We start from the raw sequence: 72089 nt of genomic DNA, 5'->3' as shown, positions 1-72089 counted from the left end.
TTAAAAATTAATACAGTTGCTGACCTTTTTTTTTTAAATCTTCAACATGCTAAAAATAATAACTCATCCCTATTCTCTCATCCTTACAGTATATACTTCCTTATCTGTTAAAAATCTAGCATGGAGAATATAATTATTAAAATAAATTAAAATAAATATAATTAATATAATTGGTGAAAATATTCCAATTAATGAATTATTTAAATCTTTTAGAATAACTTTAGCAATTAATACAGAATTTAAAACACTATCTGATGCAAACAAGCGAAGATGCTATAGAAAACCATTTATATGTAAAAACACAATAATTTGTTGTTGTTCTGGTATCAACACACACACACACACACACACACACACACACACACACATATATATATATATATATACAGAGGTGACTTGACATTTTAATTTGTGGCTATTAAACCTGTAATAATATGCAATGACAGATATGTGTAAGTTAGTGTTGAGCCTGTCAGTCTTATTATTAGTAATAGAAAATGTGCTGACAGAATGGTCTCTGCAGTAAGCAGTGCCTTTACAGGTGCTTTAATAAAGGCCTGCAGGGAAGTGGGTCCGTGTACGTTTTGATAGTTTGTTTTCCAATTTGAAATTACGTTTTGATCTTTAAGCAAATTGGAAATGTATAAAATACTCAGCATTTATTAATTTTCGTATCTGTGTGCATTAAGCTCACAATGGCGTGTGAAGAAGGGAAAAAATATCATTGATTGTAGACATGATTTTTGTTTAGGCGTACATAAAGAATGTTCAGTGTTGAGAGGAATAAGGTTTCTTTATTTTTCTAGAAGGGGAAATAGGCTTTACTTATCAGATTTGTCCCTCACTGATCTCATCAGATGGTGTTTATTACAGGAAGAGTAATCTTTGCTTCCGTGTGACCTTTCACTGGAGTTTGTAAAGCACTGCAGAGGTACAAGCTTTGCTCTGTTCTTCATTTTTAAGCTGATACCTCTGCATAAGGATGAGCATAATTGGGATGAGCTACACACACACACACACACACACACACAGAGAACCCATACACATACATGTATGATGACAGAAATCATATAAGCAAAAGTAAAGTGTTAATCCCTTTAACAGAATGGCAAGATCTTAAAATAGGACAAGACAAAACGTGGTGATGAGGTTCACACTAAGACACACACACACATATGTCTCTGCTAAAAGTCGAGGCTTGACTAAGGCCAGAGAGACAGAAAGCTGATTTTATACTCTTGTCTTTTGATACAGTTCTTCTGAAATGTTTATAAATGCAAGCGAGTGGAGAGGTGCGATAAAGTGTAAATGAAAAGTAGAAACAGACCTGGCAAATAAAAACAGATTTATCTTGAAATCAGAGACTCATATGTCCCAGATGACTCATCCTCTGAAAATGTCTCTCTGTCTCAGTTCACTCATGTTCTCTCTCTCTCTCTCTCACACACACACACACACACACAACTCACCCTCATACACTCAAAAACAATACTAAATGCTTTCCAATGCTAATATGTGAACCTAATTATACTCTGCAAAAAGGACAACTGAGTTTCATATACCTAGCATGTAGACAACAAGACAGTGATATATTTTATTTAGGTGTGAGATGGAGAGCAGCTGTGGCAATTTGATCTCATAAAGAGTGAATTTATGATTTTATCTCTCAGACCAGACAGGGCTAAAGCCTCTTGGTTAGATTGACTTGATATATATTGGAGTTCAAAATCGAATTTAAAAAATAAATAAAAACTTCTAAAAAAAATTGTTTTACAAAAACAAACCATGTTGATGTAAAATGAAGAAAGATTTTATATTTTAAAAAATATAATACTGAGTATTAAACTTTACCATCACAGGAATGAATCACAATTTAAAATAAATTGTAATTTTCATAATATTACTGTATTCTTACTGCCTTGGTGAGCATAAGAGACTTCTTTCAACATGTTACATACCACAAACTTTTGAATTGTAGTGTGCATTATATATATTTAATGATGTAAAAAGTAACCATTGCTGTTGTTATAGACCAAATAATATTTATTATTACACATGCCTGAAGTCACGCAGTTTATTCCCAGTAAAAATAATTTTACTTATAGATCAAATTATAGATCAAAAACAAACAGACAACAACAACATTTTAAATGAGTATCAAATATAAAAACGTTCTGTTTATCTTATAAAACATTGAGATATTAACGGCAGGCTCTTCATAATAATACTTTAATGAAGGTTGATACTTTATGAGCAAGATTTGCTGCCCAGTTAATACAAACATAAAGACAGTTCCACTGCTTTCTGTATTCTTCCCACATTTGACTGCAGCGAAACTTCCATCGAGAATCACCAAACAAAAAACAAAAATATGCAGCTTTGTGTAATGCAGATGAGAATGCTGTTTGAAATAAGCTCAAACACAAAAGAGAAGGTAAGGAAACGTCAGAGGAAGAGAAAGAGACAACACCCTCCCTGACTAATGGAAGAGTCACTGGAGCATGAAGGTAAAGGCAGAGCACATATTGTATAAGACTGATAGAATTATCCTTACACAACAAAACACAATGCGAGACTGAACTCATGAATTGGAGATGGCCAAAATAAATTACTGGGGAGGAAACGGACAGATGTTAAAAATAAGAAAAGGTCAGGTTTTTCCCTCAGCTAGAACGAGAATAAAAGTGAAGCAGAGACATCTCGTGTGTGTTTCACAGGGTCATGAACCGGTATTTCTGGTGAGATATAATGTAGTAGACATCTTTTTCTTTGGCATGTGAAACAATTATAATCAAGTGGTCAAGGTTTATGACTGCAAAAAGAATATTTATCGCTGTCCAAAATTAGCTGTGTATTTTTTTGCTAGCAACATAAAGTAGGCCTAAATCACCAATATTTCATTCTACTGCAAAAAACATGAAATATTTTTATATCTTTCCCATCGCAGTTTGTTATAGTTGCTATGAAGAGTTTCAAAATATAACTTTAATCTGGAAATAAACACATTTTACAGTTTCTGATGTAAAATGAAAAATAAATATTGGTAACCCTTTAGTTTAGGTACCAATTACCATGCATATTACTAGCATGTTGGCTGTTTATTAGCACTTATAAAGGACATTCTAATGGCTTATTCTGCATGACCATATCTTAGATCCTTTAAATTTTTAATTATAAATGGGAATGGCTAATGTTACAAAAGATTTCTTGTCTAAATGAATGCTTACAATGCATCATGTATCATGGTTTTGTTGCCATCATGCAGTCAGGATGTCATTTCTAGGCATTAGTCAAGTCTTTTACAGCCTGTGTTCAAAAGTCAAGCAAAGATGAATCCGGAATTTCTAGCAGTTTCTGAGCCAGCACGACACTTTTTTTTATGAACTTTTTTGAGCTATAAAAATTGCAGCCCTCTGAAATTGAAAACTTGATTTTAATTGCTGCCTTAAATTTTCGAGTAAAATCAAAGTTACATCCTGCAGTGAAAGTTCATTGCTGTTTTATGACCACTTTGAATTGAATTACTGATTAATAAAATCAAGCTGAAACTGAAAACTCCTGACGAGTTAAATAGCCTCAGACACTTGCAGAGCCTGTATTGAATAGGATGAGAGCTAAAAGTCATTATTATCTATTTTTTAAAATATATTTATTTAAATTCTATATATTGAAAGTTCAAAGTGCAGCTGTTTTTTTCCCCTTAAATTTTGCGAAGATGTCAACAATGTGTTTGTGTGTTTATGTGTCTGTGTTTATCATATAATTATCTTCTCGCCACAAGACCATCAGTTACTGTCAATTGTCAGCACTAATGCAGTATGATGCTATCAGCTGTTGTTCTTGCTGTTGAAATAAGCCACAGCATGTAGAGCTGCCAAACACACAGGGCAGACGTTGCGTTCTAATCTCAGGTGTACTTTACCGATGTAATCGACACACCATCCATTACCAGTCACAGCTAGTGTGTCCGCTTACATCCAACCTTCAGAGTCCTCGCTTTGTGCTGGGACTCCTAATTGTCCCCATCTCGTTTGTGTGTGTATGTCTGTGTGATTGACAGTCCTCTGACTAAACGGCCCTGTGCCACCCTGTGCTCCCCGCGGGCTGCGATTCGCTCATTAAGCGCGTGTGTGTGACAGGCTGGCGGTGATCTACTGTTCTGGGCTGCCTGGCCCATGGCGTCTGGAGATTTATAGAGTCATAAAAGGACCCTCAGCTCCCCCCCCGCTACCTGAGGAGAGAAATGGAGGAGACAGAAAGAGAAATGAGGGATGTCAATGACAAGAAGTTCTAGAAAAGAAGTTAGGGAGACCTTAAAAAGGAACAAGTCAGTGCTCAAATGTATAGTTTATTTTCAAGTGCAAATGACACATCAAGCTGACAGAGTACTGAACTCAAAACGCCCTCAGAAAACAACACACAAGTGCTTCATCATTAGCACTGTTGTGTGTGTGTGTGTGTGTGCAGTGGTGGAGGTGACCGTCAGGCCGCCACAGGCCCATCTAATTGCACATGACACTTTCTCCTTCTCTCGTCTTTTCTTCATGATAGTGAAGGTCCAACTATACAGGTGTGATGCTGCATGCAGTGATTGATGGACAAAGGAACATTTTTATAGCAAGAGAGGAGGAAAGGTGATCAGGCACACAAACCTGTCATGCTCTTTTCACCCATGAGCCATAATGATGAAACAAAGGAAGCACAACAGACAGAGAGCATTCATTTTCTACACTGGGTTTCGGCTGTCAACACTTTTGTCAACACACAAATTGTTTGCATGCCCATGGAATTATACCATTGATGGTTGTCGGGTCACTGAAATATAAGAGAGTCTACAATAAAGAAAGGGAAAAACTAAATTATTGAATACATGTGAGTGTACCAAATTATTATTATTACTGAACTAATCATTCATAACAATCACGTTTTTGAAGAGTCACATTACATGATGTTGATTCTGCAAACAAATGTTTTTCTAAAGTTAGTAATTTAGCCTAAAATTAATAATGAAGGATTATGGCAAACCGTTTTCGATGCTCTGGTTTCCCCCACAATCCAAAAATATGCAGTACATGTAAATTGGATAAAGTAAATTGCATGTAGTAGGTGAGTGTATGGATGAGTAAGTGTGTTTCAGCACTGGGGTTGCATGAATTAGCTGGGTTGTGACAGGAATGTTGCCAAATCAGTAGTGCAGATAACTCTGCTGTGGCGACCCCTGATAAAGGGAATAAGCCGAAAGAGTGTGATAGAGAGAGAGATGGTACATTTATATTTATGCAGATGCTTTTACCCAAAGCAAATTACAAAAGAGGAACAGAGCGATTCATCAAAGAGCCAACGATATTTGTTGAACAAAATGCCATGTTTATTAGACTTTTTTCTTCAGCTGCCTGTTGAAAGATGCTCAGGTGGAGTTGGCAGCTCATTCCACCAGAGAGGAACAGAGAGGGTAAAGGTTTTGGAGTGACTTTTGCCTCGTTGTGAAGGAACAACAGCGTGTCATTTATTCCATGGCCTGAGCTGGTGGGATGGATTGTAAACTTCTAGGAGTGAATTGGGGTAGGGAGGTGCCCCCTCAGTGGCAGTCCTGAAACCAGCATCAAAACCTCAAATTTGATTCTAACCACAACTGGGAGCCAGTGTAGTGAGATCAGAAGGGGTGTGACACAGGTTCTCTTTGGCTGACTGAAGAGCAGACAGACTGCCGCATTCTGGATAATCTGAAGAGGCTTAGTGGAGCTGGTTTCAGTAGAGCATTGCAATTGTCCAATCTTTAAATTACACATTGCATGGTTGCAGTTTTGCCGACCTGAGTTGGAGTCCTGACTTTTGTTGTCCATTACAGTTCTGTCCATCTTTCCTTCAACTTAATTTCCTGTCAGGGACAGATGCATCATCCCTTTTATTTTTTATTGTATTGTACCCATCAAGTCCCTCAAATACTAATATGCATCAGAAAATCCAACATGTTAAACACAATCAAAGCCAAAAACACAATCAAAGCAGCATTTCTCATTAGCATTTGATTTGAATCACAAACAGATTCTGAATAAACACATCAATTGAAACCCCTGAGCTAAATGTGACGCATTGACTTAACATGATGTAAAATCAACAGCATTCATTGTCAGCATTTCCTACTAGAATTTGAATGATCAGGAACACCAGATGTGTTGCCAAACGATTTGGCACCATGCTGGTGGAAAACTCCCTAGTAGCCAATTGTGTATAGCAAACCCTCAAGAACAAGGATAAAAAAAGTCGTTACATAGCAGATAAAAGTGTTTAGAGTGAGTATTTTTCAAAGTTTCCATTTTAAAGTGTTTTTGTTTCACAAGCAATGACTCATGCAATAAAAAAAATGTTATTGAGCCTCCAACACCTCTGAGCTCTTTCCACAGTAAAACACACGCACACATACATGACAGATGGCAGGCACTTGACAAAGACTTCTGTTTTGTGGCCACTTGCTTTAATTAATACTTGCACTAGACTCTGAGCATTGGCATTGAGGTTCAGAATTTGACGCTCAGCATCGCTGGTTCAGACTAGATGAGCAACAAGAAGAGCAGGAATAAAAAAAGATAAATGCACCAGACAAGTGTAAACAAAGAGTTGTGTTATTATATCAATTTCATTTCATTTTAGTCCTCCCTCATTTTGTACTTTAAACCGCTGATACTGTATTTCCTTATTAAAAAATGGCCCTCAGCAGATTTGCAGGCATGTATTCACTGACATGACACAGCTGCTGACATGGACTATGTGAGAAGTCCTGTCCTGTGCTCCCTAGAGTATACCATCAAAGTCTACAAATATATTTCCAATAAAAAAATATATATATATATCTGTGAAAGGTATGACTGCATTGCACGAGAAGCCAATACAATTTTGGCTTGGTTGAGACTGAGTTAAGCCCTAAACAAACTGCACAATTTTCATCTAACCAATTAAAATGCAACATGAATTCAATGCGACATAGTGCTAAAACATAAAACTCTTATACTCTTATACCTTCCAGTTTCACTGCTTCCACTTTTTTTCAGCACAAATAAAAAATACAACTGCTAAAGTGTGATTTATCATGCTCTTTTTGTTTAGCACTAGTGCATTATTCCTCTATGGTAACGTGCGTTGTATGGTGCGTACGATAAGTATCGTATCGTGCGTACGATGCGATGACATCGTACAAGTCATCGCAGTCTACACACGTCGTAGCCAAGTTTATTAGATCCATGTTGCACAGTGTGATCTTATAGGATTGCTAAAATTGTGCAGTATGTTTTGAACTTTAGATGAGATTGTTTCTTCATTGGAAAACAGAACTAGAGAAATTTAGCATTAAATCATTTGCTCCTATATTACTATCCCATGAATAACAAGTGCTGTGATGCTACGTGACTTCAAACTTTCAGGTCTTTGTTTATTTAAAGTTTGCAACACTAACATTGACCAGACACTGTGTGTGAATCATTGTGACTTTCAGATTTCAGATGTTTTACATGAATGCATGAAGTTGCGATAGTTGTGCTGTTTATGTAACTTTAAATTAAACACACTTTAAGCATGGTGACATTAAAGTATGATATTTATATATTCAAGGACAGAGCTTCATTTAAAGCTTACACTGCTAATGTTGACCAGATGCTGTATTTGGATCACTGTGTTTATTTTCAGTTGATGCTGCACCAGTTCCGTCTATCATTCCTCCAGCGTTGTACGTTCTGTTTGTGATCACTCTGTGTGACTCCTCAGGGATGTATAAGAAGTAATTCACTTATCTCAGCAGTTTACCCAAATGTACAACTTCAGAATGCTAGCGGGGAAGCCCGAGGCTACACTTCTTAGAACTTTCTTTCTCTGTATTGCATTAAAACATTACAGGAAAAAGTATGGCAAGAACTACACATAAAATGTAAAGCACTCGCTGTCTTTCATGTTATAGATAGATAGCTAGATAGCTAGATAGCTAGCTAGCTAGCTAGCTAGATAGATAGATAGATAGATAGATAGATAGATAGATAGATAGATAGATAGATAGATAGATAGTGTTGTTGCCAGTTATGAACAAAAAGAGTCAACTTCTGTTTGAGTTATGATTTAGAAGTACTGCATTCTCCTTCTGCAAATGAAGGTAAATCCATTGCAGTTTGAACTATGTTACTGGGCCTTGGGTTTATGTAAAAGAAATCAATGAAATTACTATTCTGCAACTCTCGCTTGCACTCCTCATCTACCTATGTGTGTGGGAGAAAAAGACAGAAGAGAAAAAGACTGACTTCAGTAGCTATTGCTGAACTGGCTGGTGCCTTGGCAATACAAATGTACCATCTTTTTCCATGCCAATAACTCATACTGAACGTGAAAATAAGAGAAAGAGAAATGGATGTATTATAACATATTGATTTGCATAGCTGATTAATGGTACCTCATGGGTTGTTCATTAGTCATGGCTTGATGTGAATTAACGTGAATTATGTTACATGCCCATCATGCATTGATTTGGTATTAATCTAATAGCTTTAGAATGCAGATCATGCAATACAAACTGTGAGTGCATATGTGTGCACATATATAGTAAGTGCTCATTAGTCATTTTACAATTTACATTTATGTGAAGACTGTTACCGCTTGCAAAAACATTCTGGTAGACATTTTAGCATGCAAATTGTTTTGTATGCATGTCATCTTAGGTCACAGTGCTCAGTGTCTTACAAGCAGACTTAATTTACCACTTTCCATTAAGAAGGCTGTGCTCAGCATTGATCTTGAAACAAGTCTGCATATCTGATCATGCTGAGTTAGTTATCTAAAGTACTCCAAACCACCTTGTAGTGGTTTGTCCTGGACGGTACCAGCCTTGACCAACAGTGAGCTTAAATGTAGAGCACTGGAATAGTGTTCGAGCTGGCACGTGAAAGACCAGAACTTGTCCAATTTTAACAGATTCTGTTACGCCCTCATAACCGCCAAAGGAGGAACAAAGGGTCTGTATTTGTTGTTGCTCATATTTTGCAGTGAAGGCCCTATTCACAAAATGTTTGGCAGATTTTAGGTTCAGAATTGTTTTATAAAATGTTACTATAATAAATGTAATTGTAAGATGAATCTCTTTTAATGATTTAATCAGCCAGTACTAGTTTATAAAATGTATATAAATGTCAAATGTCACTGTCAGCAACAATTACCATGTTATCATTATGCATTCTCATCATCCAGAGGATTTATTAATAACCAGCTGCAGTTCCTGGATTACACATGGCTGTGATGTGGTGTGTGGGTTAGCTAGGGAGCTGTAATGTTATATTACAGCTGCAATCTTTGTGGATCGCTGAGTTCATGAGAGATATTAAGCATTTGCTTGGAGGTCACACACAGCGGGGTGTTAATGACTGATACTTAGTTTAAAAGCTGCTAGTCCTTCTGATTCATGACAATAATGACAGATTTTGTGTATCCACAAAGACACTTTCTAAAGTGATGAGTTGGTTTAGCTAAATTATATGTAATCACACAATCTGCATGGTTTTGCCCTTTCTTTTGTTGATTGTTATTGCTTTTAATTCTTGACACTTATAGCAAAAGGTTTTCTACACAATGAGAAGTTTGTATGTGCTTTTTGTTCATGTTATGCAGCTGTGGTCATCATATGATGAGTTATGAGGAGTTAATGGTTCAAGAATCAAAACGAGACACTTTTATGCAACAGAAATATTAATTGAGTGTCCACTTGTATGTTAATGCTTAATTATTTTTAGGGATCACATACAGCTACACATTCGTTACAATGCCCACAATCTTATCCAATCATAATACAATAAATAAAATTAGCATTATACATATAAGTAGCACGGGTATATTTGTAGCAATAGCCAACAATGCATTGTCTGGATCAAAATTGTCGATTTTTCTTTTATGCCAAAAAACACTAGTATATTAAGTAAACATCATGCTCCATGAAGATATTTTGTACATTTCCTACCATAAATATATAAAAACATAATTTTTGATCAGTAATAAGAACTTCATTTAGACAACTTTAAAGGCGATATTCTTAGTATTTTGATTTGATAGTGTAATATTTGTGTATAGTGTCCTTGTGCAAGTTTTCACTATAGGGGAAAATAAAAATAAAACATACACCATTCATCATTTTTGAAAAAGTCTCTAAAGCTCTCCAAAGCTGCAGTGATTTAATCAAAAATACACGAATGGTAGTATATATTTGTGAAGATGAAAACTAAATCTTGTTGGATGTTTACAGGGTACTCCTACTCTAATTGTGTCTGTCTGTCTGCGATAGTAGTACACGCCAAAAAGCATGCTAGAGAGATTCAGGCATACTTGGGAATATAAAACGTTTCATTGTATTGTTCTTCTTCTTCAGAAATGTCTCTGACTGAGCCAAAAGAAAACTAGTGCATACACTGCAGAGCAAGGACACGGTGGTAAAGTATGAAATGTGGCATCATTACTACTTTGGATGTATGGGGATATCTTTATGAGGACACAGGGCAGAGAGGGGCACTGGTCCTAATGAAGACAGATGGAGGTGTATACTTTCTAATAAGCTGGGATGGCTTCTGATGACAGGCCAATAAGGACAGCTATTACTGTAGATGCTGCCCTTGTGACTGCCTGAATGAAATAAGAACCTTTCATTATAAGACAAAGCACAAGTCACATGCACATTCTTATGAGACACTTTTTCACAATAGGCATGATATAGGATGCGTGTCAACACGCAGAGACACACAGTGGGGTAATTTAAGGGAACAAAGCCACCTCCAGAAGCTCACTGCTGAGAGAGCAGGTGGTCGACTGGGATAGTAATAACTGTAGTCAGCTGAACTGCAGAAAGAGCCTTCGTTTTCTATCATGCAGACTTCATAATACTGCCCTGCTGCTCCATGCACATGCACACACTAGCTGTATTGAGCCATTGAAAAAACGGCATTAGTAACACACACAAAGTGACAGGTGTGCGTGTGTTTGTTATTGTCCACAGTAGTGACATGTTGAAAGGTTGAATATGCCTGAGTGTATTCACCCACAAGGCCAAACGATATCAGACAAATACAGACAAATAAAGCATCTATATAGCTATCTATTTTTCACTATGGGCCTTGTGGTGTGGTGGAAATGACAAAGCCATATTTATTTAGAAGTTTACCAGAATCATTTTACACATTAAATATGAAAATCGAAAATGGTTATGTATTTTTATTCTTAGTTTTGATTATCAGATTTTAAATGTGATAATTTATTTTACTGATGTATTTCCACATTATACAATTGAATGTACAGAAAAATCTATAGAGAACTGTTAAAAGGTAAAGCAGGAAGGTATAGAGAAGTGTTTCCATTACAGTTTTAATATGACCATTATATAACAAACAATTCTGTTTGTACAGTATGTAGCATTCAAAAGTTTGGGATTAGTAAGAAATTAATACTTTTATTGAGCAAATATAATGATAATTGAAAAGAAAAATTCTTGAGCACCAAATTAGAATATTAGAATGATTTCTGAAGGATCATGTGACTCTGAAGACTGGAGTAATGATGCTGAGAATTCAACTTTGCCATCACAAGAATAAACTGCATTTTAATATATATCCAAATGTTTATTTTAAATCATAATATTTCACAATATTACTGTTTTTACTGTATTGTATAAGAGACTTTTAAAAACATTTTTAAAAAATCTACAAACCCCAGACTTTTGAACTTTTGAACACCTTGATTATGTTTTTAAATTATATTTATTGTTTCTGTACCTGTTTTCCATTTGTGTGGTAAATGTTCTGTTGATCTATTAAACTGGCAAAGAGACTGTAATTCAGAGACACTTCAAAGTGCTGTACACACCCTGCAACATTTAAAAGTTTTTATCTGACAGGTACACAGCCTCTTTCCTTTCTTTCTCTCTCTCTCTCTCTCTCTCTCTAATCGCTTTCTGACATCCTCTGGTATTTCTTTGACTGACATCCTCTCAAAATGATATTAATACATGGAATGTTTTTGAAGAAAAGTGCATGCACTTCAGTTTGTGTGTGTGTGTATTTGTGCTGACAGCTCTAGAATTGAGGCTTCGCTTTGACTGAAGGCTGTGTGTATTTGTGGACTGTCACTCTTACAGTTTTGACGGATACAGGCCTTCAAATTGATACAGTGAATAAGTGTCTTGTTGACTCAGAGGCTTTAGGGATTGGAGGATTTAACGCAAGCGACACTCGTATGAGATATCTACTTAAGTGTGCCGTACTTCAGATGAAGATCTGCGTGTGTGCATAAGTGCTCCGCTGACCCGTGGTAAAACCCACTCCCTAAGCATCTTTCACAGCGGAACTTTATTACTGTACAAAACACCGCTCACACGCCACTAAAAAGATATAATGATGCGTTTTGACACTAACAGCAGAAGTATAGACTTTTCATGGTTCATGTGAGATAAAAGACTTCAAAATGTTGCTCACATGCCACACGCAGACTAAAGTGACCGGCCTTCAGTCAACCCTGTATCCTCTAATTACCAGAGCTCATGAGGCGATAACATATGTGCTTGTGTGTGTGTGTTCGTGATGGCTTAAAGAAGAACAAATTGGGAAGTGCTTGTCTTATTCTGTCAGGTGATGAAAGACAGCTTTGGCGTTCCCTGAGGAAGAGCGAATTGAGAAACAGAGGGATTAGTTAGAAACGAAAGAGTGCGAGAGCACTAAACACTTGATTGTGTGTGATGGCTATGGGCCTCTGCTTGGCATCAAAGCTCAGTTATGTGCCTGTGTAATTACTGTGCGTTTAGTAAACCGGGATGCGGCTTTCCTTTGTAGCTGAAGGGAGCGGTGTGTGCAGATGTGTGTCAGTGTGTGATTCACTGTTGCCCACGCAGGTTACAAAATGTTACATGACAAAAATGTATACATATCTATTTCTCCGACCCTTTCTGAACCCACCCCAAATATCTGAGAAAACACACCAGAAATGGACACCCACAAAGTATAAATCATTTTTTTCTCTCAATTGAGAAATGATTTCAATATCACACAAGCAATAATTTTTGATTATCCATCGGTCACAGCCATATTGGTATTGCTATTCTATAAAAGCAATATAACACCTGCAGTCGTGATGGCTGCACAATTGCAAGTGTGATATTGCTTTTATACAATAACTATTTTTGACACATTTTTATTGCCAGTAAGCCAGGCATGTTTTCAAGCCAGAAACAAAACAAAAAATAATCATATTTTGCACAATAAACCCAAATAACAACATCAGAATTTAAAATGATGAAGAATATTCAGTTCTGTCAGTTATTTATTGATGGTCACAGCTAAAAAAATGTTGCTACATAAAGCAAGCCATGAATGTTGAGTTTTTACTGGACATTTGCTTATGAATTGCTTTCCCCACACTGATCTCTATAAACACAGTGCTCAAGCACAAGTCACCACATACAATGTGGAAAAACATTCAAAGAAATGTTTACAAAGAAAAACAAATCAGCACAAAAAATGAGTGCAGTAAAATGTGGGGGTGACTGATTTTCTTCATTTTCTTTTTTTAAATACGATAATTAACTTAAAATGAACTAGTAGCCATTTTGGATGTTGATTACTTTTGGGTCCCCTTGTGTCTGAAGATTAACACACACGTCAAAGTAAAATGTAGAATATGCACAGGAAAGGGGTTTCTTCTTTAAAAGTGCTATAGGTGGGATACTAGTTAATGGCTGTTATTTATTTGCTGGGATGACAGGTTTACAGTGGAACTCCTCCTGATGTCATTACGGTGCCATGGGGAGCTGTTTTGTACTGTTGGTTGCGGTCCCCAGCCACAGATGCATTACTCAGCAGTGGTATATATTGACTTTGTTAGTCGCTAATTGTGTGCAAATAACTTTTAGAGGTCCCTAAATAACAGGGGAAAGGATTAAGAGAAATGGAGGTTTTGCTGAATGTAACACATCAGAGATTTTACCAAAATAATAATGTATACAGTGGTATTTGCAGTGAGGCTTTTCCCGTTTTCTACAGACAATATATATTTGCTAGTTTTTTCTTACAAGCAGCATGCTTTTCTTGTACTGATAACTTTCTTACAGACTACCGAAAGACTGTTCTATGTGGATGATTAATCAATTAGTTCTAAAGTTTTGAATTGGCAATTTGATCATATTATTCAAACTACTCAATGCCTTTTTACAATAATGGAAAGAAAATATCTAAATAATTTTTGAATCTGCAATTACAGTCTAATATATTCGGTCTAAGAACACTATTCTGAAAATCAGACTTTAGGACCTGTTCTTTACTACATTTGTATGACATAAGCTATAGATAAAGAACTGAAAATATCTAGTTAAAACTGTTGTCTAGCAGCTATGTACACAAATATTAGATAACAATGCTAATAAAATGGATTGAAAATAGTTTAAAACAAGAAAAACACAAAAACTGCTGTATGAACGTTTACTACATATACACCTTATACACCTGACTACATACAACAATTATACAAAACATGCTCTATTTACATAAAATGATTTCTTACAAATTTTAACAATAAATAAAGTTTATGCATAATCAAAACACAAAGAATAGCAAGTGTTCTTATGCGCAGTGAAATGTGTTTTTCATTAGAACGAATAGCAATTAAAAAAGCAAACACACACTGAATTCTTGTCACTTTAACTCAAGTACAAACAATATTCACACCTAGTGCTGGTCAGCAGTCAACAATTATGTCTTGAATTTTAATTGGGACTTTTTTTGTTTGTGACTGAAATAACAGAAAGCCTGAATTTACGCTAATTTATATAACCGACAATATGCAAAATGCACGAATAAAGCCTATAGGCCGATACAGCAACATTACGACCTAAAAGAATCAAGAAATATATTTGAATGCCAGTTTGTAATCCCAACGCTGATGAGACTAGTTTTAGATATATAGGCAATGGTTCTTGAGCACCAATGCTTCTGAACAGTTTCAGAAAAGTAAAGCATGACACATATTACACATTCTCCTCCATATGGACATGTCAACCGGTTTCCAAATGTGAGAGATTGAATCTGAAAGGTGGCAATGTGATTCCTTATCCTAACATGCACACATAATCCTGACTCATGTAGTAGTTGGTGAATGCTTTTATAAACCAAGTCATCGTTCATCTCCTGAAAGAAAGGGTCAGTATTTTTGTGTCCTGATGTAAACTGACATGGACAGTTGGAGAAAAATACATTGTGTGGCAATGTGATTCGGGGACTTTTGTGTGTGTGCTTTAACGTGTGCTGAAACTGCCTAACCTGATTCTGTCACTGAAGGCTCCAGGCTATAAAGCAAAATACAGCCACTCAGACAAGCCCCATCTCACACACGGACCAAAGAAAGTGCTACGAAGTCTGGAGAATGTCACAGAAGGCTGAAAGTTTGCTAAGATTAAAGGAAGAATCAAAAAACACAACAGAAGGAGTGGGATCAGATCCTGGTCCAAATCTCAAACTGCAAATCCAAAGATTGTTTGTTCATTTCAAAGATACACAATATTCTCCTCTCCATCAGTATCTCTGTTTTCTGTCTCCATGGTAACAAAGGGCTGGTTTACGAGCGGGACGTCGGCTTGGTGAAGCCCCGCCCCTGTTACACCAGCTGACCAAGAGTCTTGGACATGGCCGAGCTGACCCACATCTGTGAAGACAAGATCGGATGTTACTATTCATCATTGTCATCAACAGTCACCAGAGTTACATGATCCATCATTTTCCTTCTTCAGTGAAACAAAAGGAGATCTGAAGCAGAACGCTTTGCATACAACTGTGGATTTTGGATGGTGGATGATATTTTATGATTTAAAGCTCCACAAAAAAAGCACCATAAAAGTCTCACACAAGTGGCTTTGTGTGCTATATTCCAAGTCCTAGCTATTTGAGATTTAAAATACCTACTAATAATCCTGCTAATGTATGTGTGAGGAATAGTCAACATTTTGAGACCATCTATGTTCATTGTATGAAGAGCAGAAACTCCTTTTGTGTTTGACCAAAGAAAGTAATATGGCTATTTCGTTCATTTTCATGTTACCAAATTATGGGGGCCCAGTTATGCACAACACAATGAAGTTAGCACAACATAATAGAAACAAGCCGCAACACAACGAAATAAGCACAACATAATAGAAACAAGCCGCAACACAACGAAATAAGCACAACATAATAGAAACAAGCCGCAACACAACGAAATAAGCACAACATAATAGAAACAAGCCGCAACACAACGAAATTAGTACAACATAATAGAAACAATCCACAAAATTAGTTCTATGCGTTGTGTTGTGGCAATTTCTTTGTATTGTGTTGACTTTGTTGTGTTGTGCACTAGTGGGCCACTGTACTACATATATGTAAAAGAGTAAGAAAAAACATCTAGGCCTAATCCACACAAGGGGTTCAGCTCAAGCGCTATCACATGTCATTAACATTCACGTGATGTTGTGAAAGAAACTTATGGATCCCTCTCATTTAATTACCCATCTCTCAACAGGGTCTATGACCCACCTCCATTCTGAATGTTTGTGTATGTGAGGTAATGTTGTTAGCTGAGCACTGGGTGAACAGTGAAGGTCAAACATTAACTACTGTGAGGCCATGGTCTTCACCTCTGAATAAATAGTGAAACAAAGCAGAGTTATATGCTTGTTGATTTAACCAGCACTTCAATCAAGGCTTTTATAGGACAGGCAACATTCATATTTATTTACTTAAAAAAAAAAAAACAGGTAAGGTAGACTGTAAGGAGATCTTTCAGTTTGCTGAGTGAATCATGAGCATTGTGGAAACACAAATATATTTAATTATGGCCTTCACCTGTTTCACTTCTACTGAAACTCTCCTTTGTTCAGCTATAGGTTTAAGCATGTGCATTTGTCTTCAGCATAATCTTTTTTGGCCATAGAGGTTTAGGATTTAATTAAATTAAGGTGTCATGTCAATAACAGGGTCATCTGTTTCAGAACTTTAGCTCACTCTTTCTTGATCGCCCCATCAAAACCCCCAGATGAAGTGATCCAGTACAACCAAGGATTTTATTATTGTTTTTGAAAAAAGTCTCTTATGCTCACCAGGGCTGCATTTATTTGGTCAAAAATATTAAAAAATAAAATAAAATAAAAAAACATTGTTAAAATGTGAAATAACTTGTATTCAAAGCTGAATTTTCAGCAGCCACTGGTTCAGTCTTCAGTGTCACATCATCATTCAGAAATGTGCTTCTCAAGAAAGGTTTATTATTATTATCAATGTTGATAAAGGTTGAGCTGCTTAATACGTTTATGAAACTGAAACATTTTCTTCTCTCTGCGGAGTTAAAAAGTTTAAAAGAACAACAACATTTATTTGACATATATTTTTTGTAACATTATTAATGTCTCTGCTGTCACTTTTGATCAAGTATGAAGTTTAAATAATAAATAAATGCATTCAGTTCAGAAACATAACTTCTAGCACATGCTAACTAAGCCATGCCATGCCATTAAGTGCAGTGTTATAGAGTTTTCCTGTAAAAAGCAGGGAATTCTAGATAAACAAATGTAGTAAATGTGCATTTAAGTTAAATAAGACCCTATAAATGATAAGATTAGCTATGAAGTGGGACACTAATCTAGCTAAACATGCACCCTTGCATGCTCTGTCAATAATGAAAGAGGGTTAATGAGGTGGTCAATACACACACAGTTTACAACCTTTAAAGCAAGTAAATAATACTGTAAATAAGATGTTATCTACTGTAATATTCATCTGCAAAAACTTGAATTTCAATTGCGTGATAAACAAGTTCCCATAGAAGGTACAGAGATTAAATGTAGTGTGTTTGTGTGTGAGAGAGAGACAATTCATAATGTTAAACAGACATCTCAGACAGCTCGTGTGTGAAAAACAGATGAATACGTTTCTGTTCCTCTCCCCTCCTCGCCCTTGTAAGATGACAGGTCACTCTGTAATGAGTTTGGTAAAGATTTTTTAGATCAATGTTCCAATCAGTCTCCCGTAGCTGGAGGCCCTTGATTCACACAGCACAGTCAATAGAAAGAATGCGTAATTGATCGCAGAGACAGATGTATATCTGTGTGTGTTTGTACCTGTGTGTGATAGAGTGAAGATGAATCTTTGTTATTAAACGCAGATTAACAACACAAAGAGAGAAAAATCAACCTCAACTGTTGCAATGCAAGTCTTAGCAACGATTCACAAGTTGATGTGATGAAATCAAATCTCTTTTGCTTCTATGGCATAGTTAAGGGCCAAACAAGTCCAGCCTGACTTTCTGCCATGTTGCTAATTATAGGCAGCTATATAATGGTAAAAATATGCCAATCATTAGAGATTCTGAAATACCTTTTATATTGAGGTATATATCTGTGAAAGAAAACTGTAGCACACATTACAAAGTGTACTGCAGATGGACGCTTGTACTTATGACATAGTTGTTTACAGTTGCCAATTAATGTCACAACAGGTATTTTAACCAGCTCATCCAATCATTTGTAATTCATTTCTTTTTTGAGTCTCGTTTTTAACTCAAATGTTACGTAACGTGTAGCTACTTCCCCTTTGGTTTGAGACTTGTATTATGAAAATATTATTTAAAAATCTAGGTAACACATTACTTAAAGCCTTTATATGTAAAACTAAAATAGTTTTAATGCCTTGTAATGCACTTTAACATGCATTGTACAATCTCATGACAAATTGATACCACAGTTAATTCATTATAATACTTATCAATTCATTGTGCATATGCATTTCAAATTTGGTTATCATTTCCTACAAGATATAATGTAATTAAAACTTTATTATTATAATTATAATGCATTATGCTTAATAAACTTTTATAATGTGTTACTAATAGGCTTTAGTAAAGTGTTACCAAAATATATTATGGTTTACACAAAATATTAAAGAGCACAAATGTTTAAACGTTGTTATTATTAATTAATGTTTCTTGAGCAAATCAGCATATATTAATGATTTCTGAAGGAACATATGACACTGAAGACTGGAGTAATAGCTGCTGAAAATTCAGCTTTGCCATCACAGGGATAAATTGCATTTTAAAACATTAATACAGAAAACAGTCATCTTAAATGGGTTATAATATTTCACAATATTCTGACCTCTTACTTTTGATCAAATAAATGCATATCATTTTTATTTTAGCGGGTGGGGAATGTGCACCAAAAATGAAGAGAAAAAAACAAACAGTTCAATTCACACTGCAACATAAGACTCCTCATTCTGCCCAGTTACTAGTGATTGCAGTAAAAACATTACCATTGTTTGGGATCTCTGTTGGACTTCTCCGAGGGGTCAAGTACACTGTTCCTCCAGTCCAGCTCTCGTGCCCTGCAGGAGCATCGGATACTCCTGCAGAGCTCTGTCTGTGGTTGGATCGTGCCAGGAGTGAATTGAGACTGTTCTGAGCGCTGGGAGAATCCGAGTATCCTGAGTGCAGGTGGACAGTCTGATGATGACGGTGTGGATGATGTTGAAGATGGATGTGCCTGTTGTTCATGGAGGGAGACATAAATGCTGCCTCATTCACAAAAATAGATCCGCGCTCATCCGGTCCACTTAGGTTATGGTGACCCGTGTCCTGAAAGACAGACATGTGCATCCCTCACATATTACTATAATATATAATACAACTCATCTATAATCAATGCAATTATGACATACTCAAGCACCTCATTTAAATTATATAATGCCCAGAAGTACGACTTCTAGCAAAGGTGTGTTCAGCAGTTTCAGATTATGTGTTATGACACACAACTTTTCCACACCTTTAAAACCATGATACAGAACATATAGAAGTAGTAAACTTACATAATCGGTTTAATTCTAAAAATTTGTTTGGAACTAATAAGAAATAATTACAAAGAAAATAAATATGGTTTAAAATTTTGGGGAACAAATAGCAAAATTTGATGCATCTAAAATGTAATTATAATTTTTGCTGTATGCTGAATTAAGTTTTAATTTCCAGCTTACCTCTATTAGCACAAACTGAATTATTTTTAATTACCTCGACCTGACATCACCTGGTCATTCAAAAGACTTTCCTTTTTTTCCCCATAGCTTTATTTAGACTTTAGAAAACTGAGACATCATATCCACCTCTTCACCCATTTTCCTGAGACTTCCTCATTTATTCAGTTGGTTGGTTACATATGTGAATTAAAGCCTAGACTGAATCACTGACCCAAGCTCAAAATCACTGTTCTGTGCTAATCAGCCCCTACAAACAATACCATATATAAAACTTGGGCCTGAGGCGGTTCATGTGTGTGGGAGCATCTTAAAGGCAGACACAGAAATATATTCCCCAAAAGGTCAATGCTTAGATGTTGGATACACACTCACAAGCTATTTAAAGTTGTGGTATCACAAATGCCATTCTGACGGGGAATCCATGCAATAGCAATAGCAATAGCAATAACAATAAGAGGCTTTGGAAAAGATTTCACCTCTCAGATTGTTGCTGTGTTTATAAAATATCTAAATGGAGAATGTTGCTACAACCAGACTCCAAACAGCACTGTAAATTAAAGCATCCTGATACAAATGGTTTTTCACATACAACATTGGTAAGACAACATTGCTATTGGATTTCAAAAGACATCTCCATTTGAATGTATTTTTATTGTGATACTCCCCAATATAGTTGTATAGTTACTCCCCAATGCTGTGTTTTATATCTAGTGAAGACACTCCAGAACAGTTAGCCTTCAGATGGACGCTATTGACCTACACCTCACCCTTGCACTCATCCTCTTTTTGCTCATTCTAATCAAACTTCACACACACAAAAAAAATGAAATATCACTTCCCTGACCTGCAGAATGAAGCACACTGAGTTGTTTTTAATTATCTTGACTTGGTAGGGGCTTTTCAATTACCATTAATCATTAGCTTGTTTATTAGCACACAGACAAGAGGCTAAAACTAAGACTGCCTCACATGGCCTTAGACTGATGAGCCATGAATTGCTCTCATTATCCCAGGTAATGAATCAGAGGCTTAGCTGTGTGTGAAAAACAGACACTTGACCGCAACTGAATCCTCCCTGTGTACAAGAGTTTGAAGGAAAGAAATGTTATTTTCCTGATTTGACTCGGCTAGAAAAAAACAACAGCATTGGCTTTGGACCTTAGAAATTCCATTGTGTTTGGGTTTTCTGGCGTAGACTTATTTATTTGTCAAGGCAGGTTTGTAAGGAATGGTCACTAAATTTAATCCAATAATCCAAAACACTGTTCACCCCAAAGACAAAAAGAAAGAAAGAGAGAAACATGCACACTTAGAAACAATAAGAGAAACCTGAAGAGACAGGTTTTTTTTTTTTTTTTTTTGTAAGAAATAATTTATTAATTCAGCAAAGATGTATTAAACTGATCAAACATGAAGGTCAAAAAAAAGTATAATGTTACAAAATATTTCAATGTCAGAATGCTTTCTACTCAAAGAATCCTAAAACATATACATATTAAGGTTTTCACAAAAATATCAAGCAGCACAACAGAATATTGGAATGATTTCTGAAAGGCCATGAGACACTAAAAGACACAAAAAAATCAGCTCTGTCATAATAAGAATACATTAATAAATTAGAAGAAATTTTAATTTTAATAATATTTAATGTTACTTTTTTTACTGTATTTTTTTATTAAATAAATGTAGCCTATAACATTCAAACTTAATTTTGAATTTTAGCATATATAATACTTTAATTTAGAAGAGAGACAAAAGAGTGAGAAAGACATAAATAGAGACAAGAATGCAAAACAGTTGAAATATGTAAGGAACAGAAAGAAAAAGAAGAACAAAATGAGACAGAAGGGGATTACAAGACAGAAAAAAAGCAAATGGGATCAAGAATAACAGAAAATATATATATTCTCCTGCCTTGAATTCATAACTGACAGTTTGGTTCCATCTTCAAAGCCAGATGAGAGGGGATTTGGGAGAGCTTTCCTCAGACACTACTACCTGGGTGTTTTGGCAAAAGAGTAAAGGAGGGATGAGGAAAGAGCAGAGGAGCAAAGAAATATTTCAGTTTAGAAGACAGCTGCGTCTCCAGACTCTCACTGTGCACAAAGGCTTTTATGACATATCCACAGCTCACAGCTAAAGCTTTTAGGAATATTTCAAACATACACAAACAGCTATGAAGAACATGCATACACGCGCGTATGAATAAACAGGAAGAAACTACAAAGTCCCAAGAGCAAGACAAAAGCACCCTTAGTGCCACTAGTGGCAGTCAACCTCAGGAGGGAAGACAGCCTTAGATTCCACACATATTACTCTAAATAGACTAATGAAACGACTTTAATCAACCTCTCACTAATGTATATGACTTAAATGCATAAATATGTATTTTTAAATGGTAAAAGTCTAAGCAAGTTCAAATCATTGTACAAGAACATAGAAGGCTGACAGCCAAAAGTCTTCTCTGATGTATAAACTGACCAATCCAAAAATAAATATGCAAAATGAAAAAATGTGGCAGAAAAGGGAAAAGGAGAATTAAAAAGGAGGACTGTCTCCTTACAGATAAATGAGCAATCTTAACTACCGTAATCAATTCATTAGAGGATGTTTGTAAAAACCATAGACTGCACATGATTTGATCCATTCAAGTGGCTGGCTGGTTTTTAAAACAGTATCACAATAAATGAATTTTTCTTTCAGTTTTAGTTCAAGTAAACAAAATACTACTATTCAGCCAGGAAATAAAAAAAATATTTTCAAAATCATATTCTTGTCCCACCCTGATTTATTACTGCCTACAAAACATTTGTCATTCCACCTTGCATTTCCACAGGTAAACACAAGTAAACCTCAAACCATCAGCTACATTTGCTCATAAGAGAAGTGCCAAAGCACAACGGATGTAAAGAAAGTAACATGATTTTATGATTATTAAGATACCTGTCATCTATGTATTAAGCAGTTATCAACAAAAAAGAAACCTACAACGATCTTTCATTGTTACGATGCAAGATGAGCAGGTGTGAGCAATGATAAAGTCAGTATGAAACGGAAATTGAAAAAACATAAATTCTTCCCTACTGCAAGGTAGGCTTCTCGAACAAAGAAAAAAAATGTAGGGCGGGATTTGATTTTGTCTATAATTAATTGACTGGATTGTTCTTGCTTGCTAATCTACTTAAAGGTGCAGTAGTTGATTGTCTTCATAGACATTTTTTGTTATGCTGGTTGAAAGTCTCTTGTCCCGAGGGTTTTGATTGACTTTCCTACCTTCCTGTCAACATATGTATTTGCATACCTCTGCATCCCCGTTGGCACCGACAGGATACGTCATCAGCGCATTCACGTACATCAACAACCTGATCTTCTTTCCTGGTATTGTAGAACTTTTACAAAGTGTACTTTAATGTTTTCTCATCAATGAATGACACATGATGTATTGCAATGATGTTATATCTGGTCGTCTGGTCTGTGTGCGTATATGCATTCAGGGGCGTGGCATTGGACAACGATTTGCAGGAAGGATGCGACGTACACTTTCAGTGCTATCAGGCTAAAGTTAGCATTTCCCAATATGTCCTACTGCACCTTTAAACTTGACGTCACACACTGATGTTTCCAGATTAAAACACTCTTATGTGATCCCAAAAATGAACAAAAAACAGTAGCAACATACATTTATGGTGTGTATCATGATCCTAACCTTTATCCTACAGAGCTAAATCTCATTTGACCAGGTGTCAGACAATATAAAATGGTAGCTTAAAGGAAAACGCCACTGCTTTTCCATATTTCACTATTTTCTTCCCTCAACTTAGATGAGTTGATATGTAGCTCTACCGTCTCAGTGCCTGCACTTAATCGCTGTAGCGCACGGCACCACTTTGTTAGCATTTAGCTTAGCACCATTCATTCCTTAAGATCCAAACAGGGATGAATTTAGAAGCCACCAAACACTTCCATGTTTTCCCTATTTAAAGACGGTTACATGAGTATTTACATGAGTAAGTATGGTGACACAAAATAAAATCACCATGTAACTGTCTTTAAATAGGGAAAACATGCAAGTGCTTGGTGGCTTCTAAAGTGGTGGCTTCTACTTCATCCCTGTTAATGAATGGTGGCTTTAATTTCCACATCACATAGACCACCACTGAATCCCACACATTCCCATCCACTCACTAATCATCACCTGTGTCTGGAGTCCATCCAATGGTATGACCATAGCTGGCAGGTTCTGCTGGTAGCCCTGCTTCAAACTCTCCAGCAGCCTCCGCTGAGCATCCAGCTTCTCCTTCTCCTTTTCCACAGTCCTCTGGCCTTCTCGAAGTCTCTCCAGGCTTTGCTGGTACTCCTGCAGCTGCTCTTCGAGCTCCTGTCGCTCGCTCTGCAGCCTCCCCTCCTCTAGGTGGCACACCAGCTCCCTCTGCTCCAGTGATGCCTCCAGCTCAGACTGTTGAAGCTGGCGCACCTGGCACTCCCGTTCCCACTGCTGCCTCTCTCGTACCAGTGTGCCCCGTAGACGGGCCACATCCGCCAGCTCCTCTCGCCGACGCTCCGCCTCCCGCTGGCGCTCCTGCTCCTGCAGGGTCTGGTTGCTGCGAGTGATAGGCAGTGGGCGGGAGTGTGGGTGAGGGGAGGGGCTTGATAACAGGAGGAGGAGGAGCTTCTGGACTTCATAGCAACTGTCTTGGATGGTGACTGCTGCCTATTTACAAAAAGAAAGGGTGTTTAAAGAATTAGTTCCCTTACAGAAAAAATTACCATGTCTTCAAACATGTTCATGTTTTTATTTATTTATTTTCTTAACTTTTAAATGGTAGAGCACAGTATATAAACTATGTAGGGGTGTAAATATAAACGTATTTGTACTGAACCGTTGCTGTACGAGACTTTCGGTCCGGTATGCATTACAAACCGAATGATTAGTTGGACTAATCATATTACATTTGGAAAATAAAAAAGCTTAAAGTGCATGAAAAATAATGTTCTCAGTACCATTGCTTTCAATGAGCACATGATTCGCAAACTACAGCTCTTGGCTGGATAAAAGAAGCCAGTGTCACACTAGTAGCATAAACCGTGTATGTGTGCTCTGGGTGCACTGATCACTATAACATATTTCTGCTTTAATACAGTTCACGTGTTTTGGAGAACTTTCTGAGGATCAGTGGTGTGTTTATGTACATGTGCATCAGATGCTCCAAACAGTGTTCTGATAGAGGAACTATTCACTGATGGAATCGAGGCGCCTTCAGATCGCTGAGTTCAGAATGGTTTCATTCTTCATTTGTATTTTGGTGTGTTTAGTGATTCTGAATGGACCCGTACAGTAGTTTATATGGTTGAGCACCACTGCTTTAGGTAAATGCAGGCACAGTTCTACGGGGGTACTAAGAATTGAATATTTTTTTTATTATTTTGTTTTTTAAATAAAAAATTAAATGAATGCAATATAAAAATACATCCCAACAAGCTATTTTCACTTGGTAGATTTCAGTGCGTTTCTCATTTGAAAAGTAGATCATCACACAAAAAAAAGTGTGGGCATCCCTGGTTTAAAACATAAATATTTCCAACATTGTGATGAAAGCAATGAACTATTATGTAAAAATAGCCTCTTAGACTCAGTTTGGCTCAACTACACTCAGGTTCAGATTCATTCTCAGAGAAAGCTGACTGTGAAAACTGTATTCATATTATATATAAAACTAAGAAAATATGTCACTTATGTTCAAATTAATGCATCTTTTATAAAAGCCTGAAGTGAGTCATGTCTTGTGTTTATGTGTCCTGACGTAAGGCCTGTCCACTATAATTATTCGTTCAGTTGGTATGTGGTTGTGTGACATGAGCTCACCTGTAGACTGTATAGCAGCTGAGTCAAGCTCTGCACACTCTGACTCACCTACATTAGGACAACAAACAAACTATGAGCAACAAAGTAAAGACCTTTAAATCAAAACTAGGAGTCTACTCCAACAAATGTCTCTTCATCCTGGAAAGAGAACAGAATAGCTGTGTGTATAGCAATATGTTCTGTTCTATTGCAAAACAAACAACAGATATTTCATTTACATTTTTTGTCAGACATCTGCTTCCTGGAGCAAATTTGACAAAACTGCAAACACCATGTGTACTTCAGCAGGTTCCTAGGGATGAATAAAAAATTTCAGCATCTGTTGACTCAAACACCATTTGGTTCATTACAAAGTCAACAGGCAGCACAGGAAACAGAGGGCGGTGACCTGGGTTAAAGAAAACTTCCTTCCAGCCAAGTAGGTTTATAAATGAGCAAGGCAAAGTGTTCACTCAAGGATGCTTGAGTAATGTGGGGGGACAAATTAAGACTCCAGTATTGATAACTTCCCACAAGGTGAGAAGATGAGAAAAAATGCCTGTTAATGGCTGTTATACCCCTACAGTCACCGTATCTGGAGTTGCATAGTTTCCTGTGTTATTAAACTTTGTGTTGGATTGAATATTTGTTTTATATAAGAGAGAACTAATAATATTACGGCACTTTAGTGCAGTCTTGACGTTCAAGTGAATTCAACACAAAACAAGTCTGCCCTCTTAAGGCAAGATTTATGTCTTATCTATATGGACATTAAGTTTACAGCACCACCTAGTGGACACACAACTATGTCTGTTACTGCTCATGTAGAACAGGATAAATTTAGCTAAAATCTGTTACTACACAGAATGCAAATATAACTTAATATTAGTGATAATCTAAATCTTAAAAACCCCAAATAAACGTTGAAAAGAAATAACATTTATTTAACATTTAACAAGAATCCTTTGTTTGGGAGCAATAAAATGTAAATACCTTTTAAATATTTATAATCTCATGACCTTGCGCTCACGTCAGCAGCACAAAAAACCTTATCAGCATGACATACTGTGCAGTGCACTGCAAGACGGCATCGACAGCAGAAAAGAGATCCAAGAAAAACGAAAGCCTAATTCTTCGCTTTTATATTTAATGAAACGGGACCCTTGAGGCAGTGAAATGGACTCCTCTTATTTTAAGCTCATTAATACTTAGTAACATAAAGAATGAGATGTGATAGTGGAAGAAGAATGTGAATTATTCATGCTGGGCGACTGTACCTCCCATGCTGAACACAGCCTTTTTGGTAAGGCTGCAATTTAAATCATTTATAATGGAAAATATTAAATATTTCCTACCCATATTAGTATATTTCTATTAGTAACCATGTTCTGACATAATACTACCACAATTCATCTTCTAGTAGCAATCCTGTGTGCAAATAATTGATGTTTAAGTGCTGTTTACCTTTAGGTGTATATTGTAGTCAGCATCCGAGCTGTGATTAAAGGCCTGTGTTTCTAAGCCTTCCTCTCCTCTCCCCTCTTCCTCATTCCTCTGGACGGGGTCCATCAGTGGACTCTGGTTCTCAGGGGACAGAGGGGAGGAAGGAGAGCAAGGCTCGAGTTGGGTCTGCTCTTCTGGACAAGACGGGACAGCGGCAGCAGAAGCACAGTGAGAAGAGAGGGCTGCTTTCAGGTTCTCCGCTAATGAGGAGATAGAGACAGCAGGATTACAATGCATCCATTTATGTGTATTGCGGTACAAAAAAACGGAAACTGGTTGCATTGTTAAAACGTACTGTAAAAGGTGCCTCCTGAAGCATGTTGGGTCTATAAATATGTGAGTGTGAATATATCCATATGCATGCCAAAAGTCAAAATGTTTAAAAGTCCCTTATGCTCACCAAGGCTGCATTTATTTGATCAAAAATACAGTAAAAACTAATAGTGAAGTATTACTACAATTTAAAGTAAATGTTTTCTGGTTTAATATATTTTAAATGTAATTAAGCCTGTGATGGCAATATTGAATTTTTAGCACTTGTTACCCAAGTTTTCAGTGTCCATGGTCCTGAAGAAATTATTCCAATATGCTAATTTGGTGGGTAATAAACTTTTATTATTATACAACACAACAACTATTATTATCAGTGGACTCTCACCCTCTTTAAGAGCGGCACTGAGCAGTACTCCGGCCTGAGGGATGTCTTCAGTGCTGGGCCGTACCAGCAGTCTGGGCTCTGGTCCTGTCTCACGTCGTCCTGCCATGACTGACAGCTCAGTGTAGATGTGTAGCTTCTCCTCCAGATTGGCACAGATGAGGTTATCGTGGCCACACAAAGACTCTGTGAAAGGGGGAGGATGGTTGCCATGTTCAAAAAAATATATATATATTCTTTAGCTGACACAAATCATTTAAGAAAATACAACATTCACTGACCACTATTCGACTGTGTATTCTAATGAAGTAATAAAAGCAACATACAAATCTTGTGTATTTCATTGAATTATTAGATATTTTAACAGTAATTGACAATACAGCCAGTGTAAGTCATGCTATAAGAGCTCTTCAAATATACTTCAGTAACGGCTAAGAAATGTATGCATTCTTGAGGTGTCATTAGCCACTCGCTATATCAATGTCATTTTCTTACATATCCACAGTAATGGCCTGCACCGCAGATGAAAGATGAATGGGGGTGCAAATGGATAGCTATTTATAGATATTATAAATTTCAGCTATTATAAACTGTAATCCATCGGTTCAGCCTATCTGGTAGGTTGTACCTTGTATCCTGTGGATCTTTTGGACCTTTGCTTCTGTGACTCTCCTTTCCTCTTCTGACTCACTTGTAGTTTCATCCTCCTCTTCAGGGCAACTTGGCAAATAAAAAAAAATGTAACTTAAAATTCGTACAATCACCCACACACACTAATTTGCTTCCCGCTCAGCTGCCCTTATAGATAAGAATCAAGAATGACATGCTCCGTTCCTTCTCTACACACCTTTCCACAGCCTCCCTGATGAGTCTCATCCAAGCATTGCGTTCATCTTTAGAAGCAGCGTGTACTTCATACATCTCAGGCCCAGCTGAAGACGCACTGATCAGAAACATGCCTCTCTCCTCATTGGCCACCTCACGCACGATCAGCTTCTGGAGAGAGATCACTGGAGGCTTCTGGTCCTGGGAAAGTAAGAGAATAACTATTTGAACAAAAACAAACTATCATTCACCCAACACTTACTAAAAAAAAATTTAAATGTAGGCTATTCCTAGCACACGAATGATTACACATTTTCTCAAAAGTCTGGTGTCATTAAGTTAAGTTATGCCTTTCAAATCTTTTGAATCCTGAAAAAAAAAGTTTTTTTGCAGCACAAATGGTTTCAGCATTGAGAATACTAAGAAATGGTTCTTGAGTAAATTAGGATATTAGAAGGTTTTCTGAAGGATCATGTGTCACTTAAGGCTGCAACGGCTGCTGAAAATTCATACATTACAATAGAGCACCATTATTTGATATGTATGCTTTATGAAGATGAAAATGCATAGTAATCTCAAAAACCAACCACAGCAGCAAAGATGTATTTCTGATCTTTCTCCTGAAGGAACACCAACGAATCAGACAGCAAAAACGCCAGAACATCTGTGGATGACCAGAACAATCAAATAATGTAACCCGATCTTTCATCTACCGAGCCAGATAAGAATCACAAGAACAAATGGCTGTTCATACGTCCTTTCTACTGACTACTGTGTAATATATTGTGACAGTTCATTTTCTCACCTTTCAGTCTTCCTGTGGCCGTCTTCCAGAGCAGCGGTCCCTGGTGCAGCAGAGCCCTGCCACTGGTGATGTCCTGCTTGCGGAAGGTGTAACCGCTCTTGAGTTTAGTCGAGCACTTGTTCTCCATGCGGCCCAGGACCTCACTCAGCTTCTGGTTCTGCTCGTACTGACTCACACGCTGGTCCACAGCGGATATCAGCTCTCGGATCAGGACTAGTGCACGAGACAGGTCAGCATGTTCTTCTGTGCCCTCTGAAACAAAGAGCAAGAGAAACTGAATCTAAACAAATGTGTACACACAGTATATGTTTGGGCTTGGATGTGATTTTGTGTGTATGTACAGTAAGTACTGTGGGTGAGGAAAAATACCCTCTGTATAATGCAGTATTCTTTCCAGGAGGACGGGGTACTTTGTAATCCGCTGCGTCACTAACAAAATGCATTCTGGGATTTCTCGCCTCTTTACCAACAAGTTGCTACTCTGTTGCTGTGGAACCAAAAAGATCAGATTAGCTAGAATTCAGTGCTGCCCAAAGCATCCATAATACATTAAAACATGACTGATACAGTCATCGAGTGATTTGGCTCTCACTTTGATGAAGAGCTGAAATCTCTTATTCTGCTGCTGAAGCTCTTTGAAATAGCTGACCGCGTCTGTGTGACGACTGCAAAACTCGCCATACACCTGCTTCATCTTCTCTGCATTCTCCTGGGAGAACTACAATGAACACAGACACACGCCTGCATGATATACTGTACTCTATATATACACATAATAAGGTATAACTTATTGTAAAGTGTTACAATTAAATTGATCAGGACACAGAATTTGAATTGTGCACTCATAAAGACATATATACAACAACTATAACTGTGTACCTGTTGCAGAAAAATGTCACCCACACGGTGGATGAGGTAGTTCTTGCTGCTGTTGGGCTGAATGCTGCTTTGTCTCCGTTCCCTCATCGCTGACAGGAAGTCACGGTGGAGGAGAAGCAGCTCATCTAAGCAAGGGAAAATCCGACCAATAGTGTCCACATCCAGCCCGACTTCCTCCCGCATTCCCCGCCTGAAGACCTCCGCCATTATCATGAGCGTCTGTACGTGGTGGCGCTCAGTCTGCATGAACTCTGAGAAAGACCAAGAGAACAAAATACTATCAAATGATGTACAGAACTTAATCGAACAAAACTATTTTGAGTGAGTTCTAGCTGACCGTAAATTACATCCTGTCTCTTGATGATGCGTTTTTCTTGCATCTTACAGAACTGGGGCTCCACCGCTAAGCTCCATGACTCCACCTCCAAATCAGCAGCATTCATTACCAGCTCATTCTGTATGGGGGAATCTACAGAGTCTATGGAAATGTGGAACAGACAAAATTGTTAATTGTTGTGTTTTATGTATGTGCAGTTGGAGTTATTTCACTGGCGATTTCCTTCATTAAAAGTCCACCTGTTTGACCTTCAATAAGCGAGGAATCAGTGGATGTTGAGGACTCCATGGTTTGGAGGAGCTCCTCTGGTTGGATGTGGTTCCGCCATAGGGGGGCATCACTATCTGCCTCTGGGCTACCACTAAGCCTGACAGGAAAAAATGTCATAAATGTTAATTAGAACACTAAGGAACCATAAGCACTCAAAAAATACAAACTCCGGTCACCCACTGATTATCCAAACAGTTAAAGTCAAGTAGAAGCAATTATTCACCATTTACAGAGGAAATAAAAATCATAAAATATAGTTAGCTTCAATTCATTTGTGGTGTGTTAAGACTACATAAACATCCATATTATGTATGAAACTGTCAAACTGAAAATAAATAAGCAGCAGTTAATTTTGGACCAAATGCACCTTTCAACTGATATTATTTTAAATATGTAATATCACAACAGTATCAAACAAAAAAAAAATTATAATTTAATTTGCAGAGTTGATTTGTGGTATATATTTGAGATTGTACAGATCATTTATTGGGCATTACCATATAGGGTTCATTTATCTAGATACTTTTTGTTGAATAATACAACACAGTAAGAGTTTCGGACCTTTCTGTGACTGCTGGCACACTTCTAGACAGAGGGCAAGGAAGGGGAGCAGAGTCTCGTGATGTCATCACAGGAAGAGAGGCAGAGGTGGGGATCAGAGAGGACGAGGAGGAACTTTCGTGCACTATAAAATCTAAAGGTGACAGACAAAAAGGTGAGAACAAAACCAAGGCAAAAGTGTAACTGCATAAAAAAATAAATCAACATAAAGCTGGTAAAACTCACTCTGAGGAAGGGAGGCTGTCCTGCTTTTTACAGACATAACAGAAGATTTATCTTGAGGTTTCTGTAAAAAAAAAAAAAAAAAAAAGTATTATTAAATTATTTTTTTTAACTTATATTACTTCCATGATTGTTACACTGATTACCAGTGTTCTGTTTTGTAACAATCAGACTCATCACAGAGCCTACTTTGTGTTTAAATATTAATCTTAGGCAATCTATCAGACTTAGATGCTGAGAAAAAAACAGAAGTGCAAACGCAAGCACAGTCCACCTTCAGGCATGGCGAAGATGAGTCCTTACAGCCCTTATGGACACTCACTGCACAGTCTAGGAGTCAAGAGAAACAAACAAATCCAAAGAAACAACATAAATATATAATACAGAAAAACACCTATTACACTACACCTGACAAACTTCCAAGAACTAATTTTCAAAAATAGACAAAAATGAAATGACTCATTATATACCTCCTTCTTACGAGAAACAGTACATCTTTTAAAGTTACAACTATGACAGTTTTATTATTTAAAATATCGGTTTCATTAAAACCATTTCATTTCATTAAACGAACTCACGTGTGCAGTGGAGGACCTCTTTCCCAAGGGCTGGCTTGCCGCAGATCTCACAAAGTGTCGACCCCAGGACAGATCCCGCTGTGAACTGGTGTCCATTGACCTGCTTGTCTTTGGTCTCTCTCTCTTTTCCTTTCCCCTTAAAGAAGCGAGGGAAAGCCATTAGATCACTCACAGTCCACATCACCACCTGCCATGACTGCACATTACACTCAACATTTTGATCACTACATGTTTTCTGCTTGTTAAGTTAGTCTGACATGCTTGTGTGACAAAAAAAGCCATGGGAGAGTTTGCTGCTGGTAAAACAGTTACAGCCAAAAAAAGGTTTAATGATTAAGAGACACCTCTGGTTGTTTTTGGGACTAACAATCATTCTTTACCACAATCTCTTTTTCATTCACCTTGAATGGCTATTAAACAATATTTTGTGCAAAACCCAGGAAGAAATAGTTCAGTTTTTGAAGAAAAAAAGAATTCTATAAAATAATATGTATTGTATAACAGAAATGATAAGACTATAAACCAATGTTTGATATTTTAACATATTGCTTTTATGTAATATTATAATGCATTTTTCCCCCCAAGTAACATTTCTTCATATCATCAATGCTTTTTAATATTTATGTAAAAACTGCAACACTTATTTCAGGATTCTTTAATGAATGTGCTTAAAAAATGTTTGAAAATAACAGCATTTATTTGAAATAGAAATCTTTTGTAGCATCATAAATAGCTTTACGGTCATCCTTGCTTACCTCCCTCACTCCTAAAGTTTTAAAAGCAGTGTATAAATATAATTACAGTATACATAACACGTATGTTTACCTTGTTCTTGTTGCGAGTGCTATACATCCGGCTCTTTATAAAGCTGAATGTGCGGCTGACTTTGTATTTTTCTGACTCGGTTTTGGAAGGGATGATATATTTGTCCCATTCCTCTTCCTCGATCCTGAAACACAAAAGGCCGCTTATATTAATCACCTGTGCATTATAAACACAAACGCATGCCTATCCAGTGAGTGTTTAATGACAATACAACTTTTATTTTCAGACCGTGATGCAGTGAAGCGGTTTCATTAATGCATTTGTTTCAGGCTAAGTCATGCATTCTTTTCCTGGCAACAGGAAAATTAATAATTAGTCATCAGCCTCCGTGCCATAACTAGGACATACCACCTGAGCAGTGCGGACATTCTCTGCATTTCAAACATTCTTGATTAGAAATCTTTGCTTGGTGGGAGGTGAGTTGTGAGACAAGGACCACAGTTAGGTACACAAACAGTGTTATTACATATTTTAGTGTCAACACCGTGAAGTGAAAGCATCATTTAGAGTTATTTCACAAAGGTTAAGAAGCATTAGATTTGATTTCATGCCCGTGGGTGACAGTGCATTCTGGTTAGGTTATTAAGACGATCATGCCAAGGGTGTTGCTGGTGTTTTGGGGCTACTCTGTATTGACATACTCTTTGAGGAATTCGGACAGCGTGAGGTGTTGGAGGGAGCTGGCCAGCTCTGCGCTGGTCTCATCGTCGGCTGACTGAGCACGTCTACGAAACCTTAACTCCCTACAGAGGTACAGTACAGCACTCTGAGTGTTCATACACACAACAGATACATACATTTACATTGTAAAGTATCCACACTCCACACACACACAGACTGTCTCTGGAGGGCGCTATTGTGCTTTGCTGTAAAAAAAAAAACATTAAGAAAAAAACAATGCAGGGAAATAAGTTGAAAGATATGGATGACGATGATATGAGCTGCAATATGACATACTGTATGGCAGTCACCAACTACTGCATTCATATCTATGTGTCCATTTACATAAATATTTTTGCTCATTAAACAGAAACAACACTATCAAATAGCATTCACTTTGGAACGGTTAACACCTGAAAAAGTTGCCACGTGCTTCAAAAATCAACAGAAAGCATCCATGTCACCTGGCATCCATGTAGAATTGTTCTCAACAGTTTTAATCTCTGGTTAATATCTAACACTGGGATCAGAGGAGATGAGAGGTTGTTAGAGGACTGGATTACCTTTTCTCTTGAGGCTGCTCTGATGTGCTGCAGACACGATGTTCTGTGGAAAAGAGAACTGTATAATTTAGACTGCTTCTGTCAAGACCACTTTTTTTTATAGGCTTTTGAAACACTGAAAGAAACGAATTTGAGAATTTACAATAGGATTCCTTATAGACATAATAAACATTCATCTACAGACTGATGACACCATCCTTCCTTTCCAGCAACATCTTATCAAATAATGATGAAACCCCTTGAGGTCGAAGGCAGACGCACTGCAATTAGGCTTCCACAACCAGCAAGCAAAGCCATGGAGATTTGCAACTTCACTCATACTGTACACACACCAGACCTGTGATGTTATCGTTAACAAAAACACTTTTTTTTTAGATCATTTAAACAAATCTGACATAAAATAAAATATAAATATTAGATGAAAATGTAAACTTAAAAAGCCTGAGCAGAAGTACCAAAATTACTGAAATGTAAAAAAAAAATTATAGGTGCACATAGCAAAAAAAAGCAAAGATATAAAGTATAAAAACAAAAGGCAAATTAAAAATATTGAGATTTTATATAAATAATAATAAAATAACACTGACACACTATACAAACACAAAACCCATCCATTTTTAGAAATCACCTTCTCCCACATTAAACACAGAGTGCTTTCAGCAGCAGAAGTATTGCGCTATGTTGTTAGCAGCGTGCGGCATAAGAGGCGGGTGAGCGGGTGAGCAGGCGAGCAGGCGTGGCCGTACTTACTAACAGGGTTGAGCAGAGACAGAGATTTAGACAGAGACAGTGCCTGTAGTAGAGACCTGCTGCCACTGCTGCTGGAGAGGGCGCCATCTACAGGACACAGCGGACATGACACTCACTACAGCCCGCCACTACTCTACACATACAGACTGTGCTGGTTTTGAATGGAAGGATTTTTATAAATTATGAAATGTTATAGCAGAAAGAACCAAAAAAAAAACTAGGTGATTTGATGATTGGTTCCTCTATTAATGATGTCTGGATCATCGGTCTCAAAACCAAACATTCAAACATGCCTGCCCCTGCTAGAAAATTCAACTCAAGCGTGCAGCTGTGTTTTGGAACATGGTAGGTGGTTAACTGGTCATAGCTGGTCATTCTAAGTTCATCGTCGGGTGGACTACCAGCGGACCATATGAAGCTTGTCAGACGATGTAGAAGATGGATTGCTGATCCATGACAGCTAAACAAGCTTCAGAACGGTTTAGTCCCACTACCATGTACCAAAAAACACAATTACAATCTTAAATTGGTGTTTCCAGCAGGGATGATGCCCAAAAAAAGCAATCTACATGAGCTAACTACTTGGTTTTGAGGATATTTGTTAGTAGTGTGTCTGTTCACTACATTTTTGTTAGTAATCAAGTGCAAAATCCAAACCATGATCAAGTGTAAAGGTTATTATGTACAGCTATTATGTGGGTGCCCAAGAATTTTACAGACATAAGAACTAGAAAGAAATATCTTCAGAATTTTCCTATAAACATTAATAATCTACTAAACAGCTTTGGAAGAATAGAATAGAACTTGATTATGCTGCCGAATGGCATTCAGCATCGTTAACTGCCACAGACACGGGCAATTATTGGGAGATACTCTGACTCACTGGATGTTAATGAATGCAGATCATCCGAGGGGAATTACAAACAGGCTAAAAGTTGTAGTTACAGCCTTTATAAAAAGATAAAACAACTGATAAAAAGGAGATCATGAGCGAAATACTGTCAATTTTAGCTTAATATCCATCACACAGTAAGAAAGTAGGCTTGTTTCACACTGTATATGTAAGCAGTGCACAATCAAGGCAGAATCGTGTCTATAACAGCACTGTGTTCTGCTTTTCCATTGACAATATAAAAAATCATTATTGGGAGTGTTTGTAATTGGGAGTGTATGTGAACTTGATCATCATTAAATATAATATTTACTTGATTTACATCCAAATGGAAATGAATCTACACAGAACAGAACACAAACAACACAAAAAAACCACAAATGATCTAGATTCTGATTTACTGCACAATACACTGTGAATGCTTTAACCAGTAAAATTAAATAAAATTAAATTTATGCATTTAGCAGACACTTTTATCCAAAGCAACTTACAGGCTTACAGATTCAGGCTATCAATTAAAAAAAAAAAAAAAAAATTAGTAGGAGCTAAAATAAATATCCACTTACATTCACACATGCTTACATTCACAGTGTCAAACAGGTCATATATAAATAAATGTTCTGATCTTGCTATAAAAAACTAAATAAAAAGAAAATATTCAGTTTTCAGTGAGTATAAAATCCTTTCATCCCTTAAAAGCTCATTATGCTTAAAACAGACTAGACAGGAAATATAAGAGATGTTATGACTATGCTCAGTCACTCTCAGCCTTAAGAAAAAGACAAACAAAGAAAAAACAGATGTTTTCAGAAACTTAATACTTTTTGTTTAGGCCCTGTGATTATCTAGTTTTATTATTACCTGTATGTAAAAATAGAATAATCTACCCAAGCAACTTGATTACTTTTTTTTCACATTTGACTCTACTTCCTGTCATCTGTCCCTGAAACACTAAACACTAACCTTGGCAAAAGCACACATCATTTGGGACATAATGCAAGTAAATTGAGAGGTGGATGGAGAAAGGTAAGAGGATCTGACCCTGATTGAGGTCAGTAGGTGGAGGGTGGGCATCCCTACTGAATCGTGGAGGCAGCAGGCTGATTTTGGGCGAGGTGTAGGAATATGAACGAAGACGGATGCCCTGCTCAATATCCTGAAAAAAGAAACAATGGACATTTTCACTCAGCTTCCATCTCACAGTGCTCAAAAATGTAGTAATAATGATCACGTGTAGTATCTGTAGTCAGATATCTGTATTTGTGCAGTTTGCCTCACTGTTGAGAAAAGGGAATATAAGTGTGATACCTTTGCAGGGGTGGGGTTACAGGCAGAGGAGGCGGAGTGAGAACGTGTGCAGGTAAGATCAGGGGCGGGCTTAAACATAATCCGTTCATCTGGGCTGTTTTTGAGCTCCGGCTGTAGCTGGGGGAGGGGCTTCTTCATTAAAATGTCATCATCATCGTCCTCCTCGCTGTCCATTTCCAAGGCCACCAGACTCGGGCTTAGAGAGAGGATTGGATTTCTAAAAATTCTCAACAACCACTGTGAGTAAGACGAGCTGCACTTGTGCTTTGTAAATAATTCATACATTTTGTGTGTGCCACCAACTATGCTGAAATCCCACAAAAAGGCAAATGTTTCTAAATCATGGAAACATTTTTCAAATTGATTCTGGGTTTATGCATAACAACTGCATTCCTGCTTTACAAGGCAAATGCATTCAGCAAAACAGGGCCAGGTAACTTGTCAGTGTGCCCTGGGTTTGTTTTTTGTTTGCTTGTCTGATTTCACAGTTCTTCTACTGCAGAAGTCTTTGCTTCAGAAAGAAAGTGGTGCCCAATAGAGTAAAAATGTGTTATTGTACCCAAGTAAACGAAATGTCCTTAAAATGTTTTCCAAACAATGAAATTCATCAGACTGTTGGGTCCATTCTCTCGGCAGCCAAGAATTCATTGCGCAAAAACACATGTGGTCAACACAAAAGAAACCATTTTTATACAACATGTCAGTAAACTTGCAACTAATGTATGAATTATTTGTTCATGTCATGCAACCCATCCATGTTGGCATGTGCCTGATGTGGCTACTTCAAGTATCAACCGAGGACGTAAACTAATATTCAATAGTTTGGGGTTGGTAATTTATTTATTTTTTTCATAAATTGAGCCCTTTTTTTTTTTTTGCAAGAATGCATTAAACTTTTTTACTGTTTTCAATATTGCTAATAATAACTAAATGTTTCTTGAACACCAAATCAGCACATTAGAATGATTTCTGAAGGATCATGTGACATTGAACACTGGAGTGATGTCTGCTAAAATTAAGCAAATTAAATGTATTTTGAAGAGAAGTGTTTTTTTTCTGTATTTATGATCAAATACATGCATCCTTGGTAAGCATAATATACTTTTTTCAAAATCCTAAAAAAAAAATAACCTTACCAACCCCAAACTTTTGCATGGCATATAAAATGTAAAGTGTCAAAATGACTGTCAGAACAAAAAATCGATGTTAGCATGCTTACCTTAGGTCACATGACTCTGTAGGTGAGTTTGAGCTGTTATATGTCAATTCAGCAGGTCGTGTGGCACGCATTAGTCTTTCCAGCATCAGTCCCGCAGGGGAGGTGGGAGAGAAAGAATGAGAAGCATGTTGCCGTCCTCTCTGCCCTTCATCATCTTTAACAGCCGGAGGGATATCTACAGTCCCTGGTGACAAGACCCCTGTATCTGACATTCGCCACACACCACTATCTGTCCCAGAGCTGTCCTCTGTGACACCGGAAACAGCGTACTTCATATTGAGGTCACTGTCCTACATCAGAAGAGAACACAAAGAAAAAATTGTACATGTGAAATATGTGTACATGCTATACAAATATATAAGTAGAAGAAGTATTAAGCAACAAGAAGGAACAGGGTTAGTTCACAAGATTTTTATTTTATTTTTTAGGTCCAAAACATTAGTGGTCCCCACTGACTTTCATTGCACATTTTAAAAAATATCTTCTTCTGTCTGAAATGGATGAAATAAAATCATACATGTTTGGAAGTAAATTATGATGATTTTCATTTTTGAGTGAGCTATCCCTTTAACACAGTCAGACTCAATTAAAACAGTTCTTTTGCCACAGGGTTCTAAGAATTTACACACAAGGCCTGATGTCTCATAAAAGCATAGCAGCATGTCTTTAATAATGTCAAACTAAAGTCTTTTGTGGCAGCAGAAGGGCTGTGGTTTGAGATCCAGGCCACAACGTTTCAAAATCAAATAAAGACTTTCCCTAAGACTTTCACAGAGATCAATCACAGGATAAAGGCAGTAAATGAAGGGAGGAGATGGGATTTGGATGAAAGATGTTTCAGCTGAGTGTCTGCAGATCTGGCATACTGAGTGAGCTGATTTGTAGGAGCAGCGATATGTGTGGCGTCTGACCTTAGCGGAGCCTCTGAGCATGGCTGTGAGTCTGACGGCAGCAGCGTCTGAGGAATGAAGGTGAAATGGAGTGCAGGAGCCAGGAGAGGAACACAGCTTCTCTGTCAAAACAAAACACGCTGTCAGATTGATGTGTGTGCCAATACAACAGGATGGAAATGCAGTGTCAGTGATATTTAAAAGTTAGCTAATGAAAACAATAATGTAAATATCAGCTGCCATTTTACAGCCTGCTGCCTTTGTTCCGTTGGGAAACTTTTGTGTGCATGTGTGTGCTCAAGTGTTTTGATAATCTCTGAATGCCAAGATGGTAGAAGAAACCAGTAAAACAGAAAATGGTCTCTTTATGGCCAGTACATTTCCTGTTTCATTTTCAGGAAGGTTTTTGCACAGTTAACTCTATATATAGACAGTGACACTGAATTTATATTGCAGTGAGATCCAACTAAGTTTTATTTATATAAATAAATAAATACTTTTATTATTTTTATTTATTTGTCATTTAACAGAGACACCAGACAGTCAAAAACCACCCTAGAATTAGGTACAAAGCTAAATTACATCTGCTGTCCATATTCAGCAAGGACACATCACATTTATCAAAAGTGAGTATAAAGAAATATGTAACATTATAGATTTATATTTCAAAAAAAGGCTGTTAACTTACTTACTAGAAATGCTTAATGAGCACCAAATCAGTATATTAGAATGATTTCTGAAGTATAATGTGACATTGAAGACTTAACCTGTGAAATGTCACCCCGTCCCGTATACGGGACGCCTACGTTGACTATACTATATTACAATCAAATTTAATCTAATCTTGACAAACTATATATCGTTGGAAAGGTCTAAGACTCCCAAATATATATTATACCAATATTTTTTGTTAAAAATTATGTAGGAAAAGTAATAGATCAATTTATGACAAGAGTGCACCCTCAGAAATCTACATTACAAAAGGAGCTTTGACCTTTGTTAAGAAAAAAGACTTCCTCATTGCCTTTTTCTCTATCACATTTTAGAAATCATCAGAAGTTATATATCACTTGAAAACATAAAATCTCAAAATTCATCCTTCAAAACCCATTTTAAAATCAGACATTGCATTACCATGTAAATGGTACATCAAAATCATGTTACAAAATGTTTTCAGTCGAGAAATATAAAAATTTAGGTTTGTATCATGCACATTCAAGTCTATCTTCAAAAACGTGAGTGACAGTTATCAGGTTAAATAAAGATGATAAGAAATATGAATAAGAAATAATAATTAGAAATGAGAAATTAAAAAAAGTAAGCAATTATCTAAGCGAATCTGCTACTAACTTAAATAACAGAGAACTCCATTAATAAATCCTAAACTATGAAGAAGAAACCGTTGAAAAATAAATTATCTTCTGGGCACACACAAACAAAATTTGTGGTCCCAATGCAGTCAAAGTCCTGCAGTGTGTAAAGAAAACAGGCTGAATGTCTGTTTCTTCTTTCTCACACACACACACTTGTAACAACATTTACAGCTCTGGTGCAGAAACAAAGACTTACACCTATCCGTTCACATGACAAAAACTTCCACCAACACGGTCAAATAAACACAAAAACACCAACATTATATTTTCAAGGGAAATATCTGTATATTTTGGCATATAATCAGTTGTGTGTGTGTCTTGGTAAAAATTAATTCCGATAACTTGCCGGGGCACCCCTTAATAAAGGATGCATGTGAAGGCCTTCCAACAGTAACGGAAAAACCAGATACTGACGTCAACTTCACAAACACACACACACACAGACTTTATTCATTCAGATACTTGGTGAATCACACGTCTGAAGGAAACCCAAACGCAGGACTCACGTGTGCTGAATTCCCATCAACTCAAAAGCAGATCTAAAACATCTGTAATACGATCACAATAACTGGATAATGCAGTTCTCTTTCAAATGATTAATGATGACTCACTTAATTTGGCAGCTTTCTTTTATCCTTCCTTTTGACTACAGCATTTTCGGTCAGGATGACCATACACATTTTTGAGGTGATATTTAAAAAAACCACCACCAGCAGAACAACCACCGTAATGTCCTATCAAAAACATCTCACTGCAATCCTGGCTTGAAAGTCCCATTGTACAGAACCAAAACCAGCTATTTGAGCTCTGACTCATTGCTGAATTAAGCCTGTAAATCTGCCCTGCACCACAGACCAGAAACAGTGGACCAAAACACACAAACTGAAGTCGTGTGAGACAATCAAAGACTTCTAGGATGTGTATGTGTGATTTCTTCATGCATTGTACTTGAGTGTCTTTGTTGTATGCATCATTCGTGCAGACTATCTCTAGTTACCTGCTTTTGATGTCCGTCTCCGAATTCTCATCTTTGGGAAGGATGGCCACGAGTAGTTAAACGGAGAGTCTGAGTCAGAGTCCATGTTTTTAATTTTCCTCAACTGCTCCGTTTTGTGAAACACATAACAGTAAAATCGCCAAGGAGTTAGGCAGGAGTTTGAGAACACCTTTCTAAAAAATGCAGATTCCTCAGATAAGCATTGAGGAGATGAGTCTGCGAGTGCTTGCGAGTATATCGGAGAAGGTGGGGTCAGTCTCGACACTCTATACTCCCACTTCTTTCTTGCAGGCAGAGTCAGAACTCAAACTGGACCTGGGAGAGAGCACGACTGAGGGATTTTCAGATGAAGGTGTCTGTAGGAATCTGAAAGGTCAGCCAAGGTTTAGGAATCATTAACCATACACGCTAATAAAAACCCCACAAGGTCCCGGGATGCGAAAGGACACACACTACCTCTTACTCTTCATAAACAAATAATACAACTAACTGCAATTTCACTGTGGAACAAATAACAATAATTAAGCTTTCATAAATTCATGATGCAAAGCAATCCAATTTTTAATGCAACTTCTCAAAGGCGGGAATGAGTCATGTATTGCCTCAAAAACTGTAAAAGGGTGGGCCAAACTGATTTGCAACCCACATTCATTAATTTTAATAACAATCCCAAACCAATTCCAGAGTGGTGGCCCACAACATAGTCTAGAACATGATCTACAATTTATAAACAGCTGTATAAATCAAAGACTAAATTCTGGGTGAGTGTCAGAATTTTCCATCTGACATTTTGCTAGGAAATCTATCCTGCAGTATGAATTTAAAATATGACATTACTGAAAAAATAGTCAAAACTAGTCATGCTGAGCTGATAGCTAATAATTAATAAATTAAATATATCAGTAATATTACTGTAATTGTATATAGTAAAATAGAAATTTATATGAACATAACATTGAAATTAAATCCAACTATATATAAAAAGTACCCTACTTAAAATCAACAGCACAAACCAAATCTGACAGAGACTCAATTCACAAAATCAAAGCCGCTAAAATGCAAAGACACACATTACATCTAAAAAGCCAAGTCACAACCAGCCAGGAACTTTTCAAAAGCAGCGTTACAGCCAGGTGTGTGTGTCTGTGTGTGTGTGTGTCTGAGACGAGATGGATTACTCTCTGCATGTGGTGGACATTCAGTCTCTGCTAGAGAACCACTCAGTGTGTGTATGGATCTATCCTTCAGCGGGAACATGTGCTCCAGTAATCCAAACAGCAGACTCATTCAGTTCACCAAAGGTCTCAAAAACCAACAAAAGTCTTTTATTTTACAGGTTAGGATTTTTTTAAATGGTACCATGCAGCAACTCAATAATTATATAATTCTGGGTGCAGCTTCTTCGAAAATCCTCCTTATGAAAACAGATCCCCTGATAGGTGAAGGTGAGCACACAAAAATGTCAGATTTAGTTCCTTTTTTCTTAGATCCTTTTGTATGTGCTCTTATTCCTTTATTTCTCTGACAGCAGAATTGTCCATTCAGTTTAAATAGAGACCTCCAAAAGGTTTGCTTCCAGTCGGCCTGCTCTTTTCTGTGGACTGTAACGGTTTCAGTCTCTCATGAAATCTGGGCTCCAACCCCAGCTCTCTCCTCCCTCCAGAGTTGTTAGTGGCTAACCGTCTGTGTGTGAGAGTCTGAGTTTGTGTTTTAAAATGAGAAATAAGGGAATGATAGTTCAGTATAGCTCAAATGAAGAGAATGGGTTGCGTACTGTATGCGAGTATGAATGAATAAATAGTCATATATCAATAAAAATATACTTTTATAATCATTATCATGGGTAAATACTACTGCTTTCCAAAAGTTATGGGCAACAAAACAAGGTTTAACCAAACTAAATTCAAATCTGTCCAAAGACCCCAATAATATACGAAACATAGAGCTGTTTGGGAATTATTTACCGCATGAACAAGGTAACTGGGTAATCGGTGAAAGCATCTGTATTAAGATGAGGAACACTGTAGGATGTGCTCAATTTTAAAGCATCATCTTAAATGTCAGCTTTTGTGCAAGTTAAAAAATCTAAGCTTGTTAACATTCCTGCCTCCACTTTACAGTTGAAACTGTGAATGTGCATGTCTGTGTGGGTGGTTGGGTTAAAGGGGCCAAAGCCATTGCAAAAGAAAAGAGTTCCACCTTGAGGATTCCTTTGCTGAGCTACAATTCTCCCGTCCAAAAGTCCAATAAAAAAAAAAAAATATATATATATATATATATATATATATATATATATATATATTTAATAAATATTTTGTAGTTTTTGAACCAAGGACAGCAGATCTTTAAGAGCAATAGCAGTGCCTACAATACAGAAGACGCTTTTTCCCCTTGAGCAAAAACATGAAACTATTCAATGAAAACTGAACAGAAGGTCTGCACAATTTCATTTAGATGGTAATGTTCAGTTGCCAGTGCCTCCTACTTTGTAATTGTCCTTGTAATACACAGAGTATGTTTAAAAACACAAGATGTCTGTTTTGAATGAACACGATTTTGCTCTAACCAAAAAGAGTCCTTTTAAATTAAAGTGAAAAACAAAGTAAATTGAGTTAACATCAGCCCAATAAGAAAATTCATGGCTTTTGCATATTCAATAAGCCCCTCTCATGATCAAACATGTTGGCAAAATGGTCTGAATTGGTTCATGAATCTGTTTGAATGATTTGTTCATCTACACTCAATTGAAACCAAACCTGCAAATGCTACCGTTTGTCTGCATTGAAGATCTTCATTAGTTGAACACCTGTGATTAACGATTCCACAGGTATGCATTCAATTTCATTTCATAGAAGTAATACCTTTGTAGTTGTGGTCACTAGATCTATTACGACTGTTATGATTAAAGTGCAATGTGAAATGAATGAAAAGTGTTGATTGCAGCATTACATTTACTTGCTTTAATTGTACATTTGCTTTATTACGTTGCATCAGATTTATTTTTTAAGAGAAGGCTGCATTTGTTTTTTTAAAAATAGTTAAAACAGCAATATAGTGAAATTTTATTACAATTTAAAATAACTGATATTTATTTTAATATATTTTAAAATGTAATTTATTCCAGTGATGGCAAAACTAAATTTTCAGTCTTCAGGGTCACATGAACCTTCAGAAATCATTCTAATCTGCCGTTTTGCTGTTCAACATTATTATCAGTGTTTAAAACAGTTGTGTTGGATAATATTTTTGTGGAAAATAGAACTATTCCTTGGACGCACGCATGTATACCTGAGTTAAATGTGTTTAGATCTTCGTCCTCTTCATCCAGACAGAGAACAAGCTGTTCTTCAAAGACCTGACAAACAAGACGAGAAAAACACACTCATACACCACAATTCAGCCCTTTTCAAGAACGAAAACAGACCGAAATAAGAACACGGGCACAAACATCTGTCCATTAGCAAACAGAAAAACACACATATGGCAGGTCTGAAGAAGACTAAGTGATCCATTATCGTGTTTCTGATTCCAGGAATTGACTGAGACACACTCACACACAAAAATAACTCCACTCACACTATCCACCAGGGCTTCATCCTCGATTCTCAGCTGGCTGTTCAAATCTGAGGAGCAGAAAAAAACAAATACAACACAAAAACAGATTTCCACTTGTACACAATTGCCAACTTGAGCACAAACAAGCCTTTCTGCTGGAAAACCAAGACACCTATCAAAAGGGTAAGCAGTGACAGGAAGTTTCTTCACATTAAGTTCACAGGGTCACAGAGGCTAAACCCGCTGAGGCTCCTGCTGTCAACACGACAAGCTGGCAATCTCTCTGTGTCTCTTTACAGCATTTACATCACGCCGTTCCTTCTTGATCTGTCAAACTATAGGCTGATTTTTTCTCTCATTTTGCCCTCTCTTACCCCTCCCAAACATTTAGTGTCTCTGTCTCTCGACCCACCCAGGAGGAATGCGTCTCCTCATACTGGACATGTTTGGGAAACCAGCCGGAGGTCCCTCACAAAGCCTGCTCTGTGTATGTGTGTGTATTAGTGTATGTGTACTCCTCATCCCACATTCTACCACAATGTCCTCCTGACTGAGCCAAATTCACCCAATGTACTCTAACAACCCTGCCAGACCTAACTCACAGTGACAGACAGAGAGAGAGAGAGAGAGAGAGAGAGAGAGAGAGAGAGAGAGAGAGAGAGAGTCGGGTGTGGGGAGAGCTGGGGTCAAGAAGAGGGAAAGGAACAAAAGACAAACAGAAAAAGAGAAAGTGGAATAACAGAAGGAGGATTGAGGTTAAGTGAGAGCCAGAAGAGAAGAAAATTTATCACATCAGCAGGATGAAACGTGATAAGACCTTGGCGAGAGCAAAATATAGAAACTAGTCATAAAATAAACCCAAGACAGGAGGACTAAAATAAAGTGAATAATAATAATAATAATATGGACATTATGGCCAGAAATGATCTTGTGGAGTTTGAATTCCCACCACACGGCTTAAATCTACTTTCCAGAAAGCCACAAATATAAATATTAGGTGTAATCCCAGACTGTTGCTGAATTTTTTTTTAATAGTTCAGATTAAGTTTATTATTGCTAACAAGGGTAAAAAAAAAAAAAAAAAAAAAAAAAACAACACTGACAGACATTTTAGTGTGTGTATTGGGGTAAAATGCATACAAATGAGCTCTGGCTTACCTGTGTCACATATATCAGATCTGTGTATGCTCTCTTCTGGCGGCTCACTCAGTCGTCCCACCTGTAACATATTAAACCGTCAGGTCTGATACAGAATCACATTTGCATTTGACAGCAGTGGAATAACTGTTTGGAATGAAGTGGATTGCTGATCAACCTTTTTGGTTTGGGAATAATTCACATAATGGGTGTAATTAATCTGACTAAACATTGAAGCTTTCCCATGGATTTATACACATATGTTCTGGAAATCTAAAAAACACAAGGTCAACGAAGCATTTTAAAAATCTTATTTTTAAATGGACATATACTACATTCAAAAGTTTGGAGTGAGAAAGATTTTTTAAAGAAATTAATGCTTTTATTCTGCAAGGATGCAATAAATCAAAAGTGAAAGGAATAAATTACATTTTAAATTACATTCAAATAGAAAAATGTGAGGATTGTTACAAATATTTTTTCACAATATAACTTTTTTTTACTGTATTTTTAATCAAATAATTGTCGTCTTCATGAGCATAAGAGACTTCTTTTAAAAATATTTAAAAGCCAATCCTAAACCTTTAAATGGTACTGTACATTTCCTTATTCAACAATGTCAAATTACTTATAAAAACAGTTTAAAGAAGCATCACAGGTACATGAGTTACAGCACTTGTAATCTCTAGTAATCTTGTTCTGTCTGCCAGCAGTTGTTATATGAGAAATACCAGTCTGCTGCTCAAAGCAATATCTGTAAACGATACTGTAAACTGCAATAAAAGTTTCGTTTTAGTCATTTATAGACTCATAAAACTCTGTTTCCCACACCATTCTCCTTTAACCTGCTATCAGAGGTTTATGATGAAAAATGAAGAGGGGGTGGACAGCTGAGAGGTACATTTCAAACTGGGGATTGTTTCACATGGAGAGTTGAAACACATTCTCTTCCATAACATATTGTAAGCATATCAAATATTTAATCCATAATAAAATGAATATTATATCATATATTTACTCAGAATACACAGATCATTTTCTGTCAGTGGGGTCTAGATGATGCATTTACAGCATTTACCAGCAGAGGCTAACAAGTCTATGCTAACCAGCTGAACCATGGACATTTGATTTGAATCACCAGCAAATTGGGGCAGTGTTTGAAAATTGTATTTGAAAGCAATCTAAAAAAAACTGTCATCAGTTTTACTATAATGTTCTGTAATGGCACAGAAATTAATTAGTTTCCTTTTAACTGGTAAAACTTTATAAGAGTAAAAAGCAGAAATAATCAGAGAAGCTTATTGTGAAGCTTAGGCAAAAAAAAGTTTTCTGTTCCTTATTTTTCTGTATTTCTCTGCTTTTTAGGCAGAGATGAAACAATGTCCAAGATTTATAGAGAGTCACTAACAATGAAAGTCAATAAATTTAAACCAGACTGTTAAGGCTCATCTTAGGAGTTATCGTCTTCTGTCTTTATTGCTATAAATAACCACTACATTTAGGTAAAAATAATTTGATCCTCTCTGTTTTTGTTGTCTGTCTTTTCTCAGTCCCTCCTTTTGCAAACAATGACCATGCGATTTCCAAATTTTTTATATAGCTCTACTTTAGACAGGAAAAAAAGAAAGCGTTTCCTTGAAGTTTGTGTTCAATGCAGACTCACCCTTGCAAGTGCATCTGGCTCTCGGCTCTTCTCTCTGTACAGCTGGATACTGTGCTGTGCATTTATATGTGTGCTGTTTTTCACAGTCAGACTAATAGATTCGGTGACAGGGCAGATACGAAGCTGGTTAGAGCCGTCTGTCCAAATCTGACACATCCACACTGGCCTCCACGCACTGCAACTCGAGGGACTGGTCATAACAAAGTCATAAGACACATGAAACTCAGCCCCTACTGTACACTGGATCAATGACGGCGGTGACACACCAGTGATTAAAGGAGCTTTTTAACATGTAATCTAATTATAGTGTATTGTGTCAGGCAGGACAGAGTGACTCACTCTGTTAGAGCGCTGATGAGCGTCGGGTCTCCGTGCTTCTGAGCCAGCGTGAGAGGACTGTGGCCTTCCTTGTCAACTATGGGAACCATCCTCTGACCTTCAGACTCCTGGAAGAGGAAGTGACTGAGGTGGGGGAACCCCATATGTATGGCCACATGTAGAGGCGTTGCCCCGGAATGGGGATCTAAAAGAGAGAATGATAAATAATCAGACTTGGGAAACTTTTTCCTATAGTAGATTTTTTTTTTTATATTTACAACATTTTTCTATTTATTTAATTTCACTGACAAATACAATAATATACAAAGAAAAAAAATCTCCCTTTCCTTTTTTTTTTTTTGTTTTTTTTTTTTTGAAAAATTAGTTCATAAAGTGTACAAGCATAAAAGTAATGTTGGTAGTGGTGGGCAATATGATCAAAACCTAAAACCAAAACTATGGATCACAATATAATTATTTTTGCTTTAAATAAGGTATTTACAATATCAACATTTTGGTACCTTTGCAATTTCATAATTCTTGTCACCAGTATCAATATCACAAAAAAACAATACTAGCCTAAATTTAAAAATTTATAAATAAAAAAAAAAACTCAAGTTAACTGAATAAAACAGTGAGTAAATAAGAATAATAACCTTAATAGAAAAAGAACTACAGTAGAACCAATCAATGAGAAATGCTACATACATTGTATAAAGTAATAGAATTTATAAAAACACAGCATATTCTACACGGTGTTATATAAAGATATTTATTCTTATTAAAGTCACAAATTTACTCGATTTACTCGAGTGCAGTGAGTGATCTTCTTTCTTTTTATTTTTGTTTGATTAACATGATGAATGACAAGACATCAGGAATATTAGACTGCTATCACTTTAAGAGCTGCCTGGATACAATATACTGTTACACATGTGTTTTCTTTCTCAGTTAATAGTGTCTAGCATTATATCACCCACCCCTATGTGTAGGCATGATATTGTAATTTGTAGAGAGTGTGTCATGCTTTTCAATGATGCATGGCAAAGTTCTCTTTAATTCCACCCCCATGTTTAGTCCATTAATCTTTTTTCACCATCAATAAATATTGTTTGTATTGAGGAATATACAGTATATTAAACCACACATCAATTTCTAATACTTTTTATATATTTAAATAATAATAATAAAATCTCCACAACTACAAAAAATCAGAACCCCATTTGCCATATAAGTCTAAAAGTTCTAAAATGCACACAAAATGTTGTTTTGTTGTTTGTATGCGAGCCCATCTGTTCTTTGTGCTCTGTGCAAACAAGCAGCAGACTGATAGGTATAATGCTGTCTAAAAAAGAAATGCCTTTGTTGACATCCACATTGATGGTTTAGAGTTCAAACAGACAGCTAATCTCTGTGTGGTACACATCTGGTCATAAACATGCTGTAGGGTGACAAACACTTACAGCAAGCACTTTGCACATGGTCTCTATGAGGTGTATAATAAAGGGGTGTCAAAGACAGGGCCCAAGGGTTGAATATGGTCCATGGAGGAATCCAGTCAGCCTTTTAGAATATTTAAAGATTTTTTTTTATTCAATCTGGCCTACAAACTACAATGAATATGGCACCCTTTCGGTTTTCCTCTTCATTGTATAAGTGTTTCCCATAAGTGTGCATGAGCCTCAGATATAGAATGTGTTGAACCTGCTCATCAGGTTATAACGATACTCAGCAAACACAAATTTAAAATGATTTTCATCAAGTAGACTCATCATAAACAATCCGTTCATCTTAGTATGAATTAAATTAGGGCGGGTCAGGACATAAAGAATCAAGTGGATAAAGCCTTGAATAGGTGTGGGATAATTTCTTTGTCCTGGTTCAGTGGAACTGAGCACAAGTTACTGAGTGTTGACAGACAAACTAATGAGGGGACTTTAAACTACACCGGTGTGTTTGTAAAACACTGCACACACATGCGCAGTAATTGATTGAACAGATGTCTACGACTCTTTGCTTATGTTGATAGTGGTAGTCGAACTGCTGTTTTGATTTGTCAGCGAGGTAAGGCCACATTTCCATAGCCAAATCACACTGATCTCAGTTTTCTGCAAGCACGTCACTTATATATTTTGCAAGAAGTTGCAGAAACCGAACCAGTTATTTGGTTGAGATATAAAGGATTGCTTTTGCTTGATTTTTGTTGGTGAAATTTCTAAAGTACAGCATGCTAAAGCGGTTTTTCTCAGCAAACTGTGCCAACAACAAAAGTTTTCAGGGGAATGCAACTAATTTAAAGGATTAGATAAACATATTCCTATCCAATAAGTGAACGTCCAGGGTTTTTTTATACACTTAAAAGAAGCAGTAACACTTGAGAGATAAATTGCTGTTACTTTCCCTGAGAACAACAAGAATGTTGGTAAAGAGTGCTGTCATTAATCAAAGCTGACACGCTGTTCTTCAGACAAAGCAATGAAATGAACGCTAATTCAGCTGTGCAATTTACCGCAAACAATCGTTAGTGTTATGTAAGGGGCCCTGTGTGCTCTAGAGACATTCTTTAAATCTCTCTTCATTCTCACTGTTCAAGAAATTAGTTAATGTGCCATGATGGAACGAGCACTGTATCCATTCTCACTTAGACAGAACTCCAGACCATGACAACTTCTACACTACACTGTATTACACACACACACATTTTATTTTTATAAAAAACATCTATCTACTGTCCATATTAAAATATTGCTATATTCAATAGGAAGAACCTATATAGCATTAATGTTTTCATTCCAGAATATTCTGCATTGAACATTTTTCTTATTATCAATATGCATGTAAAGACCAATAGGAATTGTATTTATTTTTTGTAAGATTTCCTCATTCCGAAAAATCTCCTAATTCTACTGTAATTAAATGAAGCCAACATAAAGGAAAGAAGTAAATACACACAAATATATTTTAATGAATTATTTCAATATATCATTCAAACTGAAAGCACCTATTAAAACGCTTTTAAAGAAACATAAATCATGTATGTGAAATAAAATATTCCATGAACAAAGTTCCAGGAGTTAAACAGCTATAGCTGAAACTGTGCTCTGGCCAACAAGACTAGTCAAATTATTGTGCACTATTTTAGTCTATATCGCTGTTTGTTAATATTGGCTGTCTGTCACATGAGCAGCATGTTCCTAACACTCATCCTGATAACTTGCTCTGACGCAACAGTGTTTCCTCAAATTGGAAATCCCCATTGCACAAAAAAAAATAATAATAATGTAATATGTGGATTAAAAATCCCTAATGTTTTTTATTTTATTTTATCTTAATCTTTTATTTTTGTGTCAGCCATTCTCTCTCTCTCTCTCCCTCTCTCTCTCTCTCTCTCTCTCTCTCTCACACACACACACATATATATATATATATATATATATATATATATATATAATGCACAGATTCATTGGCTCAGGACCCTAAACCCATTCTCTTTAATAAGTCTAGCTTTTAAGTGAACCCAAAACACTATTACTTAGAGTTACTCAGTTGTAACTAAAGTGCTGTTGAACTGAATCCTGTGTTCCACTAACGAGCCATAACAAACATGGTGAAGAGCTCCATACATCTAAACCTGTCCAAAACAAAAGTTAGTTATACACCCACATGGCTAATGCAATCAGAATGTAATTCATACAGTTCATTCAAGCGGTTTCTTAAATGGCAATGGCACATCTGTAAAGATCACAAGAGGCTCTAAATGTTTCAGAAAGGTGATCTGTGTTTCCAAAACATAAATCACATGAATTTAATGGCAGCCTGGGGTATGGTGCTTAGAAGTGTACTTTCTTCTGATAACTAACTTGTTTGAAGACTTTGCCCACTCTATTTGTACATAATGTTCAGAATCTAGTGTAGTAGACAGGAATAAAATAAAGGTTAGCAGTAAAGACGAAGTGAAACTGACTGACCTTGCGTCTCCTGTCCAGCTTGGCTGTCCCATCCCAGAAAGTGCAAGTTAGCCAGGGCCTGTGTGATTTTTTCATCAACTGCACTGTGTTGTCCCACTGTGCATCTGTGCTCTGGATTAAACTCTGATGTTCCCGAGGCTTCCCTCTGGCTGAAATGCCCCTGTTCATAAATACTGAGCCCCTGTTCTGCTAGACTTCCCAATCGAAATAATTCCTTTGGATCGCAAACCCCATCAGTCACAGGCTGGCCAGTCTGGTTAGTCTCAGATGCAAACATTTTCTCTGGGCAGAATTTCCTTAGGATTTCCTGATAGCTGCTGGACGTCAGGTTCACGAGCTGCTCTGCCACCTCTTGTGCCTCATCCCGTATGTACTCCAGAGAGAGCTCTCCTGAATTGCAGAGGAGGCTGGTGGGACTCCTGCTGTCCCTCGAACAGCAGTAGACCTCCACAGATACTTTCTCTGGAACATCGTGGCCTTGATGGAGAAAAGGTGAAAAAGGTTCAAATATGTGAAATGATACCTCTTCCATCTGCTCATCATGAACTACATTTTGATCATGTTGTGTAAAACGCACTGTTTTTGCTTTATTTTGCTTGTTTCCCTCAACATTCCCCGACAGATGCTTGGTCTACTTTTTACATTTGGTCATGTTTGACCCTGTCTGTGAAATCCAGGCTAAAGTCTCAAAATCTTATTATGAGATAACAAGCATAAAAGTTTGATTTCGCCATTAATTTCACTATGATTTCAATCTTTGACATGGTCTTACTCAGTCAATATTAAATATATAAAGGTTATATTTTCACAGTATGTTCTTCATCTTTATGAAGAACGATTTTATGTAGAAAACAGTAAAACACAAAAAAATGACTTTAGCTGGGTTTTCACAGCCAGGGTCAGGTTTGTTTTTTTGTTTTTGTTTTTTGTTTTTTAGCTTTGTTTCACAGCATCTTAAACCAAAGGCTGCTGAAGGATGGACAAGTCTTGTAATATGTCTGAAAGACTAAAAACTAGGGTAATATTTGTACATCACAGTATTGTCTTGTGTTACGGTCTTGATTCAGGTCACATGGCAAAATACAAAAACAGGATGTTATGAACACTGGAACTTTATATTATAGGAAGAAATCAGGCACTGGCTCATTTTTGTTTTTACTGACACTTATAAAACGATCAGGTAACATAAGCTCATATTTCTATTTCATTATGTTTTAGGCCTGAACTGTTTCTTTCAGGTATCTGTTGCCTTCTGACTATTTGTTTCCATAGAAACACTTATTCATTACACCTCAACATATACAAACAAGCGCTACTATTGTACAGAACTATACTTTTCCATGTAAACAGGAAATCCCCTTACAGTCCTGTTCACACAAAGGACGGTGAGCATGAAGGTAACTACAACTATAAAAAGTTTTAATAATCTTTCTTATTCTACAAAAATAATTAAGACCACACCACAACTATAATAATAACAACAACACAGAGCAACAATAGCATTGGAATAATTTTTCCAGCCAATATAGTTATCGTTATAGTTATCAATCGTGCAGGCCTTTACACATTCAAAGAAAATCATCGCTCTATAGACATCTATTACGCTCTGTGATTTATTTAGTGTCTCACCAGGCACAGTGAATTTAACTGAGCCTTGATCCTCGGCCCTGTGAGCTTTGGTTACATGGTGTAGGGACGAGCCCAGAAGGACCACAAAGTAGTCGGCTTCTTCCTGAACACTCGGCGACACCTGCAGCTTCACACAGACCTCCACCTGACCCTGGGAGAAAGACAATTACATCCACATTATGATACACACCATATGCCAGAATGAATTTGTCCAAAAAATATATTTTTAAAGCCAAGACAAATCTTTAAAAAAAAAGTTTAAAAAGTTTTTGCAAATAAAGTTTAATGAAATTTTACATTAGCGAAGATGAAAATGAACCAAAACAGAGAGAAATAATGACAAAGAGAGAAGAACGACAGAGATTCTTGTTGTTTTTGTTAATATTAGCTTGCTAATGCTGTTAATATGATGTTTGGAACTGCAGTGGTGAAGTACACTGAAGACTGAGACCATATGAGAGTTGAGTTGGGTAATCCAGACCACCAATGTCTTTGATTTGGCAGAGTTTGATGAATAAGGAGGATATAAAAATGTTCTCTATTATCTCCAGCCATTTTCATTTGTTCACTGAATAATACTGGGCTCCTCTTCTACAGACTTATTTGCATGGATATTTGGTTATACCACAGCAAAGGACATAGCCAAATCATGATGTAAATTTTAAAGCAAAAAAAAAAAAGAAAGAAAAAAAAAACCCGCCCACCCACACATCAGCCCAGCTCTTAAGGCCTTAGACTGAACCATGATTGTAACACAGAAAACTTAAGTAGTTACTGCAAAATGCTATTGGACATTTTGTGAAAAGGTGTACCTACTTAACCATATCCTTGGGACAAACTTGCACCCAGAAGTCTTCTTGTAAAAACTGTATGAAAATAAAGTAATTGATGTTTTCTTTTAATTATTGTAAAAATGCAGAAAGTTTTCTGTTTAGGTTAGTACTAGGATGTTGGTTATAGTGTTAGGGTATAGCATTTATAACTAGCTGTATATACAAAAACAAACGGAGTCTATTCAATATCCCCATCTAGACAGCAAAGTAAACGTGTGTGTGTGTGTGTGTGTGTGTAAGAGTGAGTGAGTGAGTGAGTGAGTGAGAGAGAGAGAGAGAGAGAGAGAGAGAGGGAGCTTTGGGCTGGGTCTTTCTGGTTTCAGATGCAGATGTTGCAGATCAACAGTACCGTCAGACTGACACTACGAGAGACAAATGGAAATGAACTGATTGTGCTGGTATTGAACCCGATTGTGAAGCAATTATTTTACTCTGAAATAAGATTCTAAAAGGAAGTGTAAACAAAGTTAAAGTACCAAGTGAAGTTCAAATATGGGAAACTAATAAAATGTTGTTTATTTCATATTGGGAGTCTTAACTGCTGATTTTTAGATTGTTTAAACAGAGTAATAGGGGTGATTAATCAGAGGCTGGACTCATTATCAAAAGTATAAGGTCATACGGTGCTCAACTCTATTTTTTTCAGTAAATATCTACCAGTAGTTTGTTATTACAAATATTATATGCCTGATGTTTAACAGATCAATAGTTCACGAATATTTAAACAACTTTGCAAATACTGTATATGGCTATTTGAATTTAACATGACATGATACATTTTTTGAATGCTATTAAATGAACTGTATAGTGAAGTGTTACCATCTTTATATTCATGTCCAATACCGTACCATACTACAGAATGGCATGAACACAATAAACAAAAGAACAAGTGTGCTAAATGCATGAGAAGAAATAAAGAGCCAAAAAAAATCTCAAACAAAATACTTCCAGAAGCATGGAAAGTTATTCTAAAAGAATAGAGGACCACTGTGTATTTCAACACAAGCAGACAAAAAACAACAAATCCATAAGCACAATCATTCATCATCAATGCAGGCATTCACACGCGCTTAACAACACACGGTCCATTGAAATTTACCCATAATTCCATGCTCTGATTTCATTAAACAGACCCTGGATCAAAGAAACACCCCGTAAAAGAGGGAGGTGAACAGTAAATTCAGTCTCGCCGGAGGCATGTGTGTGACAAGGCACTTTTCTCTTTCTCCCTCCATTCAACAAAAAGCCCCCGTTTGATTGTTTGCCTTCCTTCACCAGACGTCTCCCTCACTTCCTCTCATTTAAGAGGCCCTGCAGAAATACTGATGGAGGGAGAGAGGAGGGATACAGAGCAGGTTTGGTGTGTGAATGAGGGAAAGGTAAGGTCTCTCCTATTTTCTCAGGCTCTGTATAGTATGCATAGGGATGAATGATGAGCAAGGGATTCTCTCTGCTCCTCCTCTCATTTCTTTCTTCACCCTGTCTATCAGTTGTGCAGACTGACAGCGTTCTTCTCTCTTCCCACACAGTCCTGCTGTCGTTTCAGAGCAGTAAAACTCACAAATCCTTAATCTAACAGATCCAGCTTGAGTTCAGCTTGCAAACATTATGGGTACTGTTGTGGCCAAAATCTTACATCACAACATGAGTCATGTTTAAAAATGGTTTCTATTTAAATCCTCGTGTGGTACTTTCCATTTTTAGATAATCCAGTAAAGTAAATAACAATTCAAGAAAGTTAATTGATTATTTTCTTGTTTTATTTGGAAACTAGACAAATACAAAAGACAAGATTAATCATAAGAGTGACATGAATAACTGGACATTTAAGTGGAATACAGCTGCTTTATAAGAAAACGAGCCAAAAATACTGATTTAGAAAATTATGCTATAGTCTCATCAACAATATTTACTAAAGCTCATGATTATATTTCAAATATTGTATGCAATAGATGGAACGGAGCAGTTAGCGAGTGTATATTTGGTCCTGTTTAGTCTTCTTGTCATGCTGGCTTATAAATGAAGAAAAGAGCAGAAGCTGAATTACTGCAGCTACTTCTTGGATCAATGAGGGGATGTTATTGTCTCCAGCACCTGGTTGCAAACTAGTTCCTGGAAGAAAAACACCTCGCTAATAATTTGGTCCCTATGGACAGCATGTGTGTTTCCTTAACGATGACCTAACCACTGCCATTTGAGAAGGGTGTGTATGGGTTCTCATGTTCAAACAGGATTCCTGTCCAAATGCATGTTTAGGTAAGCATTGCTTTCAGTAGTGTCATGTCTTTTTTTAAAATCTTTTTAGAAAGATCATCTAGACTGATACACAACATTTAAAGGGGTCATATGATGTCGCTAAAAAGAACATTGTTTGGTGTATATAGTGTAATAAAATGTGTTTATGCTGTAAAAAAAAAAAAACACTTATTTTCCACATACTGTACACAATTGTTGCTCCTCTATGCCCTGTCTTTCTGAAACACATTGATTTTTACAAAGCTCATCATTCTGAAAAGCAAGGTGTGCTTTGACTGGCCAGCTATCCAGTGCATTGTGATTGGCCAAATGCCTCAAGCGTGTGATGGAAATGTTACGCCCCCTAATATACTGTCATGCTGTATCAGCACACCGGCGCACCAAGGAAAAAAAAGTAAAACCTATTATAAACGAGGCATTTGTTGCAACCAGTGGGGACAATATTGAATATGACTTATACTGTCCTTTTACGCATTGCATCACACCGCGTAAACATAAAACCATGTCTGCATTTGTGATTGGAGAAACGACAATCAACAAGCGCTACTCTACACTGCTTAAAACTCGCATTTGAATCGTCAGTGGTAAAGCCTTTAAATATGTAAACATACTTACAGACTTTGAGTCAGAACAGCTGGGATTGTAGTCTAGTCTCCCAGGATCAGGAAGCAGTCCTCCATAAAATGCGCTGCACAAATCTGAATGTGTGTGTTGAACTGTTCTAGAACAGTGTTGTAAATACAACTTAACCACTGATTTCTAGTCGAGTACTCTTTTGGAAAGCCAAACAAAGTAATTTCTCTTTTGTAACGAAACACACATTAAACATTATGCATTATACAAATCTTCCCACATCATGGCATAGACATGTGGGGGCGTGTTTGAATGAGGCAGTTAAGGAAGGCGTGAACGAGTCTTAACTCTTACAAAGAATATCTCTTTGGGTTTGAGACTTCAGTCTTTCCATCATTTGATCCCTTTAAATGTAACAAAATATAGCAATTTTTAAAGACTTGGAATAAATCCATTTTAGTCTAGGCATTCAGAAATAGGTGCAACTCTAAGTGATAAAGGTCTGAGCAATTTTGTTTAAATGTTTTCTATTTCTAACCAGTAGAGTTAGTTTCTGAACAATGTACCAAAGATTTAAAAGCAGAAACAAACACATCAATTGTGACATATTTACTGGCGGTTCAGTCAATTACATGACTCATCATGGATGTGAAGTACCATTATTATAAACCATAGTAAACCTACTATTATTTTCATGATTAATGTAGAATCACTCCTCTGTCATGAGCATTAAACTGTTGTATGAGGGATGAGAATTAAGTGAATGCTATTTCTGACTGACTGTTTATGTGTTCCAGTAATTCTGTGTGTAAAAAATTGCAGATAGACATTAGAGGCTTGTGATGACCATTCATTTTCATTAATATTAAGCCATTATTAATCAGATAATTAAATAATACATAAAATACATATTTAGTTGACATTAACCACCCAATATGTATAGATAGTAGCTGACTTTTAAAAGACAATCTACCTAAACAAACAGCTCAAGCTGACTAGCTATGAAATATGAACACTGTGCAAGGCATAATCGTCTTAGTGAGCTGAAATAGTATTTCTTGAAATATCCTCTTTATTAGAGATAATGGCCGGTTTGATTTTCTTTGATCATGGTGATCCTGTCCCAACAAAACAGAGAAGGAATGTCAAAGAATGTAATATCTCAGAATATCTTTGTGGGAGTGCGTATGACCTGGACTAATCGCTCCAAATGAGGGTAAAAATAGTATAAAGGATTTTCACCTAATTAATATTATGAAATTACATCATCTGATAAGGTAAACCACAAAAAAAAGTGTTTGTTATGCTTTAAAGCAATAAAGAGGATAAATAAACAAGATTCAAAGACAAAGCATAATAACAAGTCTTAGTGGACGTCACATTCAATATATTTAGTCAAATATTAGGTCATTAAAGCTAGGCACTAGCACACAGGGCCGATCCATAAGAGTCATTTGATCAGCTAGCAAGTGCTGAATGCTGATAACATCTTTTTATATATGTGTCATACAAAAATAGGGAGGTTTATTTAGGTCAACATCAGCACAAAATTATTTTCCTTTAATCTGAAATGTTTGCATCTGCAGGTAAGTGTTTAACTAGAACAGAGTTTCATGTGTTCATTGAGGAAATGCCTTCCTTGCGATTCCAACTGATATCCAAAGCAGAACACAGAAATAACATGACAGGATTGTCCAAATTGTCCCCTATGGACTCAACATGACTCGCAAGATTGCAGCTTTCCAAAGACATCAAAGAGCGTATGCTAAATTACAATTTCTGAAGGAGTCATGCCAGTCATGACCCCCATCACATAACACTCCGAATCCACCTAATGTAGAAGGCTGAATATTAAGACAACCAACTGCTAGCTAAACCAGTGTTTTCCGGTACACAGACATAGTAATTTTCTTTCCACTAGGGCTGTCAAAAAGAAAATCCACATTCAAATGCAAATTTGTTGCAAAAATGTTGAAGGTCTGGAATCCATGGCAGCTTTCATTGGCAAAGCCCATCCATGAGGCCATTTGACCGACATATCAAACAACCAATCATAGTTCATTTAATTTCAGCATCACGTTTCAGGGCTTGGAAATGTCCCACACTAACAGACCAGTGTGTAAAACTCTCTGACATATTTTAAAGTTTCTATGCTGCGAACTATAAATATTTAGCATACTTTCAGTTGGATCAGCGTTTAGTTGATCCTGATAAGCGCTCATCTTCACAGTAGTAAACACGACGGCTTTCTTCTTCAGTGAGGTTTGGCATCATGGCATCTTTGTTTCCAGGTGGAACGTTAAAGAATGTGACACACATGTCTCACGGAAATCTGTTATAACTCAACCAATCCGAAGATGACTTTGAAACTCCTGAAGTGTTTCCATTTTTGTGTGCCATCAGACGTTCAGCCAACGGTCCATGGGCGTGACGTCTGAGGCTGAGACTATTTTCTTGTGACCTTTACCGAGTGATTTGAAACTTGCTCTCCTTGACTGTGACTCATTAAACATTCCTCGTGGCTCTGCACAACAGGTGAGACTCGGGGCTGGCCAACAATATCCAGACACACCCTGGCACACAGGGCCATGCTTAACACACACACATACACACACACACACAGAACCCACTCAGTTCTACTGAAGGAGCACATACAATACGGTCATGATGACTTCAGTTAATAATGTCCACACCCACTCACTTCATTTATAAAGTCATGGCAACAGCGAAGACACTACAGCAGTTTGTTACACTCAACCATAAGGACTACAGCGTTTGTCTGTTTCTTCATGTGTAAACTCGCATCCAAGAAGCTCATGCCATGGGCCTATTTTTTTGACTTTGTTCAAATAAATACAGCCTTTAGCGAACATAAGAGACTTCTTTCAAAAGCAACGACAAGTAAATTTGCCATTAGAGTAATTTTGGTGTGAAAAAAATACAGGCCTTTGGTTCATATATAAACCATTTGTTCAGACTAACCTACTGATCAAGAATCACATCTTTGAAAGTGAAAAAACACATACCTAAGAACACTTGAAAGCATTTAACACACATACACACACTAATTGCTTTTAGCTCTGAGTGAATGAGACTGTTTGTCTTCAGTGCCGCATTGGGAGTTGAGAGTTGACACTATACAAGTCTGCTATAACTCTCAACATATCCCCTTACAATAACACATTATCCCCATCACAGTCACACACACCTTCAAAAGCTTACACAACTAACACATAGTGCCCCTCTTTCATAATGAGGTCACAGAGAAGGATTGTGCGACTCTCGTTCACCCCACACACTGTGATTATACAGCTGAGCCAGCAAACGATGAAAAGGGCTTCAGAACTCACAACAGCCTCCTGTCCAGTGATCAACACCTCTCAAACATTTACTCCTGTAGACACGGTCTCAAAGTTTTGGGTTAGTAATAAAAAGGTTGCAGGTTTGAAACGTGCAAGGAGTGACGCAGGTTTCTCTAACAGAATTGCTTCTGTCAATTTGTTAAAAAAAAAAAAAAACTATTGGTAAAGCATTATAGAGAGAGAGAAAAAAAAAACTTGTAGATAAGAAACTAGATTATGTTTTCATGCCAAAGGTCATGGGTTTGAATCCCTGATCAAGCAAATATGGTTTTAACTGTATGGCTTGTATATACTGCAAGTGACTTACCATAAACTAGGCTGCCAAATACACACATATAAATGTCATTTAAGCCATTTCATTAGAAATTCAGGTTGAGAGAGCTGTAAATAATTACAAAAAGGTGGAAAAAGACTGTAACGTTTTCTTAGTAATAATCTAAGGAAGTTAATGAATGGAGAAAAATAAAATAACAGCAGGTTGAAAAAGTTGAAAGTCAGGTCACAAACCTTAGGGCTTAGAGAAAGCATTTTCTTTTGTTCTCTGTCACAATTATAATAATAATAAATATCCATGAAGGTTAAACCCCCAGAAATTTTGAAAAGGTTCGTGATTTAAAGGTATAGTCCACCCAAAAAAAAAAATAATTTTTTCAGGTTTGAATTGACATGAAGATGAGTAAATGATCACAAAACGTCTCTTTAAGACACAATTGTACTTATTTGCAAACAGACAATTTCACAAGACTAAGGTAATGAGCAACTGAAAACACAAACTGTACCGCACCGTTTGTATGGTGTTAGACTTTGATCAACTTTTCGTTCATGTTTTCTATATTGAATGTAAATGCAATTATGAGAGACGCTGTCCACAAAATGCAGAAACTGGGATGAACAAAATAGTTTATAAATAGAGTAAATAGAGTAGTTTTCGCTCATGCATAGACAGATGTGTATGTAAAGTCAGAAAATGAAAGGACAAATCCTAAAGGAATAATGAAAGAATATAATTTTATAAGTTAAACGGAGAGAAACGGGACATCTGGAAAAAAAAAACAGGGAGAGAAGGAAACACGACTGCTCTGTCAGACTCACATAAAGTGGCACCTCTCCCCTGCTGAGCTCCATTACTGCACCGGCACCTGAAAAGAGAAAGTACATATGTATAAAACACACCAAAGACACACACCCACAAATACACCAAACACATCTGTACAAATAACTACAGTCGAGCAGAACAGACCCTCTAATGCGAGCGCTGCACAGTTCGTGGAAACCAGTTTTCAAAACTCTGAGAGAACAAACGTCTATTCACCACAAAAACAAAACATGACATTTCAACTGAACGCTGGCTCAGAGGGAGAAAGACAATATAGTACACAAGCAACAAAAAGCCACTGGAGAAAGAGTATTTGACTGTCCATTATGGCCAGTCATAAACAAACATGAAAAACAAGGGCATCACAATGAAACCTCACTGTCTGTCTGTTTGTCCGTCCTTTCATTTCGCTGACTCATAGAGTCACCTGACTTCTCTTTTAATTAGGCCAAATCCTCAGAGAGGGATGGGAACAAAAACCTTGCCTTTTAATTGGGACATGTTCACATGGCTGTGCAGACAACAGAGGGCTTAATCTTTTGATCCTCCAAATGTCAGAACACAGCGTCCATCAAAACGCAGCCCTCTCTCGGTCTAACTAACTGCTCTCGGCCTGAGCCCCGCTGACGCTGGGAGAGCCGGGCCAGATAGACGACACATGTGGAATGGATGTGTACTATAATTTGTGGAGTTGTGCTTTCAACGTGTTAAAATACTTCAAAGGTTAACAACTTCTTATTTTTTGATCTATACAATGAAAATCAATGTGGTCCTTTTTTTGTGGTCCACGGGAGACCACACAAGTCTGGATTGACATGAAGGTGGTATGTCCCTTTACACATAAGGGCTTTAGATGAGCATTTGGAGTGCTGCATGGTTGATCTAATTTTGTAGAAGAAAGAAAGTTTGGCCATAAATGAACGATGGTTGCATGATTTTAACAGCACCATCACAAAGTTTCAGACAACTAATATTTATTCTTTCTTTAAAACCTACAATTCAGAATGTTTGAGTTAGAAGTGGGAAGTCGTGGCCTAATGATTAGGGAGTCTGACTTGCAATCGGAAGGTTGTGAGTTCGAGTCTCGGGCCGGCATGAATTGTAGGTGGGGGGAGTGCATGTACAGTTCTTTCTCCTATTTCAGTACCATGACTTAGGTTCACTTGAGCAAGGCACCAAACCCCCAACTGCTCACCCGGCACCGCAGCACAAATGGCTGCCCACTGCTCTGGGTGTGTGTGTGTGTGTGTGTGTGTGTGTGTGTGTATGTGTGTGTGTGTGTGTGTTCACTGCACTGTGTGTGTGCACTTTGGATGGGTTAAAAGCAGAGCACGAATTCTGAGTATGGGTCACCATACTTGGCTGTATGTCACGTCACTTTTTTTCACTTTAGAAAGGTTTGCAAGAGTGTAAATAATGTTTAGACAAACAAGGCGGTAAAATAAAATATAACAAGAAACATTTTAGCACTGACTTTGGGACAATCAATGGAACCAAATGTCTAAAAAACGCAGACTTGTTTCCAGGTTTTAAGACTGTGACTGGGTTGTCATACACAGATGGTTTTCTAAAGAACCAAAAAAAAAAAAAGAAAGAAAAAATGTGTTTGTGGAAATGGTTCTCTAATGGCACCAGACTGTAAAAATATTCTAGGTTTTAGCTGCAGTCTTTCTTTTTAAGAGATTATTATGGAATGGAATGGTTTGGTCATGGTCACCATGTTATGCGTTTCAGACATCAGTTCTTTCTACACGTCTACAAGTTGGACAGGTGTGAATCACAAAAAGTGTAAATTGTGTGACATTAAAAACAAGAGTCCGGTCTGTTGTTTTCACACAGATGCTAGCATAGTGGCTGACTTTTCATGAGACGATGACGTCAGCTGTAACTCAATACAGCCTACAGATCCAATAACGCATACACTCACACACAAACACACTGTGAGACAGAAACCATGAAAGCTGAATAGTTAGTCCTACACTCCCAGTGAACATATCCCAGATGTATTTTGTATATGAATATATGTGTGTGCAAGACTGAATGCGTAAATAAGGAAAACATGAAACAGATGTTTGTTGTCAGACGGTTTCACCAGGAGCTCAGAGACTCATTAGCTGTGATCGACCTTTAGATAGAGACTGAGCCACTGTTACACAATCCCAACCAGTCAGGCCCCAAACTCTGGGAACGAATGTCTTCTCTCCATCTAAACCACCACAGTCCAAAAATGATGGAAAAATTATATTTTAGGAGTCTTTCTAGATACTTGTATGCAGGATGAATATATATATATATATATATATATATATATATATATATTTTTTTTTTTTTTTTTTTTTTATGAAAAGAGCAATTACACAGTATTTTCACAATCTCTGTCTCTCTTGCACTCACCAGCAAATTCCGTTTTATCTGGAAGGCATTAAAGGGGTTTGGAGTGTTATCAGGGCTTTTATGGTGTAATTGCCACAGCTTGCTGTTTCAAAAACAAATAGCCTATGAATGACTTACTCTATGATACCAACTAAACTAACATCTCTTAAAAACAAACACACACACACACACACACACACACACATACACAAAAATAGATTTCATGAAACTACATCTAAAATAAAAACACACAGGCAAACCATATGAACAAGATGGAGCAAATAAACAGCATAAAGGCAAAACGCAAATGGAGAGAGTGAACAGAGAGAGAGAGAGAGAGAGAGGTGCCCTGAGTGACCTGTGTCTGCTTCGGTTTCTCTTGGTGAAATCAAGCTGACTTCACTCAGATTCCACCTGCAGTCTACTGACACATGCCAGATGTCCTCTTTATCACTCTGAGTAACCTTTAAATCCATCACAATTATAACCTTTAACAGGTCAAAATGGTAGCAACAATAAATATGAGGTTTTTGAGCTTGCACTTAAAGTCTGGTGATGGGGTGAAACATACACAAGAACTTATAAAAGTTTGTTTCCCAGCACCATTTAATGATTCAGTGTAGTGTGTTATGGGTATGGCTTTGCACAGAACAAGTTCAAAACAGCATGGTTATCTTTAAAGTGACCTATTATGGGCAACAACATATTTGGTTTTGGGAGTCCCCAACAATAGGTTGACATGCATGCAAGTACAAAAAACACTTTCATTGTCTTACAACATGCATTTCTTTTTCTCTGACTGTACTTGTACTGTGAACAATAACAAAGTTGACAGATGAACTTAGTGCATTTAAGTGCCATTCATTTAGGGTAGCATTTTTGGAGCATTTAGGAGGCAAATACACATGGACAGGAACTTGGAACAAGAGAATCATGTTTAAAATGCTCTCTGAAAACTCAGCTGCTTGCTCAGTGGAACATGAAGTAGCTGTCCACACATATCTGTCCATACGAAGCTGTGATGATTTACTGAAAAAGAGGTGAAAAAAAATTATTGAAATTTATAAGTAAGCTAAAATATCATTATCATACAGTAAGTTAATGGCTGTGCATTTAGAAATCTTATTCACGGCAATCAAACTAAAATGAACCAAGACTCAAATTGGAGCTTTTCTAAATTTAAAAATTAAAAAAAAATAAATAAATGGAATCCAGAAAAATTTAAACAGAATTTGAAAAAAATTAAATGGAATTTGGGGAAAAAAAGAACAGAAAACATCCACTCTACTCAGAGACCAGAGGACCGTCACCCGGGACAAGGTCAATTTAATGTAGCATTAACTCAGTGTGATTGCTAGTCGAGATGAATGCTGTTAAATAAAGTATGTTAACTATGTAAGGGAAAACCCACGACAGGCAGTACAATTATGTGAAAATATACCGCACGCGGATATGGAAGGGCCGTTATACCACCAGATTATTTAACAGCTTAGTTTATACCACGGCTACCAAAGGAGTTAATTTACTGCCCAAAAAAGTTGTGAATGGCTTTTACCATTAAATACTTTCTTTATAATGTGAAAGAATGTGAAAACATGTATGCTGGTTATGTCATTTTCAGTTTTTAAATAACGTTCTACATTTTAATTTATTTTACACTCTCAAAACATTAGCCCATGATTGTATATCGAACATTGCAAGTTATCGCATATCACATTTCTCTTCAATATCGTGCAGCCATAATACAAATTATTATATTATTCACAACTTTTTTGATACTTTATACCATGCCTCTGAATACTCAGTCGATACTTTTGTTTGAATACATGTTATAATCATGTCCCTAAGCCTAATGTGCTCCAATTTGAGTCTTTGTTCATTTTAGTTTGATTGCCGTGAATAAGATTTCTAAATGCACAGCCATTAACTTACTGTATGATAATGATATTTTAGCTTCGTAATAAATTTAAAAAAAAAATTACTGAAAATTTCTTTTTCAGTAAATCATCACAGCTTCGTATGGACAGATATGTGCGAACAGCTACTTCATGTTCCACTGAGCAAGCAGCTGACATGATTCTCTTGTTCCAAGTTCCTGTCCATGTGTATTTGCCTCCTAAATGCTCCAAAAATGCTACCCTAAATTAATGGCACTTAAACGCCCTAAGTTCATTTTGTCAACTTTGTTATTGTTCACAGTACAAGTACAGTCAGAGAAACAATCGGTAATAATTAAATGTTTATTTTTGATGTATGCATTGCATTCTATGCATTTAAAAAATAAAAACAAAAATGTCTAAAAAAGGAAACTTAGTTGTTCATATATATATATATATATATATATATATATTAGGGGTGTAACGATACGCGTATTCGTATTGAACCGTTCGGTACGACGCTTTCGGTTCGGTACGCGGTACGCATTACGTATACCGAACGGTTCGTTGGAGTAATTAATTATATTTGAAAAAAAAAAAAAAGAGAGAGAGAGAGAAATATAATGATATGCGTTCAACAAGGTAGCCCAATAACCCAAACAACGTAACAGGCAACGCCCCTGACACTCCCGAAGAAGAAAAAAACACCATCTTATATGTTTATGTTAGGCTACTCAGCAGGCGCTCGCTCACTCAGTACGCGCTGAAGGCTCGTTGCAAAATAGCCAATGCGTTGAACAGACTAGAAATGAGAAGATCCTCCAATAACCAACAGGTCTGGTGTTTGGGTGCACTTTGGATTCCCTTTAAGCTATAATGGTGATGGCAAGAGAGTGGTGGATAAAAAAAAACAACGGTATGTCGCATCTGCAACATGACAGGGTACACCAGCGGGAATACAAAAAAAAAAAAAAAACACCAGCGGGAATATCTGGGATATATGCGTCAGTACTATCTGGGAAAAGACGAAAAAAAGGAGAAACATGCACGCAGCAAACTATCCCTGCAGCATTTAGACACTATAGCTTACAGGGAATCCAACCCAAACACCAGACCTGTTGGTTATTTTAGGATCTTATATTTCTGGTCTGTTAAATGCATTCGACATTTTGCAACGAGCCTTCAGCGCGTGCTGAGTGAGCGAGCGCCTTAGGGGCCGTTCACATATCGTGCCTAAAAACGCATGGAAAACGCTAAGCGCGTCTTTCTCCTCCTTTCCAAAGCGCTCGGGCAGAAGCGCTCATGAGGCGTCTGTCTTTGCTGAGCAACAATGACGTGCTCTCTCCATGAGACACGGAAATTTCAGCGAAGGATAAATGGATTTGCAGCTCTAAAAATCGCTTGCAGTAGCTCTGCTACTAAATTTATTTCAAAATTGCAATCCATATACAACTATGATCAGCTGTTCCTTCATCTTGGCTGAGCTCTCAACGTTGTTACGGGAAAGGATGAAGCTGATTGGTTGGTTCTTGTCACATGACCCGCGGTGCGCTTGCGGCATTCTGAAAAGTTGAGATGTTTTTGCATTTTGCTGTATCTAAAACGTATCGAACCGAACAGAACCGAACCGTGACATCAGTGTATCGTATCGAACCGAACCGTGAATTTTGTGAACCGTTACACCCCTAATATATATATATATATATATATATATATATATATATATATATATATATATATATATATATATAAAATATTGTTTTTATGAATAAATATTTAAAAAGCACATTACAAAATTACTAAAACTTTGACTACAATGCAAAAAAGCTAGCCTAATGCAAACATAATGGTTCAGTATGGCAATGCTCTATTGCATATTTATGAAAAAGTTATTAAATTACAGAAAATAGTATATATAGCATCTATAACTTATATATAACCTCATACATAACATCAATATGTTAAAATGTATTATTATTTAATAATAATATAATATTCCATGGTAACTTCAAGTTTTTCCTCCAAAAAATGTTTTAAAAAAATAAATAAACTTGGTTTACAATAAGGCAAGTACGATGGAAGTGAACTGGGCCAATAAAAGCCAATAAAATGTATTGTTTTAATAATATAGCTGTAAGACTGTAAGTGTAGCCTATGTGCAACATGATTTTAGCACTGAAAAAATAACCTGTTTTACAGCTTTTTAGAGTGTTTAGGCTTTAAAAGAATAGTTAATGCAATACGTTTACAATACTACAATATACCCCACCATACTAACAATGGATTAAAATTATTCATGGTAGTCAATATTAGGCCACAAACATTGTTGATTAAGCTTAACTTATATTCAGCTTATAAAATGTATGAGAGACAACATTTTCTGTAAGAAAGCCTAAAATGTGACTAGTCTAACATTAGTCTTGTGGGATATTCGTTAGCTACCCTGTAGGCCTGTGAAGCATTCTTTTGTTGCTTCTGTTTGCTCAGTATTCAACAGAGCAAAGAAGAGAGACAAAGACTGATGAGGAGCGCACTTCAAAGTGCCTTTCATGCCAGACCCTCCTATTTCTCTTTTTCTGGTCTGAAAGTGAGGGCTGGGACTCTCTCAGGCCATGCCATTCATGCAGGATACAACAGGAGAAGGAGGAAGTTAAAATCGCTCCTGATTACCAGGACACAATGCCTTCACCCCCTCTTCTCTCTGCGTCCTCCAGTTTGGCTCTGATGCAGCCAATGGCCTCAAGTGTGTATCTAAAATTCTGTAAACATAATCATGGCTGCAACCTCAACATTGTACAATCAAGTGCTTAAAACACTTCTGATGACAGCTCTGCTAGCTAGATGGCAACAATCATAATGAAGTTTCAATTGCATGGACACAACTAACTTGAGTCTGATTAGCGAGGAGTAATATAGCTCTGTCACAATGTGATAACCACCATAAAACTGTAACTGCATAGTCTGGGTAGAAAGTTTATCTTAAGGGTCTTCTTCCTTGTATGCACTTATTAATTCAAATTCACACAGGTTAAAGTTTAAGATAAGAGAAAGGTTTGTTTTAGAGTCACTGAAGGCTCCAAGTAAACATATAGGGTATAAATACTGCATGCAGATCTGATGTTTTGCAACTGCCCCACACAATTTCCCAATTTTTTCCACTGTTATGAGACACTTTTTAATGATAGCACAGTGTTTGTTTAAAATAAAGAAAGAAAGAAAGAAAGAAAGAAAGAAGGGTTGAGCCTTCTTGCTGCCAAATTGTTTTAGCTTAACCATTCATAAATACGTTTGTACATAACATATATTCACACATACCCATGTATTCATTTACTGAGGATATTTATTTTCTTTTTTTTTTACATTCTCCAAAATTACAATTTTCAGTTTTCTAAATCAGAATATTATCTTAATCTGGTTATGGCAATCGGGTTAAAGCATGACATCAATAATAATAATAATATAAACCCAAAATATTATGTGCATGAAAACAGTCTTTGTTATTGCAACAGCATTTGTAGTAATATGCAATAATGAATAACAATGCACTAACTTACGTGGCTAAAAAAACTACACTAAAACCAGTGATGTCAAAGTTGAAACCTATACTGATAAATTCATTAAATGTTTTCACCACTTTAAATAAAATCGAGCACGAATGACAGAAATTATTTAGATAGATTAAACTGATGCAAACGAGGATATTGCTATAATACTAATAACATTTTTACTGTGCTTTCTCTCCAGTTCCCATAGCTGCGACTGTCAACTGGCTACAAACAAGATTTCACTGGAGCTTCCTTTTTCCCGGCAAAACTTCACCGCAATTCCAAAACATGTATACCATTATTCGAGGGCGAAAAGAAGATTCCATTATAGAAACCGGGGAAAATACTTCCCAGCACTTTATTTATCGAAAGTGCGTCCGCACCTGTACAAGACATGCGATAACTGAGCTCTTACCTCACTCCATACGACTGTAATCCCTTCAACTTCCAAAAGTTACTCTTTCAAACTGCTTGTACAAAGTATCCCGACTGCTTCACGGTCAGTACATCCGTGTGCGTGACTTGCACTTGTACACAATGCCGACTGTTTTGAATTGACACACGGGTTGTGGATGCACCACCGGTCCTCACTCTCTTCAACGCCGTGTGTGAATATAGCCCTGCCCCCCAACGAGCACGTTATCCAATCCTACTACGGTGAAGGGCTGCCTTATGAATATTAAGTAGGCTACTTGACTGAACACCGCAGAAAAGGTAACCAAGCAACGTCATTAATATTCAAGAGCTAAACCTTCGTCATAGTAGGACTTGTACGTTCAATTAGGAGAGCGAGAGAACTACAACAGCACAGTCACGTGTTTAGGGACTATACACTGTCAGGCTGGTTTACCTAGAAGACTTGAGGCCTTGTTAATCCTTAATTTGTATTCATCATGTTCAGACTTGTTTCAAACACAGATTGTAAAACTGGTGTTTAAGCTCCGTATTTAGTTATTATTTAAACATACAGTATTATGCTGCTAAGAGTAATTATCTTTTGAAAAGTATACTCCTTATAAACAGGTTTTATTAGCCAGATAGATGACAATACATTTGTACATTTTAATGTCTTTTAAATTATTATTTTCAGAAATGCAGAGGCAAAAAGGTGTCATGCATAAAATAATATGTAAAGAACATAGAGACTATTAGGTTCTATTCTTTTACCTTCTATTATAAGATCAAACCTGAGTGATAGAGAGCACAGCTGGGAGTAACCTCTCGGTTTAAGCCAGACATAATCTATGTTAAATATAAAAAAATCATGCTTGTGAAACAGAATAAACAACCATATCACTGTTAAATCTTAAATCATCTAACACCTACTGTGCCTGGTCGGTATAGCTAGATTTAAAAAAAAACATGTCAAGATGCGTCCCTCTTAAGGTCAAAGGATCAGTTTGCACAAAGTGCCCCTGGCAATTGAACAGGAAATGGAGAGGAAGTCAATCAGTGTGCCCACCCTTCCTGTCTGTTCTTCAACAGGCTGGACTGAGTCCAAAGATCACAGGATTTTACCAGGAAACCCATCAGAGTCTGTGCTTTAATCAAATACAAATAGAGTTCCACCTAGTGGTTGATCAGTGGCAAGCTCGTTGGAGATGTTTAATGAGTCTGAAAAACAGTGTATGAATCTGTGGGAAAGTCATGCCATTCATTATTCTTGTGAATCCTTGGCATAATTGAGATAGTAAACAGAAAGCAGAATTCTAATAGGTAATAACATTATTTTGTGTCGTAACATGAATAAATGAAACACAAAATATGTGTGGTGCCCCCTAATGTTTATAATGAAGGACTGCATGAATTCATATTTTTGAAAGACAAATGTTTATAGGCGTCTGTCCACATTTTAATTTTTCTTCTTCTCTGTGAACCTCTGGTTGATTTTTCTGTCTA

At 36.9% G+C, this 72089-nt stretch overlaps 1 protein-coding gene across 6 annotated transcripts; it reads right to left on the bottom strand.

Moving 5' to 3' along the window:
- Window positions 1-14463: 14463 nt before the first annotated feature.
- LOC127957994 (rho guanine nucleotide exchange factor 28) lies at window positions 14464-70818 on the bottom strand. Of its 6 annotated transcripts, none has more exons than XM_052556762.1 (36): window positions 70606-70818; window positions 62392-62438; window positions 54276-54426; window positions 52647-53123; window positions 48700-48883; window positions 48361-48550; window positions 46719-46779; window positions 45582-45628; window positions 45294-45360; window positions 39657-39757; window positions 38746-39035; window positions 37527-37722; window positions 37260-37374; window positions 35327-35413; window positions 34577-34619; window positions 33995-34096; window positions 33354-33477; window positions 32529-32664; window positions 32225-32280; window positions 31954-32014; window positions 31729-31861; window positions 31137-31264; window positions 30898-31038; window positions 30561-30811; window positions 30274-30399; window positions 30051-30168; window positions 29682-29933; window positions 29464-29540; window positions 28899-29077; window positions 28680-28771; window positions 28055-28237; window positions 27358-27596; window positions 25915-25962; window positions 24247-24762; window positions 19335-19656; window positions 14464-15696 (listed from the first exon to the last, which is right to left on the bottom strand). In XM_052556762.1, the coding sequence occupies exons 2-36, from the start codon at window positions 62422-62424 to the stop codon at window positions 15539-15541; spliced, it is 5484 nt and encodes a 1827-aa protein (XP_052412722.1). In that variant the 5' UTR covers window positions 62425-62438; window positions 70606-70818; the 3' UTR covers window positions 14464-15538. The 6 variants fall into 6 exon arrangements, with proteins under 6 accessions (XP_052412722.1, XP_052412723.1, XP_052412724.1 ...); XM_052556763.1 differs by having other exon boundaries at window positions 31146-31264; window positions 70606-70802; XM_052556764.1 differs by lacking the exon at window positions 35327-35413 and having other exon boundaries at window positions 70606-70805.
- Window positions 70819-72089: the final 1271 nt, after the last annotated feature.

Source organism: Carassius gibelio, chromosome B5, assembly GCF_023724105.1.
Source record: "Carassius gibelio isolate Cgi1373 ecotype wild population from Czech Republic chromosome B5, carGib1.2-hapl.c, whole genome shotgun sequence".
NCBI classification, from domain to species: Eukaryota; Metazoa; Chordata; class Actinopteri; order Cypriniformes; family Cyprinidae; genus Carassius; species Carassius gibelio.
The sequence above is the reverse complement of the archived record's forward strand: the minus strand, read 5'-3'. Positions and strand labels throughout refer to the sequence as shown.

Coding starts and splice junctions, on each gene's coding strand:
- LOC127957994 (XM_052556762.1), bottom strand. CDS start 62,424: ATGGAGCTCAGCAGGGGAGAGGTGCCACTTTAT. Junction 37,723..38,745: donor ACAGAGTCATGTGACCTAAG/GTAAGCATGCTA, acceptor CCTCTCTCTAAG/CCCGAGTCTGGTGGCCTTGG. Junction 24,763..25,914: donor AGCTGCTATACAGTCTACAG/GTGAGCTCATGT, acceptor TTTTGTAAATAG/GCAGCAGTCACCATCCAAGA.